We start from the raw sequence: 70848 nt of genomic DNA, 5'->3' as shown, positions 1-70848 counted from the left end.
GTCCCCACCGGAGAGGAGAGAGAGAGAGAGAGAGAGAGAGAGAGAGAGAGAGAGAGAGAGAGAGAGAGAGAGAGAGAGAGAGAGAGAGAGAGAGAGAGAAGACCAGATTTTGTGTCTCTGGAGTCTGTTGAATCGCCGCAGCAATGGAGGAGACAGCGCAGGACTTCAGCTCCTTTTACACAACTCCCGTCCCAGTCCTCCCTCCCTCTAATATATATATCTCTCTCTCCCGCACACACACACACCCAGTGCACACGCACACCCGGCTTCCTACTCCGATCAGCTGGCAGCGTGATGACGTTGGCATCACGAGAAACTGGACGTCAGATCTGACGTGCGCACGCAAACAGGCAGCAGCTGGAGATGTGTTTCATGTTCACTATAGCCTGTCACAGCTGTACAGGAAGTACAAGACCCCGTTGCTGTTTAAAAAAATAGGCTTCAGAATCTGTTGATTTTTTTCCACACCACTCCTACTTTTTATTTTTCAAGGAGACATTTTTCTTCAGTTATATTTGTTACATGGTCGATACAAACCATAGGCTATTCATGAAGTTCTTTGAACAAAATTCCTCTCAGATGAAGCAATTTCAGCAGTTTTATTCTTGAAAATTTCAGTACCTTCCAGAATGAGGCGTTTCGGGGCTCTGTCACTTTAAGGAGGTCCTTCACTCAAAGTTTTAATACATGGTCTCTAGTTGGAATGAATGCCTTGTGAGTTATGGGCTTGACACACGGGAGGCGACATTGCCTCTCCTCTGTTGATTTTCAATGAGACATGCGCGACAAAGCGATAATCACGGGTCTGCTTCTTGCTAAGCGACGTGTGAAAAACGTGCATGTGAAATTTTGCTCTTGTGCATGTGTCGTGGGGGATCTTTACAGTAAGTATACAAAGAATATGTATAAAACTACAACCCATATGGATCTTTTATGCAATGTCAGGAATGCAGAACTGTCAAGTACACAGGTGGCAGGAACAACCAATCACACATTAGCGAGTATCAGCAGAGCCAATAGATGAGATTATTGACGGTTCTGATTGGGAACAGGCTTCAACTCAAGCGGTTGTTTTCTGCTTGGTCCTAGTGCTCATGTCTATTGAATATAGCGTGATATTGTTTTTGGATGGCAAAAAGTGCAGGGGACAAAAATAGCGGGGGGGTACATGTCCCCCGGTGTCACCCCCAAAAACTAGGTCCATGTCCGTCCCCATCTCCTGTGAACCTGGGCTTGTCACTTTGCAGCAGACTTGAGACAGACACAGTATGAAAAAGAAATGCAAAATCAAAGCTACTTCTCCTTCCATGTTGGATGATCTTAAATAAAATAAAAAGTTGATTTAAAACTTCTTTATTTTAAAGAAAGCAAAGTTCCTTGACCAATCACGTGCCGGTTCATTGCTGTTTCTCAGTCATCGACTGCCCTATGAGTCATGTTGTCTTTTCTAAGGATTTATGGAGCTGGAAATTATAATAAATCAGCTACTGTATTTTCAATGCAATAGGATCAGAAAACTTGTGCAAAAAGTGCTTTTATTTTTTTCTTTACAAACTCACCAGTTGAATCACTTTTGACATCTTTTTGTACAACACGAATATTAGGTACAGTTTAATCCCAAGTTTTATTCTAGATCTTTTCCAGTAAATATTTAACCCAGAAAAGGCAACTTCAACCCATAAGACGATCTAATTGCTCTCTGAAAATATCTGGAGTGCCTAAAGAGACACCTGTAAGGTTAAGAAGAAGAAGAAGAAAATATCATTTCTATAGCGCCTCTCAAGATACAAATCACGAGGCGCTTCACAAAAACAAAAAATGTAAAAATATAAAAAAGCATTTAGAAAATGTTTAAAAATATATTTAAAATGAGCAAAAATAGACGATTGGGATTTTAAAAAAATGTTAAGAAAGAGAGAGATAATTGGAAATGGGGAAATCAGTGGATCCTGAGGAAGGTGGAATAGGTGGGGAGAGCAGAATAAAGAGAGAGTGGTGAAGAAGGTCATACAAAAGCCAGCTTGAACAGGTGAGTCTTCAGCTGCTTTTTAAAGGAGACCACTGAGTCCACTGATCTCAGGCTCAGGGGGAGATGGTTCCAGAGTCTGGGGGCCACAGCAGCAAATGATCTGTCATCTTTGGTCTTTAGCCTGGTGAGCGGAACAACCAGTAGGCTTTGATCACTGGACCTCAGGGACCTGCTGGGGGTGTAGGGACTAAGAAGATCACCAATGTAAGATGGTGCTTGTCCATGTAAGGCCCTATAGACCATAACCAGGATCTTGAAATGAACCCTGAAGTTGACTGGCAGCCAGTGAAGCTGGAGGAGAAGCGGGGTGATGTGGGTGTGTTTGGAGGACTTGGTCAGAAGCCGAGCACAGGCATTCTGAACCACCTGTAGACGGTTCAGGGAGGTTCTGCTCAGACACGTGAAAAGAGAGTTACAGTAGTCTAAGCGTGAGGAGATGAAGGTGTGGATAACTGTCTCAAGTTCAGAGCGAGACAGAATGGGACTCAACATAGCAATGTTCCTGAGATGGAAGAAGGAACAGCGAACAAGAGAACTGACAAGAGAATCCAGGGTGAGAGCTGGGTCAAAGGTCACGCCAAGATTCCTGACAGAAGGTTTGGTGTGGGAAGCAAGCTGACCAAGAGAGTCTCTGACTTTGGGAACCAGCTCGTCTGGGGCACAGATGAGGTTCTCAGTCTTATCTTCATTCAGCTGAAGAAAGCTCCCAGCCATCCAGTTTTTGATAGAGTCTAAGCAGGTGTGGAACAGCTGCAGCTTAGACATCTCATGGGGCTTAAAGGAGATGTACAGTTGGATGTCATCTGCATAAAGATGGTAGGAGATTCCTTTGAAGGAGCTCAGGATGTGCTGAAGAGGAAGCAGATAGAGGAGGAAGAGCAGAGGCCCCAGCACAGAACCTTGTGGGACACCATGGGTAAGGGAGGTGGTAGAGGACCTAAACTTGGAGACGGCCACAGAAAAGGAGCGCTCAGAGAGATAAGAGGAGAACCACTCCAGAGTAGATCCTGATAGGCCTACCCAATCTTTCTCAGCCTCTCCAGGTGATGGTCAACAGTGTCAAAGGCTGCAGTCAGGTCCAACAGGACCAGAACAGAACAGTCCCCTGCATCACTGTGAGTAAGAAGGTCATTAGAGACCCTAAGAAGAGCTGTTTCAGTAGAATGAGCTCTACGAAAACCTGAATGGAAGCTATCATAGATGTTATGTTCATCAAGAGCAGCTGTGAGTTGTTTAGCCACAACCTTTTCCAAGATCTTGGAGATGAACGGATGTTTAGAGATGGGTCTGAAGCTGCTATGGAGAGAGGGGTCCAGACTCGGTTTTTTAAGAAGCAGGTGGATCACAGCATTAACCTTCCCCCATCTGCACAGCTTGACTGAAATGACATTTATTTTATGCACAAGTCCTTCCTTCTTATTCTACGAGTCTTGCAAGCAAATCTCAGTGCACTTAGTGTGGTTTAAAATGTGTTTGCATACTGATATCTGATTCAGACAGACATGCAAGATAAAACTTTCATAGTCAGCAGTGAGAGGCGTGACCGAGGTGTAGTTTAGGCCACATAAATAGAAATCACAAGACCCAGAAAAGGAGATTGGAAATTATAGGCCAGAACTTGTGGAAATATTTAAATGTCAGCCATAGATTATCCACACCGGGGAATATAATTTAGCATTTGTGAATTGCTCGGTCGGTTTTCTTTCTTCTCGAGAAACACTTGTTGGTATCTCAGCGTGAACTTTGTCACGCCAGCGTGGATAAATGCCACGTGTCCTTTCTGACTCAGCGTTCTGATTTATCCTCTTTTCTTCCTGTACTTCTTACTGGTAGAGTTCAGATGAATGTGTGGAAACAGAAGCAGGACTGACTAGTTTGAGCTCTGACACACAGAGCTATTTTTGGCACTTGTGCATGTACGGTTTAACAGCACATTATAGAACACGGGGCGCTCGTTTTGTGGCAAAAGTTTCTAGAATGATTAGAGCATAATGTTTTGGGAATTATTGTGATTATTGTATTAATTCATTAAATGATCTGCTTGTTTTTATTTGTACTGCAAGCACAAGACCGGAGAACGCAGTGTAACAGGAACAGGATGGAAACTCCCCTCTAATTTCCACTTGGCCTGCTGCAGATGTTGTCTGAGGTGACATGATTTAAATAGACACTTAATGTACCATTTATTCAACTTTTCAAGGGTTTAATATTTGTCAAATGCCAAATCTGTAACAAGCGTTCTTGAGTTTATTTCTAAATTAGATATAACGTTTATTAAAGATTGCTTTTTTTTCTTCTGATTAATATTTTCTAATATTTCTGCATTCCTGCACTCGGGTGAAGCATCCAATTGTTGATATTTTCTATGAGGTGATACATTTAACAGGTAAAATTGACCACATTTATCCACAAATACTAATTTCAAATAACAATATTTAGAATTAAATCTCAACCGATAAAGTTAAAATTTAGAATCAAGTTTACACGGGTAGTTGAAGTGAACTCTAAAAGCTGAAATCTGCAAATAAATATTCAAAAAGGAGTTAAATGTTACGCAACACATTTCAACGTGTCCATTCTGATTGCCTTATAATGCATGAAATATGAAATTATATTAAACATGCAATTGCAACAACTTTGTAATACAGTTTTTCTCAATTGCTAAAGCACAATTCCTGAAACCTTGCTCCCTTTTCTCAAAACATTAAACACAAAACCTCAGCTTCAAGCACGATTTATACAACCTCTCATTCCTCTTGCAAACTCAAACTTTTGCCTCAAAACAGTTTTAGCTGTGCTCAATATCAAACACTACTCTCAAATCATAAACAAATTACTCACAATTACACACACCATCAAGCAGTCAGTAAACAATACACCAAAAAATAGAAAGCACGATGTTCAGGGCCATACAATTTGTTTATTGTACCATATACAGCCTGCAGTCCATTGTGCTACAGTGTTCAATGACAGTGAAAAAGAATACATAAAATGAAAAACATCAAAGGACTAAACATGTTATCAATGGGCCTCCTTGTCTGTGGGCTGGGTCAGGCCACAGCACTTCATTGACATCACATGCAATATTTTCCCTCCTGAGGCTGAAATTGGGTTGCACTCCAAGTCCTGCTTCCCTTATTGTCAGCTCATGGACAACAACACGGTCTATGGTTGTTGCTCAAATTTCATTGGACATTTCCACTCTTTGTCTTGCTCTTCCTCCTTATCCCCCAACTCGCATACGTACCCGTCCTTGTCCTCTCACATGAATTCTTCTATCCATTGTCACACTTTCTCATTCCCACCTTCAACAACCTGTTTGCTCTCTGAACTTGCTTATAATGGTTGTCACATCATTTGAAACAAGTGAAATCTATTTTGACTGATTGTGTTCAATCAATGACATTTGTGCTCTTGTTATGGGTAAATGTGTGCCACTTGTGTTTGCCATTATGGATGACATGTACATAAAAGTGCAGAATGTGTAAGAATGAGAATGCATTTAGAGTTTTGCTAAACCGTTTGAAATTGTTTAAGGTTTTGACAACAGGCTCAACAGTTAGCTTAATGAGTTCAAGCAACTGAGAACTTTCTTCAGTCAATGGATTTTAGTGTTATAGCAATTGACAAAAACTGTAATTCTATTTACTGTGGCACCTGTTGATCCTCCACCAGAGGGCAGCAGAAAAATAAGTGCTGGATGAATGATGGTGATACTAATCCTATTTCTCCATCTGGCTGCTACAGCCTGAAGTGGTTATACAAATCTAATCTGCAACAGGACAAACCCGGTAAAGTAAAATCACAAAAGTTCCATTGTTAAATGTGTGTGTGTGTGTGTGTGTGTGTGTGTGTGTGTGTGCGCACGCGCGCGCGTGTGTGTGTGTGTGTGTGTGTGTGTATGTGTGTGTGTGTGTGTGTTAGCAGCTCCGCCCTCTCAGTTTGCCAGGCAATAGCATTTCTTGCTATTTTCAAACAGCAAGTGGGAGTGGAGTAAGACTCTGGTAGGGGGGTGACTTGCTCTTTAATGACGTTTTTTTTATCACAGCGGCCAGCATCCCGGTGGTGCGTTGGGCCATATAAATAAAATAAATATTTTAATTTACGACAAATTAAATGACTCATTTGGTTAGTAAAATATTTGTTTATTTACAGTTTTAATAAATGAATGACAGAAAATAATGTAAATACGTTTTAGATCATGGCACTTTTAGCTCTCCACCCTTGCTGTCAACAACTGAATTTTAGTTTTTATTTTTATTTTACCATCATTTACCCGGGAAAAAAGCCATTGAGATTTAAAACCCATTAGTCCCGCATTAGTTTTATGATATTATTTCTTATGTGGACCTGCGAGCGACAAGACCTCGTGGCGCAACGGTAGCGCGTCTGACTCCAGATCAGAAGGTTGCGTGTTCAAATCACGTCGGGGTCAGCTTTTTCATGCTGCATGTTGTGATAGAAAGAGTAAACTTACGGCACTGTTTAGCGTATATTAGCCCATAAAGTAAAGTCACAATAAAGCCTCGCTATAAATTCAGTGGAAAGTGAAAGTAAAAAAATTCTAATAAAATAAAATTTATTTCGTTTTTATTCCTCCACCGGATAATGCTAAATCATTTCGAAAAAGGCGTGTCCTGTTGCCACGGAGATGCGCCACATGGCAAACGAAACGAGCGGTAGAAATGTAAGTTCCGGCTGGCGTAAACGGGGTTTAAAGCTAAAGCAAGCATTATGTGCGGGATATATTGATATCTTTCAGCTTTGTGCTTCATTTGAGAATATACGTATAGTAGGCATGATAGATGAACTGATTACCCCTGAAATGTTTTGCCAACATAGAGGTGAAATTACAATTGAAGAGTCTTGTTTTGTATTTTAAGACAGCGATGAAATGAAAGAAGCACAGTACCTCTTGATGCAGGAGGTTAATGTGTGTCTCTGCTCTGTCAAATGTAATTGAAGGGAACAGCTTAAGAAAATGAGGGGGCAGGGATGAGGTCTTTAATTAGACCAGGATCATGGGCAGAAATGAATTAGAATCACCACTCTCATTACCCACAGAAAACTGGAGCAGCAAAAACTTCAATTTATATGTGAGACATTGTTCCTGTGTAGATAGAACATTTAAAGGGGGTGTGTGTGTGTGTGGGGGGGGGGGGGTCCTTTGGTTCTGAGTTTTCTTACTGAATCAGGATAAATGAGGGAAATCATGGTTATGCAGGTAATGAAATGCATTTTTCCCATATCTTAGGGGGCTTCTTGTCTCCCATAATCTCAGCGCTATCATTATTTCCAAATAAGGCTCTGCAAGTGGAGTGCTTAATTTAGCTTAACTGGAAAAACAAGGTAGAACACATGCGCCATCTTGTGGTACGGTTGTTTACAATCCAAATAATTGTGGGATCAAATACTTTACTGAAGCTTTGATGATTTCTTTGTAATGCGTTCACTAAATCTGCCACTGATTAGCAGAATATCCGGTCAAACAACAAACACGCCTTACTTAATCAGTAATACAAATGGTAATTATGTTCATTTTTCAAAAATAACAAGAAAATGTAATTAACTCATAATTATTAATTCATTTTAGTTATTTTTTTAGACTTGTAAACACTTCTCTTTGAATGGGAATCATGTACTAAAATGTGCTATAATTAAAAGGCACTGCCTTTATTTCCTCCAATCTAGACTGCTGTAATGCACTTTTCACGTGTTTTAAAGGTGTGGAGAACTGAAAAACATTTTTAATGCTTATTTCTGAAGTCCCATTAGTCATCACACACTTGTAAAATTACATCTCTGCGTTTGACCCATCCCATGGGGAGCGGTGAGCTACAGGAGCGGCTGCACTCAGGAACCATTTGGTGGTTTAACCCCCCCAGTTAAACCCCTTAAAGCTGAGTGTCAAGCAGGGAGACATTGGGGGCCATTTTTAAAGAGCAAATTGCACATTAGAGACTCCCATAAACCAATGTTTAGAGAAACATAATAGAAACTAGTTTTAAAGATTTCTTTACACATACATAAATTATTTAGGCTTTTAGAGTAATTTTTGTCAGAAATTATTAATATTTTTTTTATTTTTTGCCAAACCAAGCAACGTCACCTGAAGGAGTCCTGTTAGCTTAATCCAGAGAAAAATATGGATTCTAATGCCGGTTCTGATGCAGAAGAAACTTTAAATGTTTATAATTCTACTTATGATGGACCAGAACCATAAAGTTATGTGTTTGCTGCACGCCCCAGAGAGCAGAGACAAACCATAGGGAGAAACGATTGGCCAAAGCAGAGAGATTGTGCAGCGGGGGAGCAGCAGGTGTGTTAACCATGCTAGCTTAAACTCGTGTGCTAACATCACAAAATTGCACAGATTACTATCATGCACCAGACAGTTAAAATAGTATTGGTCAGTTAAAATAAAATGAATACTTGACAATAATAATAATAATACAAATAATAATAATAACAATAATAATAAGAATAATATTGCATTTAATTTATAGGCACCTTTCAAAACCCAAGGTCACCTCACAAAACATGATAAAACTTACAAACAAATGAGAATAAGATCATTTAAACTATACTATAAATTCCATAGTGGAGAGTTTGTTGACTAGAGAGTGTACGCCAGTTTGAACAGGTGAGTTTTGAGCTTGGATTTGAATGAGAGGAGGGAGTCTGTGTTTTGGATGTCAGGAGGAAGTGAGTTCCAGAGCCGAGGAGCAGAGCGACTGAAAGCTGTTTCCAACGGTGGTGAGACGAGCAGGAGGAACCACAAGGTGAATGGCAGAGGAAGACCTGAGGGAGCGAGATGGGAAAGCAACATGGATGAGATCAGAGAGGTAAGGAGGGGCGAGACAGTGGATACATTTGTAGGTGAGAAGCAGGATTTTGAAGAAAATTCTGTGTTCAGTAGGTAGCCAGTGGAGACGCTGAAGAGCAGGGCTGATGTGATCTCTGGAGGGGGTACGAGTGATTATCTGTGCAGCAGCATTTTGGAGAAGTTGAAGTCGATGAAGGGATTTATGGGGGAGACCAAAACGGAGAGAGTTACCGTAATCAGTCAAGTGACTACGCTGTGTGTGAGGATGGCTGTAGCATGATGAGTTAGAGAGGGGCGGAGTCAGCTGATGTTGCAGAAATGAAAGTAGGCTGAGCGAATGATGTTGTTGATGGGTGTGCTGGCTCGATGCCACTCTGTGAGGTGTTACCTGGATTCTGTGGACCGGCGGCTCTTCTCCGCTCCCGGCTCTGTCTCTGGCCTCTGAGCTGCGTCCTCGTCTCACCCTGCTCCGTCTCCCTGCTGGTGCCACCGTGGCGTGGATTTCTCAAACTTTCGGGATCTGAAGCACATCTCCTCTTCTCATACACCCAGGTTGGGTTCGACCCCGCCGTACAGGTTTGCCCTGATGAACACTCGTTCTCTTGGCAATAAATCATTCATTATTAAGGATTATTTTATTGACAATAACCTGGATTTCCTTCTCATAACGGAATCTTGGATTGCTCCTGATGATTTATAGCCTGGCAAGCCAGACTAAATAAATGTATTATTTAGTCTGGCCATGCTCCACTGACGGCTCTCGGTTGTGGGGCGGGTTCTACCGTTGTCTTTCAAATGATCTCCGTATGCTACTGGACAATGAATGTGACATACTCTTGTTTCACTCTGTTGCATCATCCCACCCACCAGGCATATAGAGTGCCCTGATTGGCCCACAAAGCGGATAAAGCTCTGTGATTTGTTCACTAAGCAGATAGAGCACTATGATTGGCCCACCATTATGGACCAATCACAGCTCTTTATGTGTTTGGAAACCCCTCTAGAGAGCTGTGATTGGCTAGCCAGAGTCCTGGTAGGAGCTGCTGAGGTTCCAATGGAGCATGCCTAGACCAAACTTTGCAAAGCAAGAATTTGGTCTAGTTCACTAGGCTAGATGATTTAGCCACTATTACTGAAACTTTACCTGCTGACTACGCATATTATAATAATCCAAGAACAACTGGTCACGGTGGTGGTCTTTTGACCATCTTCAAACGGACTATTGCATTGAACCATTACCTTCCCTGATTTTACCAGCTTTGAGTTAGCTGCCTTTGAACTGTGTTCTTCACCTCCCGTTCTCTGTGCCTTGCTGTACCGTCCTCCCAAATACAGCAAAGACTTTATAACCCAGTTTTCTGATATTTTATCTGATATTTGTTCACACTATGGCCGTGTTCTTATCTTAGGTGATTTTAATATTCATGTTTGCTGCCCTGAGAAGCCTCTTGTGGGAGAATTTTTAAATGTTATTGACTCTTTTGGCCTGGCCCAGTTGGTTAATTGCCAACACATGAACGCTCTCACATCTTGGACTTGGTTCTCACTCATGGCTTGAAGATCACTGACCTGTTTGTTGATGCTGTCCATATTTCAGATAATTTTCCGGTTTGTTTCGCCTTCATAGATCCAATGCCTCTTTAATTAATTTAATGCCTGCTCGCAGAGCCCGATATTTTACTCCATCTACTGCAACAGAATTCTGTACTTTGTTCACTGATCTTGTTTCCACTTTGCCGGTGTTTTCCAGCACTGATGATTTGTTGCACATTTTTCAATCTTCCTGCCACACTGTGCTGGATCAGATAGCCCCTATGAGAACTACACACTCTAAAGTTTGGTCGGATCCCTGGATCAATACAACTACCTGATCTGTCAGGCGTGAGTGCAGAAGAGCCGAGCGTAGATGGAAAAATGATAAGCTCCAGATTTCCTACCAAATAATGATCGATACTTGGGCTCGTTACCAGAAAGTAGTTAGAGATGCCCGTAATATATTCTATTCAGGGCCGGGACTTTAACGCGTTAATTATGATTAATTAATTAGAAAAAAATAGCGCGTTAAAAAAATTAACGCATTTAATCGCAGCTTGCATTTCAAGCACGGCGGAACCTTTGTCATTGCACGATTTCCTCGTAGAGTGAATATCACTGACGCACACAATGATGCACAGTGGCTAATGGCTACTAAAACGGAATAAAAACAGAAAGAAGTTGCCTTGCTTGGACTGATGCAGGATTTAGGAAACACGTCCGCCTCTTTTCTTAACTTGGAAAAAAAAACTTCCAGACAACAACGGAGTCAGTGTCGCGGACATTTTTCAGAAATCGTCTCTGCTGCGGCTGCCCGGTGGCACCGGAAACTTTACAAAAGTTGCGGTAAGCTATATTTTTAACATTTACATAACATCTGTGCAGCGCTGAAAGCACCAGACAGAATAACTCTGTACCTTAACAGTAGTTTATGAAAGTAGTCAGACAAATGAGAGGCACCTGGCTGCCGCTGGGAGAACGCTCCGTGTTCTCACTACTCTGTAAACAATCACAAACAACGTGTCTTAAAGTTGAAAACAGAAGTTTAAGTTAAAACAGAAACACTCTGAAACTTTTCTGATGATTTTCTAAACAATTCTGTCGGGGAATTCTATCTTTCTGAGACGAGTCTCTGTCTAAACATCACATGCATTACTATCATTAAGCAGCGAGGTGTGTTGAAGCTGTCATCAGCTAAGGGGCGGATGCTTAAGTGTATCAGGGGCAGCGAGGAACGAGGAAGTTGTGATCAGGCTGGAGATCACACCAGATTCGCTGCTGCAGGCGTGAATCTGTGGGTCTGCAGCATCCCCTTCTTAACGTGACATCAGGACTTCCCATGTAAGGAAGGTCCGCTCACCTGTTCATCAGATCATTATTTCCTCCATGGACGTAAATTTGGGGGGGGACAGGGGGGACATGTACCCCCCACTTTTTCCAAAGTCAAGTTTTGACCCCTGCACTTTTTACCATCCAAAAACAATATTACGCTATATTAAATTAACACTGGTTGAGCTCTAGGACCAAGCCGAAAGCAACCATTTGTGTTGAAGCCGGTTTCCCATTAGAACATATTGTAAAGATACCCCCCACCCCCACCCCCCGTGTCCCCCCCACTTCTAAGGTGAAAATTACGTCCTTGATTTCCTCGCAATGATCTTTTATCTTCCCATCATCCTCCAGTCATCCAACTGGAACCAGTTTGTGTTCATTCTCAGAATATGCCATGCCTGCTCTGGTGTTAAAAGTTAGTACATTTAAGTCCTAAATCATATTTGTGCCTGTTCTACTGTCATTTTGAAGGATTATTATTTATGTGTTTTTACTACATTATAAGTAGAAATGCTAATAAAAACTCCCAATTATACAAACAAGTGAAACTGGAAAAATTAGAATCTGGTGCAAAGTCAAATTTATTTCAGTCATTCAACTAGACAGAGAGACTATTTAAAGGCTCAGGAACCCTTTGCAGGTGTTTTCTATTTGTAATTATAAATTTTAGTTGATTTGGGTTTTGTTTCATATCGCACAGTGACATTTGAATAATTAAAATGCATTTTTTGTATTAAAAGCTTTAGTTTACAGTAATAACCATGTCTAATGTTTGATTCTCTGTCTCATAATTTTAATCAAAAGTTTTACATTGAGAGCACATTTTCCTGAACGATTAAAATGCGATTAATTTAGATTAATTAATTACAAAGCCTGTAATTAATTAGATTAAAATTTTTAATCAAGTCCCAGCCCTAATTCTATTCAAATATTATTACTGCATCCTTTGGTAACCAGCGTGTCTTGTATCAGACCCTCAGTGCTGTTCTTTCAGTCAGTGACCACCACTCTCTTACTACCTGAGATGCTTAATGCACTCAATTTTTGAACATTTTTCTAGGAAAAATTGCTAGCATCCGGGCTCAGATTTCTTCTCCCTATGTCACTAGTTTTCCTGAACCAATCCTGCATCGGTTTCTTGACAACTTTGACTTACTTTCTTTGTCCTCTCTTGAGAACCTCCTGTCTGCCTTGAAGCCGTCAGGTTCTCCGGTAGACCCTGTCCCTCCACACCTCCTTAAAGAGACATATTTTGTCACTGGCCCCCTTTTGCTGAACATTATTAACAGCAGCATTTAATTTTTTAAACTCCGCCAGCTGAACATTAAAATAGTTTTCTATATCTATCTCCTGCATTAGCTTCTGATAGAAAATACAGTGAAAATCTAGGATTTCAAAAGCCACTCCTATAGAAACCTCTCTACGTGTATCACAAGTTAAACCCATCTTTAACAAAAAAGGCCCTGACTGCCTTCAGGTGGTCCAGAACTCTGCAGAGAGGCTCCTAACTGGAACAAACAGAAGAGCTCACATCGTATTCTGATGTCTCTGCACTGGTTACGAGTGACACGATCTTCACGAACGAATCAAAGTTTGTGAATGGGTTTTCAAAGAGGACGATGAGAGCCGAGTCCTTGTAGAGAACTGTTGATCTAGTCTTCCAGTAACGCCCTCCAACGTCCACCCCCCAGTGCTGTCATGGGCCTTGGCAGAATGCTATCCCAGTTTTCTGACCCAGGACATAAAGAACCAAACACCAAGTCTAGGTAAGAAAATAATGATATTTATTACTGTACAAGTCAATGATAACTAAGGGTGCGCTGCGACGTGCGGCGGGAAACAGATCCTTACTCAAGAGAGAGTTCTGAAAGTACAGAACCACTGTATCTCTCTGAGCTGTTTGCTCCTTACGTCCCTGGGCGAGTACTGGGGTCTGCAGATCTCTTTTTGCACTCCACGCGCTTTTATCATTTGGCCTGTAAATTTCAGACCATGTCTGTAATCATATTAATTGTTGATCCTAATGCTTGTTTCATAATCTTTTATTTAATTATATTGCAATGTAATTTATGGGAAGCACTTTGGTCAGGTCTAATGCTGTGTGTAAGTGTGCTATACAACTAAACTGGTGTGGTGCACTATTTGTAATTCTGTCTTAAATCAGAAAACAATACATCTAAGCTGTATTATAACCTAAGATTATATGAGAAAATGTTTCATTTGTTAGTTTATCTAATATACAGAATATTGAATACATGTAATAATAAACAAAAGCATTCTACAATTTAGTTAAATGTGTTTATATAACGCTAGTTCACAACTAAAGCCATCTAAAGGCACTTTACTAAGTGTCACACCCTGTCCTGTCTCCCCATTCTGTTCAGTCATGTGTCTGTTAATTGCTCCCACCTGCCTCTCGTTTTCCAATCACCCAAGCTCCCAGCCCTCATGTATTTAAACCCTCTCAGTTCTGTGTCTCTTGTCAGTTCATTGTTTCATTGTCCTGCGTGTTCCTTATTAAATCCCCGTTTTAAATGTTCCTGCCTGCCTGTTTCTTCCCCTGCAATTGGATCCTCACCTCCGCTTCACTCACCAGCACGCGTGACACTAAGCATGTATTCTCATTCAAATGACTTATTAAAAAGTGCATTGATTTAAGTTAATTATTTCAATTAGGTAAACATTTTTTATCTAAGGAAACCCAGCGACTGTGGAGAGGAAAAGTCCTCTTTAACAGGAAGAAACCTGAATCAGTATGAGCCGCCATATGCCACGACTCACGGGGGGATTGAGAAGACTGCTAATAAAATAAATAGATAAACTGGATTATGACTTTCTATGCTAAAGAAAGTTAGGCGTTTACGGAGGGGGGACATTTACCGGTTGGCCGTAAATACTATCTTGATTTGGACGGGGGAGAATTATTCACCGTTCACCGATTCCAGATTCTGGAAATTAAATTACAAAATTTGGTAAAAAGTGTCTGCTTTGGTTTGACACAAGGTAGACTGTAGTAGACACTACAGTCTGATGCTGATAAGTCTGAATCCAAAATCACATCTTTTAGTTCATCAATTGGAGCGGAACTGTTTGTGTTCCTGCCTTCAACCCCCATCATTATTTCATGAGCCTTTTCCACATATAGGCTGTTCCTGGCGTCAGCAAGGTGCTCCATGGTGATAAACCTGTGCTCCAGCGCTGCAGCTGGAAGGATCCTATCTGCCGGATTCACACATAGCATTTGCTTCAGAAGGTCTAAGAATGCGTGGAAGTCGTTGACTTCAGTTTGGCCGGCGTTTGCTGGTATCAACTTTGTTAAATCATCTAGGGAGTCTAATTTATCATAGATTGAATTGCTCTTTTTAATCTTCTGTCCTGTGGCCTGCTCATATTCTTCAGGTGTTTTAAGTCTCCATAAGTGTTCAGGTCCACTCTTGTCCCGTGTGAAAAATGTATTGGCTTGCCAGCCATCACTGAGGGAATGACTGCTGGGCAGACCAAGAAGCTTTACAATTATCCTCACTGCTTCATACTCGTCATTTGGGCACAGGGGCCGACTTAGAGACAAAAAGGCCAGAGTATATCCGAGACTCCATAGGTCGAGGGATTCATCCCGTGGCGTGCCCAGATGGATCTCAGGAGCTCGGTACGCCACAGCCTGCATCAGACAGTGCTTTGATAATCTGTGTGTCCTATAAGCAAGTCCAAAGTCGATAAGCTTGACTCTAAACGGCTGTGACTCATGATTTACCAGCATGATGTTGTCTGGTTTGATGTCTGTGTGAGTGACACCGATTTGCTTGAGAAAGCCAAGTGTTTCCAACAACTGCTTGGCGATCGGTCTTATTTCAGACACCGTCAGAGGAGTCCAATGTCTGTCTTTCAATAAGTCAAACAGAGTTCGGTCCAGCAGCTCATACACAATGCAAAAATATTTGCAACATGGAAAACATTCGATTACCTTCGTGACGAACTTCTGGCTAGAGTCGTGGTGGTTGAGAAATTTTAAGACTTTCACTTCATATCTCGCGTCTTCCTCTTCTGTCATTAATTTAATCGCTACTAATTCATCTGTTCCTTCAATTCTGCACAGGACAACCGTCCCAAAGGACCCAGATCCAAGCACCTTATCCACATGGTAAACATTTGTACGGCTTGTGATAACATCACCTGCCTTTATTGTCAGGCTTGTTTCTATCTCTTTCTCAGATGATTCTTTAATTTCTGATTTGACGTCTTTTAAATCCTGAGGTGGAACGTTGTCTGGTGTCCTATCGCCTCCCCCTGTCTTTATTTCATTATCAGTCACAGTTAGTTTGCTCCTGAAAAATGTGTGATGCAGAGCTTCTGCTGGAAGGATTCTGTCAGCAGGATTCACACATATCATTTGCTTTAAAAGGCCTACAAACGCTTGTTTTCCTTCCAGCTCAATAGGATCTTTCACTGGTAGGCCTGAATGCATCAAGAAATCCAGAGACACTAAAGTGTCATAGTCTTTGCTTGTCGTATTAACTAGCTTTCCAGTCGTTTGCACATATTCATGAACTGATTTAAAAGTCCATGTCGATCCAGATGTGAAAAAGTGTTTGGCCCGCCGTCCCTCCTTCAGTAAACTCTCATCAGGATTCCCAAACAGCTGAACGATGACTCTCAGATATTCGTATTCATCACATATGGGGTACAAGTGAAAACCCAGGGACAGAAACGCGAGTGTACAGCCTAGACCCCATGTGTCCACGCTGTTATCCAGGCACCCATCCAAAACTATTTCTGGAGCGCTGTAACCACAATTTACAGCAATGTTCCGTTCTGATAATTCAGAAGTGAGACACGCTTTACCGAAGCCAATTAGTTTAACCCTGAGCGGCTGTGATTCGTGGTCAACTAACATAATATTCTCAGGCGTTACGTTAGTGTGAGTAAGGCCAGCTTGTTTTAGGGAATTCAGAGCTAAAAGCATTTGATCAGCAATAATCCTGATTTCATCTATGCTAAAAGGCTTCCAGTTTCTTTCCCTCATAAAGTCCTTTAACGTCATGTCCAGTTTCTCGAAAGCAATGAAAATCCTGTCCCGATAGTGAAATACCTCTCTAAACTTCACCAAGTTGTTCTCGTCACAGTTAAGACTTGAAATATATTGTAAAACTTCTTCTTCTTGTTTGTATGAATCCTCAAACTTTTTCCGAATGCATTTGAGAGCAAAGATTTCTCCTGTTTCAAGATGCGTGCATTGAACAAGTTCCCCAAAATTACGCCGCTTTAGGATTTTATCCACATGGTACGTACCTGTTCTGCTAATAATACTGACGCCTTCTTGAATTTCAAAAGGATTTTCATCTTCTGAGTTCTTTTTGAAATGTTGTTCAGGCTCAACGCGCATATCGTCAACCTTTTTCTGTAACTTTGTCTCTTTGGGGCCAGAATCTTCCGTTTCTCGTGACGTCTGAGTAAAGACAGTTTTTCTCTCTGCTTCCAAACGTTTAACCAGTTTTTTTGCTTTTAACCTTAAATAAGCTTGTCTTTCTTTAGTGAGTTTCTGGCAAAAATCTTCCATCGGTTGTTGGTTTGTGGCAGGAGCAATGACTTCCCCCTTTGGCAAAAAGGTGAAATCTGTGTTAAAACAGTTAATATTTATCTGTTCCATTCCTAAATTACATTTCTTGTTCATTAGATATTTCTCTCTTAAAATTTCCGTCTCTTTTCTTGTTTCAAGAAGAATTTTTTCCGCCTGTTTTTTAAAATTTTCGATTAAATATTCCATCTCTCGTCGGTTTTCACTAAACTCCAAAAAAGGTCCTAGTTTTGTAGAAATGATTGTGGTTTTTTAAAGATCCTTTGAATAAAAGTCCTCTTCAGAAGTCTGCTAACGTCTTGACACTAGCCTGTCACAAGCTGAAATGAGTGTGTGTGGTGTCTGCGGAGCTATCTAAGCTTCTATGACGTCATAGCTTTGATGACGCAACAAAGGCATATATCTGACGTTCACGCATGCGCTGACGCAGCGACCCCCCCCCCCCCCCCCGCCCGCCCGCCCGCGCGTAGCAGGCACTCAGCAGTCAGACAGCAGAGGGCGCCAAGGCTGCAGTAAATATGTCTGCAAAAACAAAGTCTGGGTCACAGAAAAGGAAAGAAAGACAGGAGAAAGGACAGGCAAAAGAGAGGGCATCAGTTTTTCTCAAAGAAAGGTGGGTTTAGTTAGTGAGTGGTTAAATTCAACCTGTTTGCTAGCTTTGATATCCACAATGAGAGGAACTATGTTTCATCTAATTATGGTAAATGGGTTGTTGTCCTTGTCCCTACCAGAATCAGCAGTTGATGATATGTCAGCAGGTGTCCCCTCACAACCCAATGAGCCTCAAGAAGTTGAGCAATGTAGCATGTTAGCTAGCATTAAGGGGTCTGTGGGACGAGGCTGAAGTTAGCTTCCGATTCGGTAAACGGCTAAAGGGCCATTACACCCAATTTTTCTCTACTCTGACCATCTTTAATCTGCTCTAGCTCAGAAACTACAACAGCCACACTGTTCAATCCTGTTCTAGATTATTCTATAATAATAGCAGATTACATCCAACCTTGTTTGGGATTTGTGAACCCTTTCCCTGATTTGTGAAACTTCAACAAATCCAGATTTATGCGTTTTTTCAGCATCTGGCCAACGATGGAACAGCTGTAGCACAAAAGCTACAAAAGCCACACTGTTCAAACCTGTTCTAGATTATTCTATAATAATAGCAGATTACATCCAACCTTGTTTGGGATTTGTGAAACCTTTCCCTGATTTGTGAAACTTCAACAAAGCCAGATTGATGCGTTTTTTCAGCATCTGGCCAACGATGGAACAGCTGTAGCACAAAAACTACAACAGCCACACTGTTCAAACCTGTTCTAGATTATTCTAGAATAATAGCAGATTGCTTCAGTTCACCCCCTCCAAGCAAGAAAAAAACGAACAACTCATAAACAAAAAGGTTGCTGCTCATACTGGGGAGGGGAACGAAACATTGGAGATGAAACAATTACCATGATCAACACATGCACAATTGACAATCTCCTGTACATTTTGCATTTGGCAATTAAACGAAAAGCAGGGGTTAAAAACGACATTGAAGGACCTTTCAAACATGACATGTGGGTGTCAACTTTGCTTTAGGTAGACAAACTTTTTGACAAGAAGGAATGGGCACAGGGTAAAATATTGTAGTTGAAGAAAATTGGGAGATTTAATGGACATTCTTGGTCACACAGAATCACATATCACACAGACAAAATGTTGTGTTACAGATAATGTAATAATAACCATACAAGTTAATAATTTTTTTTCAGCAACCCGAAGCCCTGCCATGAAAAAGATGCCCAACATGAACGTGTGTTTTTGCATGGAATTCCTTGTGTTCTTCTGGTTACAGGATCACACAAAGGACATGTTTCTGACAAGCTATATCCAACATCCTCGCCATCACTTGTGACAGTTCTTGGTGGAAAGTAAGACTTGCATAAGATATCAATTACTTGACTTTGTTTTTTTACATTTATTCTCTGCTGTTTTACATACAATTTCTATTGTTATAACATTTTTTTTTTTTTGCTTTATGGCTGCAGGTGTGGTTTCACTGTTGATCGAATGTTTCTACAAAACAGAAAATCATTTTTTTAACCATATAGAACAGCGGTTCCCAAACTTATTTAGCCGCGCACCCCCTTCTATGTCCCGACCAGGTCGACGCCCCCCCCCCCCCCCCCCCACATCGGGGCATGGCTCTATATATATATATATATATATATATATATATATATATATATATATATATATATATATCAGATGTCAAGCTAAACAGACAGGGTTAAAAAAATTCCCCATCACTTTCATTTTTTAAATAGTAATTAATAAACATTCGATACCATTACAATTTCCTTTGATTTCATTTTAAATAAATATTTAGAGTGCCCAGGTAGCACATAAACAATGCAATTTAACGGTTTTCTTAAAGTAGGAACGTTTAACCTGTGCGGCCAGAGCGCTCTCCTTCCTTCTGCTCTGCGTAAACCTGAGCTGGTCACCTACTGGTGCGTAATCAAATGTCAATAGGGGACCAGATATAGCCATGATGTTCACTTTTACCTCAGACCGACTTATTGCTGTTTTATGGTGTGGCTGAATCTGCGATCCGCTGTCATGCCGACCGGAAAAACAAATGCTGCAGTAACCTGAGATGTGGTCAGGTTCATGAGGAGCCACTGGCTGGAGCGGACCCGACTCATCCCAGAAGCTAATATCTTAATTTGACCTTGAATGAAAAATAACCTCTTAAAAGTTTTTATCACAGAGGAGGCAGCATTCATTTCTGCCTTCAGTCTGACGACGCGCCGGAGTTAAAGCAGCGTGTGCGCTTATTGAATCTGTGTGCGTGTGTGTGCGCACGCGCGCGCGGCACAGCCGCTCAAGTCACCGCGTCTCGCGCTATTTAAACCAATGTTGTAAAATGACTTCTGCCCAGCCCAGATGTGCGCACTTGTGCACCCGTGAGCCGTGGTTCAGCCGGAACATGTCTGATCTCTGACAGATGCACTCTGAACTTCAGATCTTCAGCGCGCTGTTAATAGCCTGAATGGGAATCATTTCTTGTTATTTTGTTACATCCACAATGTTCTGTGTGTGAGGTTTACAATGTCAGAACACCTGCATGAGACAGGTGTTAATTACAATCTGCCAGAATGACTCACCACCTTCAGATTCCTCCAACACCGTTAAAAATGATCAAATACGGAACATATCGGCGTGCGCAGGACAGAGTGCTGAAGCTCGGCGCATTGTTATTATTATGAAGTTAGGGCACACGTGGAGGACACGCACGCGCGCGACGGAACATATCGGCGTGCGCAGGCCAGAGCGCTGAAGCTCGGCGCATTGTTATTATTATGAAGTTAGGGCACACGTGGAGGACACGCACGCGCGCGACGGAACATATCGGCGTGCGCAGGCCAGAGTGCTGAAGCTCGGCGCATTGTTATTATGAAGCTGGCCTGGGCACATGCGGAGGACATGCGCGCGCGCGCAAAAATATACTTGTTTTCAATTACATTTGTTGTGCCCACTTACTTTTTCTTTGGCCCACCCACACATGAGTTTCTACGCTAATGGTGACATGTGACCATAGACTGTACATACAGACTTCAGCATATGACAGACTTCTCTGAGCTCCGCAGCCATTACACTTTTCACCTCGCGCACCCCCTAGCGGCAGCTCGCGCACCCCCAGGGGTGCGCGCACCACACTTTGGGAATCCCTGACTAAGGTATCCATAGTCTAAAGTAACATGACATAAAAAATTTAAATGTGACATTCATATTTTTGTGTAGGACAAAGCAGCTGAAGTAATAGAAGCAAGACGGGAAAGGAATGAATAACTTGTCAACTTCATTGTTGAAGAAAAAGGTGCTGAGGAAAGCCTTGAGGTACGGCTTAGGATTGTTTTTACGGCCATTAGTTGTAACTGTTATTTTTATTTTAAAGTGTTTTGAAGTCTTTCACTGAATGCTTGAAGATGTCTCTTTTTGAGACACCTACACATAAATGCACCTGCACATGCAAACACACGCACACGCACACACACAGAACATAGGGAATTTCAATTGAAAGTAAAAATTATGTGATATTAATTATAGCAAATTAATTCATGCTTTGGGCAGTATACAATAAGTGTTCACAAGAAAATCAATGTGCAGAAACCACAGTAAAATTATTGCTTTATAAAAAAGGAAACAATGCTTAAAAAGTTACAGCTTCTCTCGGTTTCCAACAGGCCATTTTATCAGGTGATGAGACGCCACATTTCCATTTCAAAGAGAAGTGGGTTCCAATCATCTTTGATGGTGACCAACAACAAGGGCTGCAACAAACGATTATTTGGATAATCGATGAATCGGATGGGGTCTCGACACGATTAATCGATTAATCGGATTACATGGGGAAATTTTTAAAAACTGCTAGGGAAACGTTATTTCTCTCCTTCCTTCACTTTATTTAACACAACATTATTAGAAAACAGTTCAATAGCAGAAAAACAACATGCCATCACCTAAATTGTCTTATAAGGTGTATAGACAGAGACCCTAAGCTACATCTATCTGTGACCTAAAATGCTTGGTCCAAGTTAAACAGCTTAAGGGCAATTCTCATCTGTTTTGTTTGATCTCATCTGTTGACATTTATTATAATTGGGGATGTCAAACAACTCATTTTTAAATGTAATTAAACATAGGCTGTGAATTAATCAAAATTGATCACTATTTCCAAAAATGACTGAAAAAATACCAAATAAAACAAAAGTAAATGAATGCCATCCTCCTTGTGATGATGCCCTGGGCAACTGCCATAAAGTCACATCAAGATCCCAAATAGACTCACATTAGGCCACATGAAAGCAACTGAACCCAAAAATATATTAACCAGTATATAACTGCACTCACACAACACGCCTGCAGCAACAGTTAGGACTCCTCCCTCCCTTTTAAAAGCGTTTTTGCTTCCGAGGACATTGTGGTTGTAAAACCACATGCTAGTAGTCTGGCCCCGGTGTGATCAACCAGTTTCTGCGGGAATGTGACGGCAGAACCAGGGCCAGATTAACACTTTGTTGTACCCTGGGCAACAATATTCAAGGGCTCCATCATCACGACCCGAGGATCACCATAATGTGGTCACATACAGAATATTTTACTGTAATATGCAGTAAATATACTCAATACTTGAATGCCTGACAACACGTAACCTGCCCAGAGTAACCTTTGACCCACCTCGTGTGGACTGACCAATGAGGAGAGGGTCTTAACTTGAGGCCCTCTATTCATTGGTCAGTCTGCATGAGACTGACTCTCAACTGACGTTCAGTCATAGACAGCGAAGCGTCTCTGTGCAGCGCAAAAGCCCGGGTGGACATTTTGTTTAATATAGGGTGATTGTATTTCCATTTCCAAACAAGAGGACAGGGGATCTGTGCCTATGACGTCACACTATGGCAACGCCACACAAACCATGTTGGGACCCATTTTTTGTAAGAACTAAATTAATATCAGATTCTGCCAATAAAAGGGCTCTAAAACAATTCATATGTAAATATTTAGCATATTTAATGCAAAATCTAATTTTTCTGCTTTAGTGCTGCAACAAGGTTTTATTAATAATAAATTATTATACCTTTTGTTTTACTACAGCATCGGTAAGCTTCCTGTGCACAGATTATTAAGGATGCTTGTTTCAGCTGTGAGATTAGACGATAGGATCAATGAAAAAATAAGTTGTCCCACACTCCATGGAAACTTTCAGAGAATCCACAAATAGTGGCTTTCAAATAGTTTTGTTACTTTTTGCAAGTTTAGAAAAGAAGCAGATGAGACAGCATGTCTGATAATTTAGTTTTTCATCTGATAATATTAGAACATGTCAGTAATGTCTGAGAGGCTTTTATAAACACTGTTTAACTAACACTCCTGGAGAGGGTATGAATTACACAGAGGCTTCTGGGGAGCCCAGTTATGGGGGGGGGGGGGGGGGGGGGGCATTTTGCCCTGGCCCCCAAAATGTCTTGAAACGGCCCTGGGTGTGTGACTGAGTTTTGAAGGTGATCTGAATTGTATCAGATGTATAAATATTACATGTGTATAACATTGTTTTTTACTGGTAAAAACGTGTAGTGGAGATAAAGCAAACCGGAAGCCATGGCTCACAGGAGATGTCCTCAGGCTGCTAAAGGCCAGAGACAAGGCCTTCAGAGCTGGGGATGAAATAGGCCTGAGAACAGCGAGAGCAAACCTGTCCCATGGCATCAGGAAAGCAAAACAGGACTACACACACAAGATAACCTCCCACTTCAATGACAGCAAGGACACACAGAGCCTATGGCAAGGCATCCAGGCTATTACAGACTACAAGCCTGCAGCGCGTAGCTGTGAGAACGACACCACTCTGCTCAACAACCTGAACAGCTTCTTTGCACGATTTGAGACACAGAACAACACACGCCCACAGAAAACACCACCACCTCCACACGACCAGCCTCTGTGCCTGTCTGTTGCCAGCGTGAAGAGGACACTCATCACCATCAACGCCCGGAAAGCAGCAGGTCCGGACAACATCCCTGGTAGTGTGCTGAAAGACTGCGCAGAGGAGCTGAAGAATGTCTTCACAGACATCTTTAACACCTCGCTGAGGCAAGCCACTGTCCCATCATGTTTCAAGACTGCCACCATCATACCTGTACCAAAGAAACCATCACCAGCTTGTTTCAATGACTACCGCCCCGTGGCACTGACACCCATTATTATGAAGTGCTTTGAACGACTAGTCATGTCACACATCAAATCCACCCTACCCCCAACTCTGGACCAATACCAGTTCGCATACAGAGCGAAACGATCCACAGAGGATGCAATCTGCTCTGCCCTCCACCCAGCCCTAACTCATCTGGACAAGAAAGACTCATATGTGAGAATGCTGTTCATAGACTTTAGCTCAGCATTCAACACCATAATACCACAACAACTCATCTGTAAACTGGACAGACTGGGCCTCAGCACCTCCTTTTGCAACTGGCTGCTGGATTTCCTCAGCCAGAGGCCGCAAGTGGTGCGTGTGGGCAACAAGGTCTCAAACAGCATCACCCTGAGCACGGGGGCTCCACAAGGCTGTGTGCTCAGTCCTCTGCTCTTCACCCTGTTGACACATGACTGCGCACCAACCTACAGCTCCAACCACCTTGTGAAGTTTGCGGACGACACAACGCTGGTAGGGCTCATCACCAAGGACGATGAGACCCACTACAGGAAAGAGGTTGAGCTCCTGACCACTTGGTGCAGAGACAACAACCTCCAGCTAAATGTTAGTAAGACCAAGGAGATCATTGTCAACTTCCAGAGAGGCCACAACAACTACCCCCCATTGACCATCGACGGCGCTGCGGTGGAGAGAGTGAGCAGCACGAAGTTCCTGGGGGTGCACATCAGGGAGGACCTCTCCTGGACCACCAACACAGCTTCACTGGCCAAGAAAGCACAACAGCGCCTCTACTTCCTGCGCAAACTCAAGCGGGCAAGTGCTCCACCACCCATCCTGATCACATTCTACAGAGGAACTATTGAAAGCATCCTCTCCAGCTGTATCACTGTGTGGGGCGGTAGCTGCACTGACTATAACAGGAAAGCTCTACAGCGCATTGTGAGAACGGCTGAGAGGATAGTTGGTGCACCACTCCCCTCCCTGCAAGACATTTACACCACTCGCCTCACCCGCAAAGCCATCACAATTGTCAACGATGCCACCCACCCTGCGCACTGTCTTTTCAGCCTCCTGCCCTCTGGAAAGAGATACAGAAGTCTCCGCTCCCGCACTACCAGGCTCACCAACAGTTTCGTCCACCAGGCTGTGAGACTGCTGAGCTCTCTTCCCTCACAGATCCCAGCCAGCAGAATCACCAGGGTGACAGGGGTATAGGATGACAGACTGGACCCTACACCCCCCCCCCCCCCCACACACACACACACACACACACGCACACACACCACACACACCACACACCACACACACACACACACACACACACACATACACATACACATTATACAAAAAGGAAATAGTGGTTGAACCAATAATGGGGTAAACATTTCTGATTGTAAACAACTACCTCTGCATAGAAATTGCACACACCTGCTGCTATATGTTTTGTATATTATTAGCGATATTTACCTGTTTAATATTATCTTATTGTTAGGGATGTTTTTTGTTTTGTTATTGTTGTGCATCTGCACTTTATGTAAATGTCTACGCATGGGACAGTGTGAAACGTAATTTCAATTCCTTGTATGGCAAGCACATTCGAAGAATTGACAAATAAAGTATTCTATTCTATTCTATTCTATTCTAAATCTACCTACATTTTACTTTTCAACACTTTGTTTTGTTTTGTTGTTTTTATTTAACTATTTTCCTGTCCTGTCTGTCTCTCTTCTTCCTGCATCTCCTCTAAACTCTGCAGAAAATCTGTTGCCTGGATTCTTACCTTTTCACCTCATCAGTTACTTTTGAGCAGATCAAAGGATCTCCTGACAGCAAAGCGCAGAGCGCGTTTTCGATGCTGCGTCAGTGAGGTGACATCACCACAGCACAGGTGATGAGCTCCGCAGTAGTGCGCTTCAGGCATAAATAAGACAGAAAATAGAGAACATGTGCAGACATGAACGATTGTGTGCTAATTATAGTTTTTTGGTTGCGCCACTTTGAGAATGGACCGTGCGCGGGAAGCAGCTGCCTGGATCGCTGCGCAAAAATGTGCTGTGCCGCTCTCTGCTCAAGAGTCCAAAAATGATATAATATAGAAAACTTTTTTCCGGCTCCCATGATGTGTAGGATATACAGCTCCCCCATAATTCGATCCCTGCTCCTGGATGAAAAGCCGGACATTTTCATCAATACAAGAACCCGCAGTCCGGATGCCCGGACAGAGTGAAAAGTGGACAAGTCCGGGGAAAACGGAACGTACGGTCACCATAGTCCTCATAAAGCGGGAAATTATAGATACAGTATTGTGCTCGTGCCCTGGGCCCTTTAGAGTTCGTGGGCCCTGGGCAATTGCCCAGTTAATCCGGCCTTGGGCGGAACCGGTTTGCAGCAGCGCGAACCTTGCGCTGATCTGCCGGCTCTCCCTCGCGCTGATCTGCCGGTTCTCCCCCGCGCTGATCTGACTTGCTCTGCGCGCAACGGCGGGCGGGAAGGGGGGGCGCTTTTGGGAGAGTTGTGCGACACAACGAATCGATGACACATTTCGTTGCCAATGCTTTTAGTAATCGATTTTCATCGAATTTATCGATTCGTTGTTGCAGCCCTACCAACAACTTGACCGGATCATGACATACCTGTCACACCTGCTAGACAACTTCACAAACAAATCAGTTGAAGTCCTGAGCATGGTCTCTTCTGACCGGATCAAGTACATGCTGACTGTGATGCTGTCAGAGGTAAGTTACGAACACCACTTTGTAACTAAACAAAAATGTCATTGTCCATAATATTTTAATATTTATGTAATTTACTTGTACATACACACACATAACCAGGTTACTATTTTGGGACATTAATACAAACTAATAATGAGTAAGGTAGCTTTGAGGTAGATTGTGAGCACAGTTTGAGAGGAGTACATGCTATCCTGGGATTATTGATTTGCTTTATGTCATCCACTTTTATTTTAAACTATCTTTCATCCCTTTTACTAATGAATATCCAATCCAATTTTATTTATAAAGCGCATTCACAAGGCATTACAACCAAACAAGGCGCTGTACACTAAAAATGTTAGTTAATTAAACCGGCGTTATACAAACATGTCGAACACAGATAAAAGATAAAAGGAAATACAATAAAATTCCCAAAACTAACAGCTAAAAATCAATAAGACACAGGGAGAATAAAAAATTAGAAAAACATTTTTAAAAAGAACCTCAATAGTACGGAAGTTGATATTGTGAAGTCCATTTTTAAACAATGCAGATGTAAGTGAGGTTCATAATAATAATAAAGATCACTATAGTAGCAAGAAATATTGTAGATTCAAGAAATATTTTAAGAAGGTCCAGTTGTGATCACACAGATGCTAGATCAGGGTGGGAATAGGCAAGGTGAACCAGAGTCTGAAATTAGGACAAATGTCAGTGGGAAATTAGTGAATACACGTTATTATAAAGCACAATAAATTTTGAAAAAACATTTTCTAATTAACCGTTTTATGTAACACAGGCATCAGCAAAAGCACTCGAAAAGGTCCAAGGGCTAGCCAGGGCTGAGGCAGTGTAAAAGATTGAGCATGGTGAGATGGATGAGAGGTAAGACAATCTGAGTCAATGAAAGATATCTGCAAGAAAAAGATTTTTTGTATGTCTTTGGGAATGGAGAAATATATAATACCTGAAAAATTCTTCTTTTTTGCAGCGAAAAAGCGGAACTTCTCATGAAACTCAGGACAGAAATGGAGAGACGTTCAATTCTCTGAAGTTCTCTGGAATGTGGGAGGATAAAAAAGTTTGAGGCTGAAAATTTCAGCTTGTTTTTAATTAAGAAACGCAAACATCAAAGTAATTTTTGCATAGTTTGTTCTGTAACTGCTACATGTCACCGAAAAAATACAATCTGTGTTGAAGTTTCACAAATCAGGAAAAGGTTTCACAAATCCCACATAAGGTTGTATGCAATCTGCTATTATTATAGAATAATCTAGAACAGGTTTGAACAGTGTGGCTGTTGTAGTTTGTGAGCTACAGCTGTTCCATTGTTGGCCAGATACTGAAAAAACGAATAAATCTGGCTTTGTTGAAGTTTCACAAATCAGGGAAAGGTTTCACAAATCCCAAACAAGGTTGTATGCAATCTGCTATTATAGTAGAATAATCTAGAACAGGTTTGAACAGTGTGGCTGTTGTAGTTTTTGAGCTAGAGCAGATTAAAGATGGTCAGAGTAGAGAAAAATTGGGTGTAGTGGCCCTTTAGCCGTTTCCCGAATCGGAAGCTAACTTCAGCCTCGTCTGTTGGAATCGCTTAAGGCTCTCTTCTCTATCAGTACCGCTGATGTAGTTAGGTCCGTTTTAGGGGGGCTTCAGCCCCCCTAAAATAATCACAAGCCCCCTTATCATTTTGAGTTTTTTTAGGGCTGGGACTTTAACGCGTTATTATGATTAATTAGAAAAAAACGACAAGTTAAAAAAATTTCACGCATTTAATCGCAGCTTGCATTTCGAGCATGGCGGAACCTTTGTCATTGCACGACTTCCTCGTAGACAGAATATCACTGACGCACACAACAATGCACAGTGCTAATGGCTACTAACGGAATAAAAACGGAAAGAAGTTGCCTTGCTTGGACTGATGCAGGATTTAGGAAACACGTCCGCCTCTTTTCTTAACTTGGAAAAAAAAAACTTCCAGACAACAACGTGTCCGTGTCGCGGACATTTATCAGAGATCGTCTCTGCTGCGGCTGCCCGGTGGCACCTGAAACTTTACAAAAGTTGCGGTAAGCTATATTTTTAACATTTACGTAACATCTGTGCAGTGCTGAAAGCACCAGACAGAATAATTCTGTGCCCTAACAGTAGTTTATGAAAGTAGTCAGACAAACGAGAGGCACCTGGCTGCCGCTGGGAGAACGCTCCGTGTTCTCACTGCTCTGTAAACAATCACAAACAACATGTCTTAAAGTTGAAAACAGAAGTTTAAGTTAAAACAGAAACACTCTGAAACTTTTCTGATGATTTTCTAAACAATTCTGTCGGGGAATTCTATCTTTCTGAGACGAGTCTCTGTCTAAACATCACATGCATTACTATCATTAAGCAGCGAGGTGTGTTGAAGCTGTCATCAGCTAAGGGGCGGATGCTTAAGTGTATCAGGGGCAGCGAGGAACGAGGAAGTTGTGATCAGGCTGGAGATCACACCAGATTCGCTGCTGCAGGCGTGAATCTGCGGGTCTGCAGCATCCCCTTATTAACGTGACATCAGGACTTCCCATGTAGGTCCGCTCACCTGTTCGTCAGATCATTATTTCCTCGCCATAATCTTTTATCTTCCCATCATCCTCCAGTCATCCAACTGGAACCAGTTAGTGTTCCTGATCATTCTCAGAATATGCCATGCCTGCTCTGGTGTTAAAGGTTAGTACATTTAAGTCCTAGATCATATTTGTGCCTGTTCTACTGTCATTTTGAAGGAATATTATTTATGTGCTTTTACTACATTATGAGTAGAAATGCTAATAAAAACTCCCAATTATACAAACAAGTGAAACTGGAAAAATTAGAATCTGGTGCAAAGTCAAATTTATTTCAGTCATTCAACTAGACAGAGAGACTATTTAAAGGCTCAGGAACCCTTTGCAGGTGTTTTCTATTTGTAATTATACATTTTAGTTGATTTGGGTTTTGTTTCATATCGCACAGTGACATTTGAATAATTAAAATGCATTTTTTTATTAAAAGCCTTAGTTTACAGTAATAACCATGTCTAATGTTTGATTCTCTGTCTCATAATTTTAATTAAAAGTTTTACTTTGAGAGCACATTTTCCTGAACGATTAAAATGCGATTAATTTAGATTAATTAATTACAAAGCCTGTAATTAATTAGATTAAAATTTTTAATCAAGTCCCAGCCCTAATTCTATTCAAATATTATTACTGCATCCTTTGGTAACCAGCGTGTCTTGTATCAGACCCTCAGTGCTGTTCTTTCAGTCAGTGACCACCACTCTCTTACTACCGGAGATGCTCAGTGCACTCAATTTTTGAAAAATTTTCTAGGAAAAATTGCTAGCATCCGGACTCAGATTTCTTCTCCCTATGTCAGTAGTTTTCCTGAACCAATCCTGCATCGGTCTCTTGACATCTTTGACTTACTTTCTTTGTCCTCTCTTGAGAACCTCCTGTCTGCCTTGAAGCCATCAGGTTCTCCTGTTGACCCTGTCCCTCCACACCTCCTTAAAGAGACATATTTTGTCACTGGCCCCCTTTTGCTGAACATTATTAACAGCAGCATTTAATTTTTAAACCCCGCCAGCTGAACATTAAAATAGTTTTCTATATCTATCTCCTGCATTGGCTTCTGATAGAAAATACAGTGGAAATCTGGGATTTCAAAAGCCACTCCTATAGAAACCTCTCTACGTGTATCACAAGTTAAACCCATCTTTAACAAAAAAGCCCCTGACTGCCTTCAGGTGGTCCAGAACTCTGCAGAGAGGCTCCTAACTGGAACAAACAGAAGAGCTCACATCACTCGTATTCTGATGTCTCTGCACTGGTTACGAGTGACACGATCTTCACGAACGAATCAAAGTTTGTTAATGAGTTTTCAAAGAGGACGATGAGAGCCGAGTCCTTGTAGAGAACTGTTGATCTAGTCTTCCAGTAACGCCTCCAAAGCCCACCCCCCAGTGCTGTCATGGGCCTTGGCAGAATGCTATCCCAGTTTTCTGACCCAGGACATAAAGAACCAAACACCAAGTCTAGGTAAGAAAATAATGATATTTATTACTGTACAAGTCAATGATAACTAAGGGTGCGCTGCGACGTGCGGCGGGAAACAGATCCTTACTCAAGAGAGAGTTCTGAAAGTACAGAACCACTGTATCTCTCTGAGCTGTTTGCTCCTTACGTCCCTGGGCGAGTACTGAGGTCTGCAGATCTCTTTTTGCACTCCACGCGCTTTTATCATTTGGCCTGTAAATTTCAGACCATGTCTGTAATCATATTAAATGTTGATCCTAATGTTTGTTTCATAATCTTTTATTTAATTATATTGCAATGTATTTTATGGGAAGCACTTTGGTCAGGTCTAATGCTGTGTGTAAGTGTGCTATACAACTAAACTGGTGTGGTGCACTATTTGTAATTCTGTCTTAAATCAGAAAACAATACATCTAAGCTGTATTATAACCTAAGATTATATGAGAAAATGTTTTATTTGTTAGTTTATCTAATATACAGAATATTGAATACATGTAATAATAAACAAAAGCATTCTACAATTTAGTTAAATGTGTTTATATAACGCTAGTTCACAACTAAAGCCATCTAAAGGCACTTTACTAAGTGTCACACCCTGTCCTGTCTCCCCATTCTGTTCAGTCATGTGTCTGTTAATTGCTCCCACCTGCCTCTCGTTTTCCAATCACCCAAGCTCCCAGCCCTCATGTATTTAAACCCTCTCAGTTCTGTGTCTCTTGTCAGTTCATTGTTTCATTGTCCTACGTGTTCCTTATTAAATCCCCGTTTTAAATGTTCCTGCCTGCCTGTTTCTTCCCCTGCAATTGGATCCTCACCTCCGCTTCACTCACCAGCACGCGTGACACTAAGCATGTATTCTCATTCAAATGACTTATTAAAAAGTGCATTGATTTAAGTTAGTTATTTCAATTAGGTAAATGTTTTTTATCTAAGGAAACCCAGCGACTGTGGAGAGGAAAAGTCCTCTTTAACAGGAAGAAACCTGAATCAGTATGAGCCGCCATATGCCACGACTCACGGGGGGATTGAGAAGACTGCTAATAAAATAAATAGATAAACTGGATTATGACTTTCTATGCTAAAGAAAGTTAGGCGTTTACGGAGGGGGGACATTTACCGGTTGGCCGTAAATACTATCTTGATTTGGACGGGGGAGAATTATTCACCGTTCACCGATTCCAGATTCTGGAAATTAAATTACAAAATTTGGTAAAAAGTGTCTGCTTTGGTTTGACACAAGGTAGACTGTAGTAGACACTACAGTCTGATGCTGATAAGTCTGAATCCAAAATCACATCTTTTAGTTCATCAATTGGAGCGGAACTGTTTGTGTTCCTGCCTTCAACCCCCATCATTATTTCATGAGCCTTTTCCACATATAGGCTGTTCCTGGCGTCAGCAAGGTGCTCCATGGTGATAAACCTGTGCTCCAGCGCTGCAGCTGGAAGGATCCTATCTGCCGGATTCACACATAGCATTTGCTTCAGAAGGTCTAAGAATGCGTGGAAGTCGTTGACTTCAGTTTGGCCGGCGTTTGCTGGTATCAACTTTGTTAAATCATCTAGGGAGTGTAATTTATCATAGATTGAATTGCTCTTTTTAATCTTCTGTCCTGTGGCCTGCTCATATTCTTCAGGTGTTTTAAGTCTCCATAAGTGTTCAGGTCCACTCTTGTCCCGTGTGAAAAATGTATTGGCTTGCCAGCCATCACTGAGGGAATGACTGCTGGGCAGACCAAGAAGCTTTACAATTATCCTCACTGCTTCATACTCGTCATTTGGGCACAGGGGCCGACTTAGAGACAAAAAGGCCAGAGTATATCCGAGACTCCATAGGTCGAGGGATTCATCCCGTGGCGTGCCCAGATGGATCTCAGGAGCTCGGTACGCCACAGCCTGCATCAGACAGTGCTTTGATAATCTGTGTGTCCTATAAGCAAGTCCAAAGTCGATAAGCTTGACTCTAAACGGCTGTGACTCATGATTTACCAGCATGATGTTGTCTGGTTTGATGTCTGTGTGAGTGACACCGATTTGCTTGAGAAAGCCAAGTGTTTCCAACAACTGCTTGGCGATCGGTCTTATTTCAGACACCGTCAGAGGAGTCCAATGTCTGTCTTTCAATAAGTCAAACAGAGTTCGGTCCAGCAGCTCATACACAATGCAAAAATATTTGCAACATGGAAAACATTCGATTACCTTCGTGACGAACTTCTGGCTAGAGTCGTGGTGGTTGAGAAATTTTAAGACTTTCACTTCATATCTCGCGTCTTCCTCTTCTGTCATTAATTTAATCGCTACTAATTCATCTGTTCCTTCAATTCTGCACAGGACAACCGTCCCAAAGGACCCAGATCCAAGCACCTTATCCACATGGTAAACATTTGTACGGCTTGTGATAACATCACCTGCCTTTATTGTCAGGCTTGTTTCTATCTCTTTCTCAGATGATTCTTTAATTTCTGATTCGACGTCTTTTAAATCCTGAGGTGGAACGTTGTCTGGTGTCCTATCGCCTCCCCCTGTCTTTATTTCATTATCAGTCACAGTTAGTTTGCTCCTGAAAAATGTGTGATGCAGAGCTTCTGCTGGAAGGATTCTGCCAGCAGGATTCACACATATCATTTGCTTTAAAAGGCCTACAAACGCTCGTTTTCCTTCCAGCTCAATAGGATCTTTCACTGGTAGGCCTGAATGCATCAAGAAATCCAGAGACACTAAAGTGTCATAGTCTTTGCTTGTCGTATTAACTAGCTTTCCAGTCGTTTGCACATATTCATGAACTGATTTAAAAGTCCATGTCGATCCAGATGTGAAAAAGTGTTTGGCCCGCCGTCCCTCCTTCAGTAAACTCTCATCAGGATTCCCAAACAGCTGAACGATGACTCTCAGATATTCGTATTCATCACATATGGGGTACAAGTGAAAACCCAGGGACAGAAACGCGAGTGTACAGCCTAGACCCCATGTGTCCACGCTGTTATCCAGGCGCCCATCCAAAACTATTTCTGGAGCGCTGTAACCACAATTTACAGCGATGTTCCGTTCTGATAATTCAGAAGTGAGACACGCTTTACCGAAGCCAATTAGTTTAACCCTGAGCGGCTGTGATTCGTGGTCAACTAACATAATATTCTCAGGCGTTACGTTAGTGTGAGTAAGGCCAGCTTGTTTTAGGGAATTCAGAGCTAAAAGCATTTGATCAGCAATAATCCTGATTTCATCTATGCTAAAAGGCTTCCAGTTTCTTTCCCTCATAAAGTCCTTTAACGTCATGTCCAGTTTCTCGAAAGCAATGAAAATCCTGTCCCGATAGTGAAATACCTCTCTAAACTTCACCAAGTTGTTCTCGTCACAGTTAAGACTTGAAATATATTGTAAAACTTCTTCTTCTTGTTTGTATGAATCCTCAAACTTTTTCCGAATGCATTTGAGAGCAAAGATTTCTCCTGTTTCAAGATGCGTGCATTGAACAAGTTCCCCAAAATTACGCCGCTTTAGGATTTTATCCACATGGTACGTACCTGTTCTGCTAATAATACTGACGCCTTCTTGAATTTCAAAAGGATTTTCATCTTCTGAGTTCTTTTTGAAATGTTGTTCAGGCTCAACGCGCATATCGTCAACCTTTTTCTGTAACTTTGTCTCTTTGGGGCCAGAATCGTCCGTTTCTCGTGACGTCTGAGTAAAGACAGTTTTTCTCTCTGCTTCCAAACGTTTAACCAGTTTTTTTGCTTTTAACCTTAAATAAGCTTGTCTTTCTTTAGTGAGTTTCTGGCAAAAATCTTCCATCGGTTGTTGGTTTGTGGCAGGAGCAATGACTTCCCCCTTTGGCAAAAAGGTGAAATCTGTGTTAAAACAGTTAATATTTATCTGTTCCATTCCTAAATTACATTTCTTGTTCATTAGATATTTCTCTCTTAAAATTTCCGTCTCTTTTCTTGTTTCAAGAAGAATTTTTTCCGCCTGTTTTTTAAAATTTTCGATTAAATATTCCATCTCTCGTCGGTTTTCACTAAACTCCAAAAAAGGTCCTAGTTTTGTAGAAATGATTGTGGTTTTTTAAAGATCCTTTGAATAAAAGTCCTCTTCAGAAGTCTGCTAACGTCTTGACACTAGCCTGTCACAAGCTGAAATGAGTGTGTGTGGTGTCTGCGGAGCTATCTAAGCTTCTATGACGTCATAGCTTTGATGACGCAACAAAGGCATATATCTGACGTTCACGCATGCGCTGACGCAGCGACCCCCCCCCCCCCCCCCCCCCGCCCGCCCGCGCGTAGCAGGCACTCAGCAGTCAGACAGCAGAGGGCGCCAAGGCTGCAGTAAATATGTCTGCAAAAACAAAGTCTGGGTCACAGAAAAGGAAAGAAAGACAGGAGAAAGGACAGGCAAAAGAGAGGGCATCAGTTTTTCTCAAAGAAAGGTGGGTTTAGTTAGTGAGTGGTTAAATTCAACCTGTTTGCTAGCTTTGATTTCCACAATGAGAGGAACTATGTTTCATCTAATTATGGTAAATGGGTTGTTGTCCTTGTCCCTACCAGAATCAGCAGTTGATGATATGTCAGCAGGTGTCCCCTCACAACCCAATGAGCCTCAAGAAGTTGAGCAATGTAGCATGTTAGCTAGCAGCCTCATTTAAGGGGTCTGTGGGACGAGGCTGAAGTTAGCTTCTGATTCCTGCTTTCGATTCGGGAAACGGCTAAAGGGCCATTACACCCAATTTTTCTCTACTCTGACCATCTTTAATCTGCTCTAGCTCAAAGACTACAACAGCCACACTGTTCAAACCTGTGCTGGATTATTCTATAATAATAGCAGATTACATCCAACCTTGTTTGGGATTTGTGAAACCTTTCCCTGATTTGTGAAACTTCAACAAAGCCAGATTTATGCGTTTTTTCAGCATCTGGCCAACGATGGAACAGCTGTAGCACAAAAGCTACAACAGCCACACTGTTCAAACCTGTTCTAGATTATTCTAAGGTATCCATAGTCTAAAGTAACATAACATAAAAATTTCAAATGTGACATTCATATTTTTGTGTAGGACAAAGCAGCTGAAGTAATAGAAGCACGACGGGAAACGAATGAATAACTTGTCTACTTCATTGTTGAAGAAAAAGGTGCTGAGGAAAGCCTTGAGGTACGGCTTAGGATTGTTTTTACGGCCATTAGTTGTAACTGTTATTTTATTAAAGTGTTTTGAAGTCTTTCACTGAATGCTTGAAGATGTCTCTTTTTGAGACACCTACACATAAATGCACCTGCACATGCAAACACACACACACACACACACACACACACACACACAGAACATAGGGAATTTCAATTGAAAGTAAAAATGATGTGATATTAATTATAGCAAATTAATTCATGCTTTGGGCAGTATACAATAAGTGTTCACAAGAAAATCAATGTGAAGAAACCACAGTAAAATTATTGCTTTATAAAAAAGGAAAGATGCTTAAAAAGTTACAGCTTCTCTCGGTTTCCAACAGGCCATTTTATCAGGTGATGAGATGCCACATTTCCATTTCAAAGAGAAGTGGGTTCCAATCATCTTTGATGGTGACCAACAACTTGACCGGATCATGACATACCTGTCACACCTGCTAGACAACTTCACAAACAAGTCAGTTGAAGTCCTGAGCATGGTCTCTTCTGACCGGATCAAGTACATACTGACTGTGATGCTGTCAGAGGTAAGTTACGAACACCAATTTGTAATTAAACAAAAATGTCATTTTCCACAATATTTTAATATTTATGTAATTTATTTGTACATACACAAACATAACCAGGTTACTATTTTGGTGCATTAATACAAACTAATCATGAGTAAGGTAGCTTTGAGGTAGATTGTGAGCACAGTTTGAGAGGAGTACATGCTATCCTGGGATTATTGATTTGCTTTATGTCATCCTCTTTTATTTTAGACTATCTTTCATCCCTTTTACTAATGAATAAAGACCACTATAGTGGCAAGAAATATTGTAGATTCAAGAAATATTTTAAGAAGGTCCAGTTGTGATCACACAGATGCTAGATCAGGGTAGGAATAGGCAAGGTGATCCAGAGTCTGAAATTAGAAAAAATGTCAGTGGGAAATTAGTGAATACATGTTATTATAAAGCACGATAAATCTTGAAAAAACTTTTTCTAATGAACCGTTTTATGTAACACAGGCATCAGCAAAAGCACTCGAAAAGGTCCAAGGGCTAGCCAGGGCTGAGGCAGTGGAAAAGATTGAGCATGGTGAGATGGATGAGAGGTAAGACAATCTGAGTCAATGAAAGATATCTGCAAGAAAAAGATTTTTGTATGTCTTTGGGAATGGAGAAATATATAATACCTGAATTTTTTTATTTTTTTATTTTTTGCAGCGAAAAAGCGGAACTTCTCATGAAACTCAGGACAGAAATGGAGAGATGTTCAATTCTCTGAAGTTCTCTGGAATGTGGGAGAGTAAAAAAGTTTGAGGCTGAATATTTCTGCTTGTTTTTAATTAAGAAACGCAAACATCAAAGTATTTTTTGCATAGTTGTGGCTGTTCTGCAACTGTGCTACATGTCACCGAAAAAATACAATCTGTGTTCAAGTTTCACAAATCAGGAAAAGGTTTCACAAATCCCAAACAAGGTTGTATGTAATCCGCTATTATTATAGAATAATCTAGAACAGGTTTGAACAGTGTGGCCATTGTAGTTTTTGAGCTACAGCTGTTCCATCGTTGGCCGGATACTGAAAAAATGAATAAATCTGGCTTTGTTGAAGTTTCACAAATCCCAAACAAGGTTGTATGCAATATGCTATTATAGTAGAATAATCTAGAACAGGTTTGAATGTTTGAACAGTGTGGCTGTTGTAGTTTTTGAGCTAGAGCAGATTAAAGATGGTCAGAGCAGAGAAAAATTGGGTGTAGTGGCCCTTTAGCCGTTTCCCGAATCGGAAGCTAACTTCAGCCTCTCTTCTCTATCAGTACTATTACAAATGAATATAAAAGAGCTATTTTGGGTGATAAACACATAATGATAATTATATATATCAATCAGTAAAAATGTATAGATTGTTTTTGATGCTGGGCAGGTTGAAGCATTGTTATTTAGTCCGTCACTAAGTATGTCACTCAGGAGCATTATTAATTATATCACTGTAAATAATAAATCTTGCTGTGTACAATCAAGGCTGAAAATATTTTAAGCTGTTTTTTTTTTGTTGTTGTTGAGAAAAATGGGTTTCTAGAGACTTATACACGTATTCATGCAAAGTTGTCCAATTTTAACATTTTATGTAACCCTAACTGACTCCGGTTTGAACTGTGTGCTTATTCATTTTGTGTCTATGATGAAGCCGTGGAGACTTAATAAAGAAGTCACCTTGTGAGCAGTGAATCCTCAATTTTTATCAGTCATACAGAAATACTTGATTTCTAGAGGAAAGACAGTTGAAAATGTAGTTATGTAAAGCTTTGACACAACATGGAAATTTAATTAGATATCCAAATTTGAATTTTATCATCAAATAAAATTTTAGAATAAATAAACACATTTTAAGGGAGTAATGGGGAAAGGAGATTAACACCTTTCAGCATGTGCATTTCCTGCTTTTTCCAGCAGTGATATTGCTAATTCTGTTGAAGGAAATTCACTGTTTAATGAGAGACAGCTGGTGAAAATGATATGTAAATAAGTAAGAATGCATGTAAGTAAGCAAAACTGAAACACTAATATAAAGTATATATATTATATTTTTTCTCCCTTCGAATCTGGGAGGGTGGAACCCCAGCTCCAGCTATAGACGAGCCCCCAGGGAGCCCAACTTGATATTTTTTCATGGGGCCCAAAATCTCTGGCAGCCCCCCTGGCTACAGCAATCACTTTGTAAAATTTATTTCATACTTTTTTTTTTAGAAGCGATGTACAAAATCCAAGTAATAAAAATGTAGAAAAGCATTTTAGATGAACAAGTCAGCTGATAGTAGTGAGGAAAGACTTCTGTCTCCTGCTGGACGTCTGTAGCCTGCACAAGCCAAGCCATCCTGTAAATATAGCCTGTAGAGCAAAATAATTTTAGCCTATTTCTGTTTATTTATGCAGAATCTCTAAACCTCTGAACCATCATCATGCTGGGAGACAAGCTACAGACATCCATGAACTCTGACAAGAAGAAAAAGAATATAGTGACTTCTGCTCCTGCTCTTAAGCATAAAGGTAACATATACTATTCATATAGTGATGAATAGCAAGTCAAAAGTGACCATTCTTTAGACATTTGTACTTACTCAACTGCTTCATGTCCAAAGGCATTTGCAAAATGAACATGAAACCGCCACTAGGTTGTGGAGGTTGAACTAACTGTTGTGCAAAGTTTAATTCTGTTGTGAGAAATGCACCAAAGCAACTGAGAAAAACTGTATTACTCAAGTGTTGTTTGTGTGCATGTTGTTCAGTAGCAAATGCTATAATTAATATAATCAGATTTTGTTTTCATAAACCCTACATACTGTGCGTGATGCACATTTGGGGAGCGCAGGCGCTGGTTTAGCGTGAGATATTGAAGGTCTGGCATGAGAGCGTGTGAAGAGGGTCAAATGTGTGTGTCTCACGCTGCGTGAGAGTTGGCAGCCCTGCATTTATGTTACGACAACCCCCGCAGCTGGCTGAGAATGAAATATGTTTCAGCATAACCTTCCTCACAACTTTATTGGGACATTAGACAGCTTTGGCATTTTTTCACTGTAGAATTCTTACTTTAAACTTACACATTGCACCTTTAAGTCCCAGAAAGGCAGATTTATGGCAAAAACTTAAATCCACATAATAATGAGATGTTTAAAAACACAAAAAAAAAGCTATGAGATCAGGATGTATCAATGTCATTGTAATAATTTACCACAAATCTTTTTTTTTTAAACCAAATACCCTCCTAATAAATCAAACTGAGCACTTTTCTCAGAGGAGTGCTGTGTTTTGTTTGCACCCCTGACAACCTGGGTTGGGGTTATATTCTTGGGATAGGAGCTTATCTTGATCAGTGAAGGATTTCATGTGAACAGGTGATTTGAGCTCAGGACACCTGCAGCCAGCTTGGATCATCTGATCTGTGTGAGAGAAACAGAAAAAAAAGTGATTTCTCATGTAATGCAGTTGACAAAAATGTATCATTATTATTATTATTATTTTTTTTTTATATATATTATTATTATTATTATTACTACTACTACTACTATTATTATAAATAATTAACATCTTTTTTACCACATTTTAACCATCATAAAACTGATATATGCTGCATTGCACGCCTGAATGTTGTTAAAATTTGATATTATTTGGCTTATGCCAAGAAAATCTGTCTGTTTACCCAATTTGTTGTTTGCTGTAAAACTTGTAATTTAGAGGATACAAAAAAAATGTTACCACAATCACAGTCATTGATGATACAAAAAAATCCCCAAAAGTTGCATTTTTTAATGTTTAATGACAAAAATAGAGAATGAATGACAATTTAAAGAGAGCTACGATTCGTGCAATCAGTAATTTTTTGAGCATCAAGACATTTTCAGGATTATTTCCTTTTATGAAACAATTAAACTTTTCGTTGAACAATTGAAATGCTGCGATCAAAAAAATCAAGTCTAGAAGACAATCAGAGGCGTGGACATACTGAGCTTCTTCCTTAGTGATGACTTTTCCTGAGAGGAGTCGCTCAGCTACCGCAGACACTACTGGATCATAATTGAGGCCCACTGCCGCTATGACCTCATCGTCCCTGCATGAAAACAAAAGTATTTTTAATTTAAGAGCTATGATGTTGCTCCTTTCAGCAGTAAATGTTAATGTCAACTTACTTGATGTACAAAGCTAGGAACTTCCTCTCCTCAAACTGAAATTGTCCTTTCATCACAATCTCAGTGTATCCCTCCCCGTAACCTGGGAAGAACCAGAGCGGAGACTCAGAGATCTATCTCAACGTAATAGGAATACCAGCTTAAATGAAAATAAACACGAATGCAAAAAATAAGGCTGATATAAATGTATCTGGAATAAATTTAAATGTGCTTGCCTGCATATCTGATGGTTTTATTCAGAAGGACAGTCCAGTAGAAAGGAATAGAGGTCAGCTCAGTTGCTTTGTTTAGCATATTCAGAGCAGCTATCTTCCCTGCAGCAACAAGACGTGATAAATGTCTAAAATTAAAAGTTTGTTCATGAAAAAAATAAATGGATCCAAAGATCCTTTCCTAGTTTGGTAAAATTACCCTGAGCTTGCGCCATCTGCCAGTGCCCAATGTTGACTAGCTGGTTTTTGGCTATCGTCAGAGGAAAGAAGGCCATGTCGCCGGCGCAAAACACATCAGGAACATTTGTCCTCATGCACTGGAGCAGGGGAACATAGACAGGCTCATTAACTTTGTTCAGTGACTAAAACATTTCCTGTTACAGATTATTGTTAAAACTCTGTATTCATTCATTTTTGCACAAGTTACTAAGTTCTTTACAAACTTAAAGAGACAGGTGGAATGCTGACCTTGTCAACTATAACAAAGTTCTTTGAGTTTGTCTGTATTTTAGTGCCTTTCAGGTATTCTGTGTTTGGGATGCTGCCTGTTGGAGGAAAGGAAAGCAATATTAAAATCTCTCTCTCTCTCCCTCTCTCTCTCTCTCTCTCTCTCTCTCTCTCTCTCTATCTATCTATCTCTCTCTCTCTCTCTCTCTCTCTCTCTTTCTTCTGGAAGGTCCCGAATGTCACCAAATTATTAAATATGTTCCATGCTTTCAAAAAATTGTTCAAAAATGTTTTCAGTTTATGGAACAATATATTCTTCAGCTAGCCTAGAATCTAGACCGGCATTTGCTGAAGCAGAATAATTTTGCTCTGCATGATGGTCTAGCAAAGCTCCGCTGGATCCTCCACAGCCCTGGCCAGTATCGTGGCTGGCCAATCACAGTGCATTATTTAGAAAGACTGTTTATTTTTGTCTTCTTTCTTGTTTCTTCCACGATGTAAGGCAGACTGCCCCGGTTACTGATATTCGTAGCGGTCCAATCACAGTGCTCTATTAGTCAGGTAGGCGGGATGTTAGTGCGACTGAGCAAAACTAAGATGGTGATCTAATCATAGCCTTCTGTTGGTGAGCGGGGTGTTACTGAAAAAACAAAGATGGCGACAGCTTTTTAGTTTGTTTGCTTGCTTTGGCATCAACTTTGGACTATTTTACTTGAGCTTTTCTTTGAGTCAATACCAAAAGAGGTTCTTAAGTTAAGTTAGAAAAATTATATATTTGCATCTTCTTTGAGGGAGTATGGCGGACCACCATGACTGACATCCATACCGGTGAGTATGTCACGTTGTTTGTTATCCAATAGCACAGTTTGAAAGACAACCGTATATCCCGCACCACGACTGAGATCAATGAGACGTGGCCAGACTATATATTCACATGAACAAACTTCTGCGTTGTACTCACCAATGCCCACGATCAAAACATCGGTTGGGATAACTTTTCCACTTTTAAGCACAACCTCTTTCACCTTAAAAGAAAACAAAATGAATAAAGAAAGGATTTGACGTGTTTTAAACTTCCAGCTGTTCGTTGAGTAGCCCTCTTTACCTTTCCATTCATTCCTCTGATCTCTGTCACACTATCGATCATGTGGAATCTCACATCTTTCTCCAACAGCATCTGCAGAATAAAACAGTTTCAACTCGAGTTAGTGAGCTGAAAGTGAAGAACTGAGCAGGAAACATGCAGGATAATTTTACCATCATGGTGATTTTTCCGACCTCCAGACCAAATGTGTTTTGGTACGGCACCTCGCTGCTCCCGATCACTGTGATAGTCGAGGCTTTGTCCAACAAATAGGATGCAATTTCCATTCCTGAAAGAAAGGTCGGTTAGGAGCTGTTCAAAAAATAAACAATCAGAACAGCTTAAAGCCATAAAAATTAATGAAACTGCTACAAAATTATTGTAAAAATCCTGATATTTAAAAAGATATTCAACAATAATAAGGATCCTTTAGCTAAAATCCTGTCTTTTATTACCCACTTCCAGCAGAGGGCGCTGTCTGTGTTTTGGATTAAATTTGAAGTTTTAATGTTCTGGTTGGGCAAAAAATTAAATAAATAAATAAACAAATAAATAAAAAGAAACAGACAGAACAAATGCAGCATTTTGTAAACTAAACATGCTGTCTCAGCATTATTCATGACCAATCAAAGTTCTTATTTGGTACTTTGTACTCAACAACAATGGAAAACAACGTGATTCTATTCATTCTATTTTTACATCTGAACTGAAGCCACTGTACCGACAAAAGAAGTTCCCAAAAGGACGACGTTGCAGCCCAGACAGGAAGCGTGGATTTGTCTCGCATCTTCAGGCGTCTCCAGCATCTTGACGTTGTCCAGCTTCATGCCGGGCAAGTCCAGACCCTTTGCTCTGGAGGTAAATCCATAAATCTGCTTATTGTGTGCTGATGCTCGTATAGCCCAGACTTTTGACTTAACCACTGAGGACTTGCCCTTTGGATGAACAACTATTGCATGAATTGGTGAACTCAAGATGCTTCTCGAGGGTTCGTTTTTCAGTTGACAGGTAATCTAGTTAGATTTCTTTCACAGTCTATGTCTGCTTTTGTGATTGGTCAGAGATTGAATCAGACTGAACCAAATTAGGTGCAAATGGCATCACAGACACAAACTTGACCAATCTAAAGCACTACTTATTTAAAGGTGAACTGTGTAAAAATTAAGTAATAGTGACATCATGTGGTCAGATTTGGTTACTGCAATTTCAGTTTCTGTGGGTTGCCAGATATTGATGGGAAACTGAAGTTTATAAGTTTTAACAACCATGAAATACTATCTGTGATTTCACAATTATGAACTACTTTAAAATAAAAAAACAATATACTTATTCATACCTGCAGCCAGTCGAAAGGAGGAGCTGGTCGTAATTCTGGACTGTACCATCATCAAATGTGACCATCTTCTTGTCCATGTCCACTGACAGTGCCTTTAATCACACAAACGACCATCCACATTCTGAATTTAAATAAATAAACAAACACGTTTATTAAGCCAGTGGAAAAATAACTCACTTCTTTCCGAAGCCAAACCTCTATGTCATACTGATGGAAAAACTCCATGCTCCTCAGCATGATGGTGTCACTGGACACATTCATCACCTGTGAAAAGAAAGCAGTCCGTGCAAACACTAATGAATAAAACAACCTCCCCGGAGGCTGTTTGTGTCAACCATGTCACCTTGCTCAGTCGAGTTTTATCGTAGGGTAAAAGGTCTTCTCTGGTGACCATGATAATTCTGCCACCAAAGTTTTCCTGCCGCAGCGTCTCAGCGCACGTAAGTGATGCAGCTCCTAAGAAAGAGTTAAACACAACGAAATGGAGAAAAACTAATCTGGTTGAATCTTTGAGGCAACAAACACACACAAAGACAACACACTCCTACCTCCTCCCAGCAGCAGAATATTATGAATGATTCCTGGAACTGCAGCTCCCATCTTCTGTAGTCTTTTATGCTGCCGGAGGCTCTGAACCATGTGTGGGAAAAAATAAAAAAATAATGTGTGTGTGTGTGTGTATATATATATAAATGTGTGTGTGTGTGTGTGTGTGTGTGTGTGTGTGTGTGTGTGTGTGTGTGTGTGTGTGTGTGTGTCTCTGTGTGAAATAATTTTTGTTCAACATGTTTTTTGCATGTTTATTTTAATTTACCAGTCAGTGTATTGCTGCAGGTAAACAGTCAATCCTTTGTACCAATAAATCCAATGATTGTTTAATTTTTCAAAACACACAAAAAGGACAGGATATTATTATATTATATTATATTATACTATACTATATTATTATGTTATAGTATATTATACTATACTATATCATTATATTATATTATATTATATTATATTATATTATATTATATTATATTATACTATATTATTATGTTATAGTATATTATACTATACTATATCATTATATTATATTATATTATATTATATTATATTATATTATATTATAATATATTATATTATACTATACTATATTATTATGTTATAGTATATTATACTATACTATATTATTATGTTATATTATATTATATTATATTTCTGTCTCTAATCAACACTGATATCATTTTCAAAGCAGAACAGAGTAACATCAGACATCTATTTACGTAACAAATCATTCAATTGTGTATCCTTTTTGAGCAAACCTGAAAAAGCGTATTCCTCTTACCTTTTTATTTACTGACACATAAACTTTCTTGTTTTCAATTTTGACCTGAAAAATAAACAGGAAAAAAAATTGTCAGCAAATCTTTAAAAAGCTAAACGCCTTTGAGTCTCTCCAGTTTGTACCTTGTGGCACGGTAAAGAATCCATGCCTGGAAACTCCTCCAGGTCTCCTGTGAGGACATTAAAACAGGAGCCATGCCACGGGCAGCGCAGTTTGTTTCCTGAAAAAAACCCTAAACACACATCTAGTTATCAACCGTTTGGCTGATTACAATTGAGTCATTAAAATCTGTGTTCGTTTGTGTGTTTTAGTGCTCGCACATTAAATCTTTATACCTTTACTGAGTGGGGCCCCATAATGTGTACACTGGTTACCAATAGCGCTGTATTTCCCCTCACAACGTGTCAACAACACACTGTGACGCCCAACATCCACCTCCTTCATCCTCAGGTCACACACACAAAGACAGAAAGCATTTCATTTATTTACTTTATTAATTTAAAAACAACTGTCTCACACTTACATTGTTATTTTTCATGACTATTTCTCAATTTGCCATTAAATTATGGTCATGGTCATGGTAAGCATGCTACTATTGGCATTTAGCTCCTACGGAGTCCTTTAAATTGTATTATTTAAACATTATCCCTAGATTTTGACACTAATTATATGTGCAAGTTTGATAAATGTTTCAAATACACTGTTTTCTTTTAAGTTATGGATTTAATGAGTGATAGAGATTTTATGTTGTTATTAAGTACGCTTTGGCTTACTGTCCATCCTGAAGATCTGACTCCAGACACACCACCTCCGTCACTTCCTCTGTGTCCTCAGGATCAGAGTCTGTTAACTCACCCTGAGCTGAACAATTCACCCAGATATGTCAATTAAAATACTAAAATTAAATTAAACTCTTAACTCTAAATCATTCATATATTTAGATTTGAAAGATTTACAAAATCTGAGTTTAAAACAAATGTTGTTTAGTTTGGAAGTCTCACCCAGTTTGGTCCCAGACATTTCTCTCATTCAATTGTAGCCCTAGCGACACAAATCTGCTCCTAAAACACAAAGAATCAGTCATACGGCTGGAAGCAGCTAAAACTGGAGTCCGACGTCATTTTCTGCGGTGAAGAATGATGGAAAGCTCGTCCCACAGCAAATGGTCCAATCCTAACCTGGATCCTTCAGTCCCGGTGTTTGAAAAGTTCACAGTTTTTGGTCTAAAAAGAAAAGCTAAATCAAAAAAAGCCTTTTTTTGTGACGGTTGTGAATGAGCAGCTTCATTAGTGTAGCGGGTGATGCTCAGCCTTGGTATTATCTCATAGAAAGGCCACCGTGGTCTTTTGTTCGTCGCATTGCAGAGAACAGCTGATGAGGCTGAATTGCTGAATGGTCTGGTGACAAAGCTCCAAAACCAAAGGTGGATGCTATCATTTCAACTATTATTCAAGTTTAAATCATTGAAATCATTAATAAAAAGTAGTTTTCTTTTAAATAAATTAATAACGAACAGGAATAACACAAATAAGCACTTATAAACTTTATTTTAGGCAATATCAGGGACTTATTTAAAAATATTCTGAGATTGAAAACAACATTTCTAAAGTGCTATTAAGAGATCATTCTAAACAATTTTTAAGGTTTGATTTATTTCACAGGAGTTGGAAAAAATAAACAGGAAACAGTGACGAATGTTCACCGCTGCCTTATTTCTAACCCTGGCTCTCCTACATCATGATCTTCTGCTGGAACAAAGAGACCAGTGTGGGACCCTCGCAGCTCTTGTTCGTTCTGATTTCTTCTCTGGCACGTGGCAAACAAATCTTCTCTGTTTTGTACTCTTTCTCGTTATAGGGGCAGTCCTTAAGATGCTCAGAGATGGATGGAATATCTCGGAACGACCAGGAGTCGATGGGGGAGAACATGGTGCTGAACTGCCAGACCTGAGGGGACAGAGTGAGATAGAGATGGTGTTCTAATTCAGAAGGGTTTCATTCACTCACATTCTTTCTTGGCTTACCTTCTGGGCCACCCTCCACATGGTTCTCCCCTGTAAGGAGGCCATCTTCTCCCAGCGGAGGGTGACCATCCCTCGGTCTTGCAGCAGAGAGGAGCACACCTGCCTCATGAGCCGGGACACCAGAGAAAACTGGGATAGGGTCAAACTGTCCAGGAAACTGGCCACGTGGACCAGAACCTCATAGGGCAATGAGCTCAGAAAGTCTTCTCCTCCTTCATCATGACATAAACTCTTGTTCTTCTTCTGAGCTTTAGAGGAGTCCACAGTACTGCGGGATGCCTGGGAGGAGGGACTGGTCAGAGAGGAATGGATATTGGGATGTAGGCTGAAACAGCCCAGTTCCTCACTGAAAGCAAAGATATCAAGTTGAAATTTTTTTATCGCAAGGATGTCATTTAATTAGGTTTAATTGGTGCTGTCCCTATCTTCCCTCCATCTTCTATACTTGCTTGTCCACACAGGATCGCGGGGCTTGTATCCATCTCCAGGCAAGCATGTGGGGTACAAGTTGCCAGTCCATTACAGGGCAACTCAAAGACACAAAGGAAAAACAACCAAGCGTGCACACACTCACACCTAGAACAATTTAGAGAGACCAATTACCCGTCAGTCATGTTTTTGGACTGTGGGAGGAAGCCGGAGTACCCAGAGAGAACCCACGCATGCACAGGGAGAACATGCAAACTCCATGCAGAAAGATCCCAAGCCGGGATTTGAACCCAGAATCTTCTTGCTGCAAGGCATTATTTTATTATTATTTAAAAAAAAAGGAATGTCTCTCAATCTCACAGTCTTTTAACACTTGGAGTGTGTGATGAGAGCGATTCTCAGCTAACACCATATCAAATTTCATTTCAATGTATTTTAAGGGGATATAGTACAAAAATCACCTTTTGCATCCTTTTTTGCTGTCATGTGGGTCCCTGTTGCCTCTGTAAACACCCCAGATGTGGAAAAAACCTCCACCTGTTTTCTGTCAGTAGGAATTATGGGTGTAAAATGAGCCATTTAAAAAGGTCCCCCTTTTGTGATGTCACAAACAGGGAAAGTAGAATAAAACCGCCTCTCACAGGCCAGAGAAAGCAGCTGCTGGAGGAGCAGAGGCTCTACTGCAAGCCCCTCCCAGATATTGGAGCCTGAGTGGGGGATGAGTGGGCGTGGCCAGCTCCAGCTTGTTTTCTTAAAGCGACAGGGCCCTGAAACGGCTTATTTTGGAAGGTACTGAAACTGTCCAGTACCTGATGGTTTAAACTAACTCTGATGGATTATGAACACATGTATAAACGGCGTGGTCACAGTCTCAGGGAGCGTATTCAGACATTGGCGCTCATCTCACTTGTAGTTGATGGTGGCATCATGTGTGGAGGGCTGAAACCTGCTCTGCTTGTAGGTGCATCCCAGATATGCCAGAGGACATCTCTGTTGGAACCAACCATTCACACCCATCTGGATGTCACTGTGGGCATTCCTGTTTAGCAGAATGTTGATTATTCTAAACAGAGTCAATCAATTTAAGAAAGAAGACTCATTGATCAGCTGCGTCCTCCTGACCTGATGTGAGCTGATGACAAAACAAACACTCACTTATAATGTTTGCCATATTCTCTGCGCTGGAAAGTGTGTCCACAGATGAAAGTGAAGGCAGAGCTGGCCTTATTGTGCCGGCTGGTGACGCTCTCCGCCTGGAGCTGAAGGTGCAGCTCCAGAGGTTTCCCGGTTGTTAGGTCAGCCAGCGATGTGCTTCTTCGGAAGGGAGCAGACAGGAAGTTGTAAGTCTGCGTGCCCTCATCTGTCAGCAGACTGTCGGAGCTTGAGGTCTCAGCGATGAGGTGACCCCTGCGCTCCCTCTCCAAAGAGCAAAGCAGGGAGGCCTACAACCGAACAGATCGGAGGAAAATTCTCAAAGTTCTTCAGCTTTTTGACCACTTTTTGTTTGCTAAAAGGAACATTCTCATGAAAAGTAAACGGGAGGTTTACCTCACCTGAACTTCCTCCCACAGCGGCATGTCCTGCAGCGCCACCCCCAGGTCGCTGGTATCCACACTTTTACTTTCTCTCTTGTAGAAACCAGGGTTGCGGATGCGGCCTTGCCTTGCTGTGAAGCTGGTCGGGATTTTAAAAGTGCGTACTGTGATGATTTTCATCGGCTCTAGGCGCCCGTACACAAACTTCTTCATTTTAGGCTGTCGAGTGAGGCCAGAGGAGGAAGCAGAAGGACCAGATTGTGCACCTTTTGTCTGTGTGCAGCTGCTGGATGCTGCTGCACCTGCACAGTTATCCACTGGATCCTCCTCAGTCAGAGTCCCCAGGCCCCTCCCTTTGCCTTGAGCTTGACCTTTGCCTGCTTCAGCTTCTCTGCAGCCACCCATCTCCATGCTAAACATTCGTTCCCAGGCATTGTAGTTTTCCAACAGATCAGCATCTACTCTGGAGGACCTGGCGAGAGCCTCCCTCTCCTCCTGAGTCAGGGCTGGCTGACTCTCAAACTCATCCTCACTTTCACTCTCTTCTTTCTTCTCATCGGGGAGGTTAAACATGTTTATTGACCGCCAGAGATTTTCGCTGACTTCTTTTGCAGCTGCCCTCTCTGCCGCCTCCTTCTCCATCATGGTCTTTTTTTTCATCTCCTTTTCCTTCCTTCTCTCCTCTTCTCTCAGTTTCTCTTCTCTTTCCTCCTCCTCTACTGTCTGGATGTGCTCTGGGAAGAGCTTCTTCATCTTCATGGAGTGAAACAGGCTCTCCTGGTCCTTCAGGGCCAGGGCCAAGTCCAGACATCCTCCATGCTCTTGCTCACCGAGCAGATTCTCATACAGCTCTGTGTTGGGATGAGAGCAGGCATCGTTTGCAGGCCAGCGGTTCCACTCCATGGAGCAGCACACCACGCTGGCCGGACACACCTGGAGGTGAGCTGCCCGAGAGGAGCGGGGCAGCTGCACCGTGCAGCCGTACACTGCATTGATGCAGGGCACCCTCACGTTGGGGCAGAGCAGCAGGTGGTCCTCCTCTTTGCACAGGTGGAAAACAGCACCACATAGCAAATTGCAGGGGACCACCGCACAGCTCACATCAACCTCCACCCGGGTCCTGCAGCGCCGACTGTAGCAGGAATCACAGTGGAGATGCTGCTGCAGCCTGGAGGCTCGCGATCGACGACTCTGGAGGGAAACAATTAAGGTCACGACATGTCAGACTTTGTGGTGCCCTCATCGTGTCACATCAAGTTAGAAACTGAAATCATACCATCCTCAGTTTGTCTGCAGTCAGGTTTCTTTATCTGAAGCTACAGGTCTGTCCTGCAAAGAAAAAAGACACCGACTTCAGTCTGTCAGAACAATCATACTTTTACAAATACAAGCACACATGGAAATCGTACAGTTGTAGCAGATTATGGGATATAAAAGTAATAAAACTTAACTACTGCGTGAGCTGAAAAGAAGAGAAGCACGCTCCTGCGTGTACTTGTATGTGTGTCAGTGTTATGTGTAGGTGTTATAAATAGAGCTGAGCGCTGACTAAGAAATGTTACACAGGTGGTCCGAAGCATGGTTTGGGTTACCGAGCCCTCTCCAACATTCACATAAGAAGATGCATCTATGATTCATTCTGTGAAGCTGCAGGAAACTGATTTAAACCTGCAGAAACTCCAAACGTTCACCTGAGACCAGATTCATGTCCAGACAGTGTCATCTAGTGGGGAGGGGAACTCAGCTTGCCTGCGTAAAAACAGCAGAGACTAGGAAGAATACATGGAAGAATCTTAGCGGTGAGACTCTTGGGGGGAGTAGTTTCTCCTTCTGAACCTGCTTGCTGCTGCTTGGCTAATTTTAACCCTCTAGTTTAAAGAACGCGGGGACAGAGAGCAGCATTATAAAACTAAAGAGACAAAACAACACATCTGCAGACTTGGTAAGAAAGGCCTGATCCCACATCACTGAAATGTTTTTGTGTTTGCATAATTTTAAAAGATTACAGCAAAACTCTGCAATCAGTGTCATTTTTAAGAAAGCTGTATATTTTTTGGACTTGCAGCTTAGCTCTATGGTTTATACAAGACTGAGCATCACATTTGTCATCTACCAGAGTGAATTTTACAAAATAAGAGTATCTAAGTATGTGTGCCTATGTGTCTAGGTTACGGCAGTGCAGAATGGAAAAGGTGTATTTGTTTAAGTTCTGCATCTTATGAGAATATCTTTTGGGTTATTTGTTAAAACGCTTGTTCAAATATAAACCAAAATTGATGCATTTTCATGAAAACAGACACATAAATCCACATTTTATATAATTGTTTGGACATTTCTGTATTTTTTAACAATGTCTCTGTGAATTTTTAAAGAAGACATTTCAAATTCCAGTAGATTTTTGACATTTCTGTAAAAAAAAACTTATATTTGTGCTATTATCCATCTACAGGTAAATGCTAATGTGCTTTAGTGATGTAATTAAATGTTGGCCATTAGAGTTGGTCTAGACTAGCATGTTGATTTTAGACTGGGGCTATATCTTCCTTGTTAATTACATTTTTGGCCACTTGGGGATTTTTTTGTGCATAAATATCACACTTATGTGGACAGGTGATAATGTTTTCAGAGGAAGTGATTTCTGACTTTGATTCATTTGTAAAATCCAGAATATTAAATGCTTACTCTGTCTCTGTCTTTTTCCTTTTATTTTTTTTGGCAGGTTAACAAATATGGTGAGTCACAAACGTTTATCAGCAGAAGTTTGGGTCTCTGTGATGATTCTGATCCCCATGGAATCAACTTCCTTATGACCTCAAATCTGCCCCAACTCTATAACTTTTGATCTGCCTTTTACTGCCTTTTTCATGTTTCCCTCCAGAGTCGTCGATCTCGAGCCTCCAGGCTGCAGCAGCACCTCCACTGTGATTCCTGCTTCAGTCTGCGCTGTAGGTCCCGGGTGGAGGCTTCTACCAGCTGTGCGGTCAGCCCTTGTCGCCTGCTTTGCGGTGCTGTTTTCCACCTGTGCAAAGAGGAGGATCACCTGCTGCTCTGCCCCAACGTGAGGGTGCCCTGTTTGAATGCTGCTTACGGCTGCCTGGTCCAGCTGCCCCGCTCCTCTCAGGCAGCTCACCTCCAGGTGTGTCCAGCCAGCGCGGTGTGCTGCTCCATGGAGTGGCTCCGGTGGCCAGTGGATGATACAAACCCACACAGTTTTAACTCCCTGCAGGACAATGTGATGATGCAACGAGAGGAACAGGGGGATGCTTTAGATGTTGCCATGGCTCTTGCAGATCAGTCGGATCTTTACAGTCGACTCAAAATGAAGCCTCTCTATCCAGAGCTGACAGAGGAGGAAGTACAGGATGAGGGAATGGAGGAAACAGCAGCCGGGGGGCTGGAAAATAGAAGTGAAGGTTGGTCACACTGCTGATATGGTCTGTGACACCTAAACTTTCTGCGAATTTACTCTATTTCTGCATATTTATTCATTTCCTGTTTTTTAAGTGCTCAAAAATCCAAAGCCTGAGTTCAAATTTGTTTGGAACTGGAAGAATTTAAGACTCTTTTTAACCCAAATTATCCTAAAAATGAACCAAATTTGCTAAATACATGCTGATTAAAAAACAAACACTGGAATCAATGCAGCAGAGTTTAGTCACACAAAACATAATCTTTGGCTATCCAAATAATTGCATGGTATCTCTTTTCCACAGTAAAACAAAGAAAAATATATTGTAAGTATGTGGTTCACTCATTTAATCAGTACATTTGCAGTGGTCTCTAGTAGGAATTAATGCCTTGTAAATCATTCTCATGGAGAACAAATATACCAGTTTCCTGTTTCAAATCACCGGCGCATCATTTCCAGGAACTAGCAGTGACCCACATCACAGCTGAACTTCAGACGGCAGGATTTAGAGTGTTACTTCATGATATTTGGACATCTTGCCTCTGATTGGTGTAGGGTAATGGTTGTTGGCTCTTTTATGAAAGATGAACCATTCTACATAATAATCTGGAATATTAATTTAACAAATTAATAACCAAATGTTATAGAGGTAAGAAGACTCAAAGGTTGTTTTCATCGATAAACTGACGGTCATATCCGTTTGTGTTTCAGTTCAATGAAAAGACAAGTTTAAATTTTAAGAGATTTATTTCTTCAATTTAAACTAACGATTTGAAATGACAATCATAGGAAAAACAATCAACATTGGCAACCTTGTTGGACAATCTTTAACAGTTGATATTTTAAGCTTGCACAAACAGACCTTGTGTTGGATGGGCTAAGATTGAGGATGATGGAATTATGAATGCGTGCAAGCAGGTGTCTGAGATTGCTTCAGGGAGAGAGAAGGTGAACTGAGTGAAAAATTATGTTTTGCAATTAAACTTTAGTTCTTATTAGAAAACCAGCATCAGAACGCTATCTGGTCGTGTTCTGCCTCACCGTACTTAGGACCCTCTTTTAGATCCGGACCTCGGAGGATGTGTTATCCAGATGACACCTTGCTGACAGAGAAGACAAAGGTGTACGACGGTCCAGTCCAGAGTTGACCTCGGTACACGTTGCTGAAGCGTTAGGCAGATGCGCTTTCTCATGTTTAAATTAACTCAGAAATCAAAAGACTCTGGGACGAGTCTGCGTTAGCTGGTTGCATTTCAGCTATTCTGTCTGGCTTGACAGAAATAGCGTGGAGGGAGAAAAGGAGCCGGCAGGGCTCCTTTCCCCGTGGCGTTCGTTCCGCACTTCTGCTCTCTTCCGTTCACACTCTCGTTCTGACTCCTTACCGAAACCTCTCTTCCCAAAGCAAACTTGTTGTGCGTCAGAGCAAATGTGTTTTGAAGTTACTGTGGATCCGGACCTGTATGAGCAGGTGTGAAGGTCATCGCTAAACATCTTCAAAAACATTATTTAATTAAGTATACTGATTCATTATAGTTCATTATGATTACCCAAAGCATAATAATCATTCATTTAATTAAAATACATTTATAATGAGCAAAGTGATCAAATGACTATTTAACATTAATAAAATAAAGGAAGCTTAAGACTCTGTTTTATTATGACTAGACTGTGTAAATTCCTTCTTCTGGAGATGCAGGTGTTCGGCTGTTGTGGATTCCTTCAGACTTGCTGGCGGCTTAGGTCTTAATCTGTGGGTGAAGGTGCTGCGTGACCCAGCTTTGACCCAGCCGGGCAAATACGGCCTTTAGCACAGAAACCCATACTTCCTCACGTTACATTGGAAAATAGCAATGTGACTCTGCCACTAACTTCAACATGGAGATTTTATCTCCACTAATAACACAAGCCTGGAGGAGTTTCTGATGTGTGGTGAAGCTGCTAATGCTAACTGTTAGCTTCCGAGTCAAGATGGGTGAGTTTGTGAATGTTAAGTGACAGTGTGATGTAGACCTGTCAGACTTTAAAATTTGAAAATGGGTCTGAAGTGTTCCAAACCTGCTGTGTTTTTGTGTAGGTGTTGTTGAAAACTGTGAGACTGAGACTAACGCTGCGGAAACCGCAGCAGCCATCAAAGGACACGGCTCAGTCATCAACTTAGAGAAATACAACCTGTTTGAGATGATGTTCAACATGGAGAAAGGTGCCTGCGCTCTCGCTCAAGAAAATCTAGAAAATCCAAAACAAACACAAAAACCTGGAGACAAAGAAAAAGCACAGAGTGGAGGAAGCTCCTGGAAGCAGAAAGATGCAAACACAGCCAGTTCTGCTGCCGTCCCTCCTCATGACACGAGTAAGACGGGACTGGCTCCATGGCAGGAGGGGGTTCTGGAGCGTTTGGGCCAGGAGCTCACTCCACAGGAGTACAACATGTACATGGTGCATCATGGGCGCATGCTGCTCGCCTTTGGGCAAATCGAGGCCTGCACGCCGAGGGAGAAAGACTTTGTCTACGGCAGCCTGGAGCCGATTCCAGTCCAGACACTGCACTCCTTCAAGGTGAGGATGGTACACTGAACTTTTTAGGGACTTAAGGTCCAGTTTTACTTTAGACTCGTTGTTTGCATCAGAAACACATCACCTCAAACAACAACCTTAATATGCAGCGTGTGGTTTCATCAGATTGCCCCATTACTGTTTGCTCACAAAGCCTCATAAAACCAGACAAGAGGCGCACACAGAACATATGTTGACCTGTTTGTTGCCGAAAGGTCCCTGACAGTTATCGCTACCGCCGGCGGATTCATCTGTATGAAACAGCAGGACGAGTGCAGACCGAACCTCGAGGTGTTGACACATCACACCTGGACATCAACCAGGATGACTGGTTCGGTGATGAAGCTGCAGCAACTCTACTGGGCTACGCTGAACAAGCAGTCATGGGCCACAAGGTGTGAAGAGTAACTCAAACGATTTAATCAATTACCTTTAAAAAAAAGATCCAAAAATCCAATAAAAAACATTTGTACGACATGACAGCAAGCCTTGTTTGCATTTTGCAGATCAGCGAGACAAAAGGCTCGGACGGGCTCTATGTGGACGTGGGGACACAGACTCACTTTTTCCGCTCAGCTCCGTTTGCAGGGAAAACAACTCTGGCAGACGTGATGGAGAACAAACCACTGAAGCTCCTTCTGCAGTTCCAGGCGGAAAGCGTAAGCACCAGAAACAACAAAGCCAGCTGTGTGTTCACATTCCTCTGTGGTCACACCTTCCTTCGCAGAGAGTTTGCCACACACTACAGGTCAGAGTCAGCATTAAAGGAGCAACATTCTTCTGGATGGTGTGTTTAACCATCGTAATTCTCTTTTATTACCCCAGGAATGTGCACAGTGACATCCAGATGTGTCTGAGTGGATGGTTTGAACAGAGATGCCCTCTGGCATATCTAGGATGCACCTACAGCCACAGGAGGTTTCATCCCTCCACACATGAAGCTACTGTCACTTACAAGTGAGAAATGTCTATCTGACTTCAAGGTTTTCACGGTTCAAGATATACATTTCTCTAGCAACCAGGGGTGGATCTAAGGTTTTTACACATCAGGGGTAACATAGAGCCCCCGATTTTAAAGAGAGAGGCCTAAAAAAATGTCTTTTTTGGACACCTCTAGCGATCTATAGTCATTTTCCTGCAGCCCATTCTGCCTTCTAGTTCAGAAAATGTGTTTCTCACCTTTAAATAATTTTCTATACTCGTCCATGATGTCATCATAATTTTTTTTTGCATGTAGTTTTGAATGCATGAGCTGACCTTTAGTTCACTCCACTGCAATCCCCTTTGTGCAAGAGGATTTGCATCCCTCAGCAGCAGGGAAAAGCTAATGGGCCATTCTCATCTGTACCGGGTCGGCCCGGGCCAGGTAGCGTAAGTTGTTTACATATCTGGGTGGCCTGGTATTTTTCCAGGCCACCCAAGGCTCATTCTCAGCCCTCTTCTCGAGGGGGTCTGCTTCAGGCCGACCAGGGCCAACACACCCACTGCTGACAGCAAATTCACACCTTCCATTAGAGCAAGCCTCTGATTGGTGGGTAGAATCAGCCCACATGGGCTTAAGACAAGGATGTGTGGAATCAACCGGGCCAGGCTGGGGCCGACTGGGGCTACCCGGCCCGGGCCGACCCAGTACAGATGGGAATGGCCCATAAAAGACTATCAGACAAGCAAACAGAAGGACCAAAACATTGGCGTTTCAAAATTGTCTGCGAATGGCAGCAACACTCTTTACCAAAACACTAATATCCACAAAACATCAACAATCCTTGCTTGGATCGCAAACCTCGCGAGATAAAACATGACCAAAGTAAGCAAACATGGCGGAGGAGGAGCGTGCTGTGCTGCTTTGTCACCCTGCTATCTGATTGGCTACACATCACATTCACCAAAAATCAGACCAAGACAGTCCAACAGGTTTGAAAGGCTGAATTTATAATCGGAGCGGTCCCGAAGTTCTCCAAAGTGGACTAGAGTGCTTGTAACTCACCACACAAGGTAGGAGCGTCTGAGAAGATACAGAAGTTGTGCACAACTTTGAGAAATGCCGGGACAAGGCTTACCAAAAATTGGCGTGATTATCCTGCCGTATTAAACGGGTTTAACAAGATCAGTTGAAATCTTTTTACTTTCTTACAGCCAGCAGCTGAAGTGCTTCAACTTGCGTCCGAAAGTTGAACCCTGCCTGGATAAGAGCTCTCCCGGCAGCTCTGCAGACTCCTCCATGGCTCAAATGAAGAGTACAAGTCAAGCTGAAGGAGGAGAAGACTCTCTGAGCTCACTTCCTTATGAGGTGCTGGTCCACATGGCCAGCTTTCTAGATAGCCTTTCCCTGTTTCAACTGGCTCTGGTGTCCCGGCTCATGAGGCAGGTGTGCTCCTCTCTGCTCCAGGAGAGAGGGATGGTCACGCTCCGCTGGGAGAAGATAAGCTCCTCACATGGATCCAAGTGGAGGGCAAAGCCTGTGAGATATGAACTACTTTAAACCATCAGCCTGTATTTACATTTCATGACTTTGCTCCTGTTTGTCTCCAGGTGTGGGAGTTCAGTCACCTGTTCTCCTCTGTGGATTCGTGGCACATGGCTGGCCTAACTTCGATATCTGCTCATCTAAAAGTCTGTCCGTACTACCAGACCTCTGATCAGAGCAAGCCGGTTCCTCTGCCCAGCATGAGTGAGGAAGCCGGGAGACATCTGAAAAGTCAAAGTCTCATCAAACATTTTCCAGAAAAAAGATCCAAAAACTGAAGATCAGAAACAAAACTTTACTCTGCCTCTAATTTCCTAATGTCTGCCTGTGAAAAGAGAGACAGCAGGAGCGATTTGTGGCAGCGGCAGCGCGAGTGACACTTGCGGTGGCAGCTCTGACACTTCCGGGTGGTGCCACGGCTTTTAGTGGCACCTGCCGCTGCTGCCACGGTACCTGCCCATATATATATATATATATATATATATATATATATATATATATATATATATATATATATATATATATATATATATATATATATATATATATATATATATATATATATATATGTATATATATATATATGTATATATATATATGTATATATAAATATATATATACATATATATATATATATACATATATATATATATATATATATATATATATATATATATATATGTATATATATATATATATATATATATATATATATATATATATATATATATATATATATATTTATATATATATATATATATATATATATATATATATGTATGTATATATTTATATATATATATATTCCACATTGTGGAAAGAAATTGTTGTCAGCTGGCTATGAACTGGCCATAACATTGTGTAGAATACGCTTCAATCACTTTTATTCAACGTACCTTCAATTGTTAGTTTTCAACATGAACTGAACAAGTTGGGTTTTGTTTGAAACCAACTATTGGTAAAACAAAACAAAGACAAAAATATATAAAAACATAGAAAATTGACCCAATTGCACATAGGCTGCCGCCTGAAATAATAGCTTTATGGATGTGATGGCTTTGCATTACAAATACAGCCCACTGTATAAGCCTACATATAATTTTCCATTTTGTCATATGTGTTTTTGATATTGCTTGCATGTTAATCCTGATTTATCTTTACCCTTTTTGACATTGTATCAATATCTGTATACCTGTCTTTTAAATGTGTGTAAATTGTACATTTCCTCTAAGTGGATGGAATGTGAGGTGTGATGATGTGTGAATATGATGTTATCAGAACCCTCATTTCTGAGGAAACTGAGTTCTGAGTGGGAGTGAATTTGGTCTGCTATAAACTATGAGTGATGGTTTATAAAACCACATCACGCGCAATCTGTCGTGTCTACGTACCCTTTCGGAGACTCTCTTTTGTTTCCGAAATGTCAGGGGTCGGGTGACCCCAAGGTACCGAGGTTAGTAAGAAAAACCACAGTACGACCAGGTCACTCCAGAGTCATCTCCAGGTCACAACAACAGGTGGACTTGTTTTGTGTCTAAGAATGGACTCTGAAAGAGTCGGAGCTGTGTCAGCTGCAGCGTGCAAAAGGTTTTGACAGCTTGTCAAAGATGCGTTGGGAGAAGAGTTTTCCTCCGATGGCCAGTCAGAGTTCAGCTCAACAGACTCAGTCAGGATGTGAGTTCAGATTTAATGATGGCCATATTTTGATTACATGACCAATCAGAATTTGACATGTAAAGGGGTTTTGCCAACAAACCTCAGAAACCACACCTTGCATCAGATACAGGAGTTCTGATTTGTGTAACAGAAAGCAATGTGTCATGAGATTAGTTTAAGCTTGTCATCGTCACGTGTCTGAGTGTGTGAGCTGTCAATAGATAGTGATTCACTTGTTACATCAAACTTTACTGATCACAACAGACCCGCTTCTCCTCCAGCTTCACTGGCTGCCAGTCAACTTCAGGGTTCATTTCAAGATCCTGGTTCTGGTATAGGGCCTTACATGGACAAGCACCATCTTACATTGGTGATCTTCTTAGTCCCTACACCCCCAGCAGGTCCCTGAGGTCCAGTGATCAAAGCCTTCTGGTTGTGCAGCGCACCAGGCTAAAGACCAAAGGTGACAGATCATTTGCTGCTGTGGCCCCCAGACTCTGGACCTCTCTCCCTCTGAGCCTGAGATCAGTGGACTCAGTGGTCTCCTTTAAAAAGCAGCTGAAGACTCACTTGTTCAAGCTGGCTTTTGTATGACCTTCTTCACCACTCTCTTTATTCTGCTCTCTTCCTCAGGATCCACTAATTTCCCCATTTCCAATTATTTCTCTCTTTCTTAACATTTTTTTAAATCACAATTGTCTATTTTTGCTCATTTTAAATATATTTTAAAACATTTTCTAAATGCTTTTTTATATTTTTACATTTTTTGTTTTTGTGAAGTGTCTCGTGATTTTTATCTTGAGAGGCGCTATAGAAATTATATTTTCTTCTTCTTCTTCTTCAAGAAGAAATGGGAGTGAAACAAAACATTTTTCTGAGCAGAAATTTTTTGAAATCAGTAATTTAACTGAAACTGGCTATTTTATAGCTGATCAATAGTTCATAACCCACGCCTTTAAAAGGCCAAAACTGAGCAGAACTGGATTTCTTGTCATTTACTGTCAGGCGGTAGCACTGTCATGACATTCTGATAGCAAAAGCAGGCAAAAAAAAAGCTTCACATTTGAATGTGGTCGGGCTGTTGAACTGCATAAGTAGGCTTTCTCAGAGAGTTCTGTCGCTGCTGAGGTGGGACACAGGTGAATTAAGCTGCTCTGCAGCTGCAGAATCATGCAGAAAATTGGAGGTTGTTCTACATGTGGCAAGGTGGAGAAACAAAGGCACGGGCAGGATTTGATCCCCAGACTCCTGGGTGAGAGTCACGCGCACTACTCAGTCAGCCAAACGGACCTCCACCTTGCCACATTTGGCGTTGTTGGCAGGATCCATGTAGTACTGTCAAGTAGGTCCATGGATTTGAAGTTTGTGGCACCCTGCGCGGGAGCACGGGGGCGTGATTGTGGAAAGAGGGGGGAAGATGTGACAGTAAATGGCCTGTATTTGATATAGCGCCTTCTAGAGTCATGGAACCCCTCAAGGCACTTTACAACACAATCAGTCATTCACCCATTCACACACACATTCACACACTGATGGTGATGAACCACGATGTAGCCACAGCTGCCCTGGGGCGCACTGACAGAGGCGAGGCTGCCGACCACCACCAGCAGGCAACGTGGGTTAAGTGTCTTGCCCAAGGACACAGCGACAGACTGAGCGGGGCTCGGACCTGCAACCTTCATATTACGGGGAGAGCACTTAACTCCTGTGCCACCGTCAGTATGAGCGTCCTGTCACTGTGACCCGATTGATCATGTATCGCGTCACACCCGTGCCACAACCCGTGCACGCGCATTGGGTCCACAGCGCGCGTGTGAACGGGACTCGCGAGCGAAAATATACATGGCAGCGCGCGTGTGAACGGGACTCGCGAGTGAAAATATACATGGCGAGAGGTCATTTGTGCACTGAGAGGGAGCAAACTGTGTCTGTGAGCGCACAAGGATGTGCACAAGTGACAAACCTGCGTGCGCGCGTTGCCAACGAGCACACGGCAGAGGAAAACCTGCGCGCGCGGCAGCCTCTCTGAGCGCTCGGCAGCCTCTGCGCGCTCGGTTTCTAATTCCGCTCACTCGGCTGTGAGGGCTTTTGGCACTCTGGAGGCGTGGCCTGTGGCAGATCTTCCCTGTCCTCTGATTGGTTAGTTCACCCCGCACTTTACTCTCTACCTATCTATATAAAAAAATCTGAGATTCAACAGTTGCTGTCATAGCTCAGCTGGGAGAGCGGGTGACTCTCACTCTGGAGGATCCAGGTTTGAGTCCGGCCAAGGAACATAGAGTTGATGTCATATTATTCTTTCCTAATTCCTGTGATATTATTTTACAGTTGTGACCGTTCAACTGTCATTAAACGTCCGAATGTTTGCTGGGCAGTGTTTTAAAAAGTGCACATAAGCTAGATGGTTTTTACCAGGTAAAAATAGACTTGTGGGTGTAGGTATGTTCAACTTTAAAAAGTTCTTGCCTCATTAATGTATTGTTTATTTTTTTCAGCATTTAATTGACAAATTATCCTTTCAAATAATTAATTGATGAGTTACATAATTATCCATTTAGAATTGTTGAATGGACTGAGTCAAGTTTGGTGCACTTTATATATTTCAAAACATGTTTTTTTTATTTTAATTATGCATATAAATAATTTTTATGTTAATTTATTGAAATATTTCTATTTTTTCATTATCTCACCCTTGTTTTGACAAAAACAAGACCTTGCTGGATAATATCATGGAGAAACTATTTGTTCACAGTACATGGCTCAGTGAGGATCTGTATACCAAAGGAGGAGATACTCAGAAATCTGTCTGCAGATTGTTACAACCCAGACTGGAAGTGGTGGGCTGTAATAAGAAAGGAGACCAAACAGAGGAGTGGGGGGTTCAACAACTGATTTATTTAACCACAGTAAGGATTTACTAAAGCAAGTTAGTGAACAGAAAATGGCCATCTCAAGGTTTTACTCGGATGTCCCTCAGTAGGGTGCAGCACTGTTGAAGGTCATCTGAATGAAAGCTTGATATGCAGCTTCTTTATGAAAGTGTGTAAATATACAGTGTGGTTGCCGTACATATGTTGAGGTTCTCAGACATCAGGCTTCTTTGCCCAGGCCTTCACTAGTGGGCTATTTTAAAAGTTGGTAAGGAGAAAAACCACAGCATATAGCTGATTGTTTACAAATGCAAGGAGGGGAATAACAATCAAAAACCTAGTGTTCTTGGACCAGATGAATGGAGCGCTCCACATGCACTCAGAGATGTTATGGCTTCTGTTTCTATAACTTTACATGCAGACATTTGAGGTTTGCCAGAAAGAAAAGCTGGCCTGTACACTTTGCAGGGCACAATGTCATCAATGAAGAAACCCCTGTCTACCATGATGACCATCTCTAGTTGTAGCATTTTCAACACACCAGATTCCCAGGTTGGTCGCTGATAGTTCCAGCATACAGTGCTGAGACAAAGGTCACTGGCCTATGTGGCACAATCCAAATGAGCCTCTTCAGAGTGCAGTTGAACTTGAGGAAAATATATGACTCTGGAAGAGAGGGGAATATGGCCATTGACACCTCAGATCAGTGCAGTCAAGAATTACTGGTGTTTGGGTAGTCCTGAACGTGTTGTGATGCCCCCACCGTCTCATTGGATTTTCATTTGTGTTTAATTGTGTTTTTCTTCTGTTGTAGGCAGCTCGTTAAGCAGCCTTGGAGGCACCTGGACTCAGGGTGTGGTGCTGCCTACAAAGCCTACTGTTTTTCTGCTTTCACTGGGTCTCTCCTGTGTGGTGGAGAGTCCTCACTGGCCATTTTCTGTTCACTAACTTGCTTTAGTAAATCCTTACTTTGGTTAAATAAATCAGTTGTTGAACCCCCCACTCCTCTGTTTGGTCTCCTTTCTTATTACAGCCCACCACTTCCAGTCTGGGTTGTAACAATCTGCAGACAGATTTCTGAGTATCTCCTCCTTTGGTATACAGATCCTCACTGAGCCATGTACTGTGAACAAATAGTTTCTCCGTGATAATATCCAGCAAGGTCTTGTTTTTGTCAAAACAAGGGTGAGGTAATGAAAAAATAGAAATATTTCAATAAATTAACATTAAAATTATTTATATGCACAATTAAAATAAAAAAAACATGTTTTGAAATATATAAAGTGCACCAAACTTGACTCAGTCCATTCAACAATTCTAAATGGACAATTATGTAACTCATCAATTAATTATTTGAAAGGATAATTTGTCAATTAAATGCTGAAAAAAATAAACAATACATTAATGAGGCAAGAACTTTTTAAACTTGAACATACCTACACCCACAAGTCTATTTTTACCTGGTAAAAACCATCTAGCTTATGTGCACTTTTTAAAACACTGCCCAGCAAACATTCGGACGTTTAATGACAGTTGAACGGTCACAACTGTAAAATAATATCACAGGAATTAGGAAAGAATAATATGACATCAACTCTATGTTCCTTGGCCGGACTCAAACCTGGATCTTCCAAAGTGAGAGTCACCCGCTCTCCCAGCTGAGCTATGACAGCAGCTGCTGAATCTCAGATTTTTTTATATAGATAGGTAGAGAGTAAAGTGCGGGGTAAACTAACCAATCAGAGGACAGGGAAGATCTGCCACAGGCCACGCCTCCAGAGTGCCAAAAGCCCTCACAGCCGAGCGAGCGGAATTAGAAACCGAGCGCGCAAAGGCTGCGCGCAGAGAGGCTGCCGCGCGCGCACGTTTTCCTCTGCCGTGTGCTCGTTGGCAAAGCGCGCACGCAGGTTTGTCACTTGTGCACTCACAGACACAGTTTGCTCCCTCTCAGTGCACAAATGACCTCTCGCCATGTATATTTTCGCTCGCGAGTCCCATTCACGCGCGCGCTGCCATGTATATTTTCGCTCGCGAGTCCCGTTCACACGCGCGCTGTGGACCCAATGCGCGTGCACGGATTGTGGCACGCTTTAAACGCCATAATCATGCACCCTGGCTACTTGGCCAAGGGGAATTCCCTTTGGCTGACTGGTCAGTGCATGTGACCCTCACCCAGGAGCCTGGGGATCAAATCCTGTCCAGCCCCTCATCTCTCCACCCTCTCACATACACCCATACAGACATTCCTAAAAAAATAAAGCAATAAAAATAAATAAAACATTTTCCCTCCTTTAGAGTAAAAGGATCTATTGTCTTAAACATTGGTTTTATCTTCCTCCCTGAAGAGTTAAGAAAGAATAAAATCATAATGAGTTACAAAATGTTCTAAAACTAAGATGTTCTCACTAAATAAACGAAACAGAAAGGAACAATAAATCTGACATGAGGGTGCATGCAAAAGCAGTCACTCTCATGTAGCCCCTCCTCCTCCCCCCGACATGCTGCTGCTGCTGCTGCTGCTTGGTGGCACTAATCACCCGTCATACAGCGCTTTGTTGTGACCGCAGCGCCGCACTGCACGTAAAATCGGAAGGTTAAGAGAAGGTTATTTCTAATCAGCCTGCTTCTCCTGCAGGATTCATTCAGAATTTGCAAAATACAGGCAGTGAGGCAGCTCGCCACGCATGCAACGAGGAAACGAGGGTCGTTTGCTCCATTTCCGCTGCAGCAAGGACAGAGGCACCGGTCGGAGGTCCATGAGAGGCTCTCTGGAGAAGACACAGCTTCAGCATCACAGTAGGCCATAGTCAGAGCAGCTTTTGAACATATTGTCGGAACGCAAGATCATTTGCAGCCGAAAATACATCTCAGTCTATGTGCACAAGTTACATCAAGTGAGACTCATCCAGCTGCAAACATCTGTGCTCAGGTTGTGTGGAGGAGGTTGAACCATGGATGGGGGGAGGCTGGAGCAGCAGGTGGCCAGTGTAGAGAGGGGGATCATCTTCCTGAAGCAGGAACACCTGGCCATGCTGACCGGGCTTCAGCTGGAGATCTCACACCTGAAGAGGCGCTGTCACGGTCAGTCTGGGCTTCTCCAGCGTATTATAAATCCTCTTCCTCGTCTTTAATGGAATTATTCCTCTGACAGAGCTGAGCTGTGAGCTGGACTCCAGGTTTCCTGACAGAAACGCGACAGGTAAGAAAACTGCTCTGCACAGATAAAGTGCAACACAGCTAGTTGTAATTATAGACAACCCTGGACAAATCAAATTGAAATGATCCTTTGATCTTTCATTTTATTTAAAACTATCATACAATTTATTTTTCAGAATAAATGATAACAAAATAGAATAAATATTTTAAAATTTGACATAATATAAAACATATGTTCAGTTCATAAAATACAACCTTTGATTGCTGTTTTTGTCATAAAAGCACATTTTTCTGCTTAAATATCAAGATAAAAAAAGACACTCAACGTTTGCATTATTTGTCTTTATTGTATGATGACGTATTAGTGCCATTGGATGGGGGGAAAGATGAAAGCCCATCTCACCATCATTCATTCAAGGACTAACAGATAGGAATTTGTTATATTGGCAGAAACTTTGCAGGTTTTCATTTTCTTACTTGCACACATGTGAGTAAAACATTCTGAGCACAAATCTGTTCCTCTGTGTCTCCCAGAGGAGGAAGAAGAGTTGGCAAATCGCTGTGAGGCTGCAGAGCGCCTCCTGGAGCGCCAGCAGTGCGTGATGGTCACGGCACGTGGGGAGCTGCGAGTCAGCCAGGCTCGAGCTTTTGCACTCGGAAGGAGCCTCAAGGAGGAAGAACGACGCTTCCTGGAGGAGCTAAAGCGCCGCAGTCACAAGATCACGCTGCTGAATCAAGAGCTTCAACACCAAAATGTTGTAACGACGACCCTCCATCACGAACTTCACGTTGCACGGTTAAAACTCTTCCAGCAGCACCAAAGCGCAGGTGCTGCTGCAGGAGGAGAGGAGGAAGGCAGAGGTAATGAGGAGGAAGAAGAGGAGGAGGAGGAAGATGGAGACTCGGAATGGCTCTTGTCTCCACATCCTCCTGCCTCATTGAACCAATCAGAGACGAGACACAGGAGGAGCGTCAGTGTGAGGGAAGAACGGGTGAGAGCCTGCATCCCACAGGAGAGAGTGACATACCCACAGAGGCCACACTCCATGCCTGACCCAGCCCTCTTCCTGGTGCCACTCAGGTACCGCCTCCTTCGCTTGAGCCAGCCAATAGGATCACAGGATGAGGATGGTGGAGAGGATGAGTGGGAGGACATAGAGGACAACAGGGTCCACAGGAGGGTGGACATGGGAGCAGGGGAGGGAGAAACTGCTCTCTGACAAAAGTCTCTGCAGGTGTCCAACAGCTTCGGTTTTAGAGGTTTCCGTGGAGACAGATGTAACTTTGTGATTGTCTGTAGGTTCCAGATTGTTTGTTACTTTTCTAGCTAACACATTTAGATCCATCCATCTATTTTCTTCCGCTTATCCGGAGTCGGGTCGCGGGGGCAGCAGCCTAAGGCGAGAGGCCTAGACTTCCCTCCCCCCAGCCACTTGGGCCAGCCCCTCCGGGGGAATCCCAAGGTGGTCCCTGGCCAGGTGAGAGACATAGTCCCTCCACCGTGTCCTGGGTCTACCTTTAGGTCTCCTCCCGGTTGGACGTGCCCGGAAAACCTCACCAGGGAGGCGTCCAGGAGGCATCCTGACCAGTTGCCTGAGCCACCTCAACTGGCTCCTCTCGATGTGGAGGAGCAGCGGGTCTACTCCGAGCCCCTCACGAATGACCAAGCTTCTCACCCTACCTCTAAGGGAGAGCCCAGCCACTCTTCGGAGAAAACTCATTTCGGCTGTAACGGAATGAAATGACTGTTTTCCACCTAAAGTAATTTTCCCCCTCTCCTCTGACACAGAACTAGTCAGCAGGAGATATGGCCTCAAGGTCTCATGCATTTGTTAGCTGCTTCTTTCCAGCTCAACAGAAGAATGAAGAATGGACTCTCTCCTTTTAATAAATTAAAGAACTCTATTTTTAATAAAGCTAATCAAACAGTTAGTCAATAATAAGATGTGATCAATCTGTGAAATCAAAATATTAATTACTTTATTATAATCCTGTAGAATATAATAAGTAATATGACTTTATATGTTCCACTAGGACTGGTCTCACGTAGCGTTAAAAGCGTCGACATAATACACGTGACACATTGCTTTCACTGATCCAATCAGAATCTGCCAGATCTGACGGAGGCGTGGTTTTGGTGGTGCTTGGTGAATCTGTCATCTTTTCATTCGACCATAAACCAAAACATCCGAAGTATAAAACTATGCCCGAGTCATCTTTAACGCAGTTCAAAGCTTTCTAGAGAAGTTGTCCAAGTGGCCATTCCGTAACTTTCCTCTTCAGCCAAATGAACCAACGACAAGCTGGATAAAATCTGTTGCTGTTCCAACTGCTGCAACGGTTCCTTTCAGAATAAAAGCTGAACCATCATGACCCGGGTTTGGGTCTCGCTAGAAGCCATCAAAACTGTCGTGACCCGGAAGTATCTCAAGACTGGTGGTCGGCTGCCGTGGCTGCTTCTGCAGGCTTCGGCTCCATATAGGTTTAGCTGGGCCTTTATACCTCCTGATCTAACGGGGACTTCCGCTAAGGGTACGTAGACCGACAGAATGGCGTCGAATGAGTTTATGAATCTCCTAACCAAAGCTTAGCGTGAAGACATCACCTTCATTTCCCATCAGAACTAATCGCTTCTTTGGATTTGCTGGTTCTGAGCAACATTCCACACTACACCATTCTCTGTCTCATTCACCTTAGTTACACCATACATTTAGTGTTTCAGTTAGTCTAGTTCTAATTTGATTAGTAATAAATCTTTAAACTTTTAAACTTGACTCTCTCTCTTCTGTTGTCTCTGAATTAATACGACGCTGTTATCTAATCCCTGCAATATAAAGTTCCAATCTTCTGGTTAAACAGATCCATAAGGTTGATTTCATATTTGCTATGGAATCTTATGCCTTATGGCTTATTAAATAACATGTAAATTAAACTCATTTCAGCCACTTGTATCCGCGATCTCGTTCTTTCGGTCACTACCCAAAGTTCATGACCATAGGTGAGGGTAGGAACGTAGATCAACTGGTAAATCGAGAGCTTTGCCTTCTGACTCAGCTCTCTCCACTACAACAGACCGGTACAACGCCCGCATCACTGCAGATGCAGCACCAATCCACTTATCGATCTCACGCTCCAATTTTCCCTCACTCGTGACCAAGACCCCGAGATACTTAAGCTCCTCCACTTGAGGCAGGACCTCATCCCTGACTTGGAGAAGGCATTCTACCCCTTTCCGAATCAAGACTATGGTCTCAGATTTAGAGGAGCTGATTCTCATCCCAGCTGCTTCACACTCGGCTGCGAACTGCTCCAGCGAAAGCTGAAGATACGTTCTGATGAAGCCAACATGACCACATCATCTGCAAAAAGCAGAGACCTGATCCTCAGGCCACCAAAAGGAATGCACTCCACACCTTGGCTGCACCTAGAAATCCTGTCCATAAAGGTTATGAACAGAATCGGTGACAAAGGGCAGCCTTGGCGGAGTCCAACTCTCACTGGGAACGAGCCCGACTTACTGCCGGCAATGCTGACCAAGCTCTGACACCGGTCATACAGGGACCTAACAGCCCGTATCAGAGGGCCTGGTGCCCCATACTCCTGGAGTACCCCCCACAGGGCCTCCCGAGGGACGCAGTCAAACGCCTTCTCCAAATCCACAAAATATAGCATCCCTAACTGCTAGTGTCCACCAGCGGGTTCGGGGGGTTGCCAGCACGACAGGCACTGACGATCATGCGACCACAGCTCCGGTCGGCCGCCTCAACAATGGAGGCACGGAACAGGGTCCATTCAGACTCAATGTCCCCCGCCTCCCCTGGAACATTTTGGAAGTTCTGTCAGAGGTGGCAAGCTCCTTCTGACAGGAGACTCTGCCAGACGTTCCCAGCAGACCTTCACGATAAGTTTGGGCTTGCCTGGTCTGACCGGCATCCTCCCCCACCATCTGAGCCAACTCGCCACCAGGTAGTGGTCAGTTGACAGCTCCGCCTCTCTCTTCACCCGAGTGTCCAAGACATGCGGCCGCAGGCCAGATGAAACGACAACAAAGTCGATCATCGAGCTGCGGCCTAAGGTATCCTGGTGCCAAGAGCACATATGAACACCTTTATGTCTGAACATGGTGTTCATTATGGACAATCCATGACTGGCACAGACGTCCAATAACAAAACACTACTCGAATTCTGATCGGGGGGCCGTTCCTCCCAACCACACCTCTCCAGCTCTCACTGTCGTTGCCCACGTGAGCGTTAAAGTCTCCCAGCAGAACAAGGGAGTCACCGGAAGGAGCGCTTTCCAGCACCCCCTCCCAAGGTCTCCAAAAAGGGTGGGTAGTCTGAACTGTAGTTTGGTGCATGAACACAGACCACAGTCAGAACCCGTCCCCCCCACACGTAGGTGGAGAGAGGCTACCCTCTCATTCACTGGGGTAAACCCCAACATACAGGCACCATGATGGAGGGCAACTAGTATGCCCACCCCTGCTCGGCGCCTCTCAGTGGGAGCAACTCCAGAGTGGTAGAAAGTCCAACCCCTCTCAAGGAAACTGGTTCCAGAGCCATGCGTTGAGGTGAGTACGACTACATCTAGTCGGAACCTCTCAACCTCACACACCAACTCAGGCTCCTTCCCCACCAGAGAGGTGACATTCCATGTGCCAAGAGCCAGCTTCTGTAGCCGAGGATCAGACCGCCAAGGTCCCCGCCCTCGACCACCACCCGTCACACACTGCACCCGACCCCTTTGGCCCCTCCCACGAGTGGTGAGCCCATGGGAAGGGGGACCCACGTTTCCTCTTTGGGCTTTGCCCAGCTGGGCTCCATGGGTGAAAGCCAGGCCACCAGGCGCTCGCCAACGTGCCCCACCTCCAGTCCTGGCTCCAGAGGGGGGCCCCGGTGACCCACGTCCGGTCGAGGGAACACGGTTTCCATTTATATAATTCATCATAAGAGGTCTTCAGGCTGCTCTTTGTTTGATCCCTCACCTAGGACCTGTTTGCCATGGGTGACCTTACCAGAGGCAGAAAGCCTCAGATAACTTAGCTCCTAGGATCATTGAGACACTCAAACCCCTCCACCACGGTAAGGTGGCAGCCCAGGGAGAGGCTAGGAAGGTTTCATGAATTTTAATTAAGATTTTTTTTACCACAACAATCATATTTCTGATTTTATTCAATTAACCCCTGGTAGTGAAACATTTTCTGGCCTTAAACTGATGGAATATTAGTCTTAGTGGAGCATCTACAGATGGCAACGGCCAATTCATTTCTGTTGTATTGTTATATAATTTCACAATAAAATGTAATTATTATTTTACAGTTGTTATTTTGCAATTAACAAATAAATCAATTTTTTTAATGCCATTATTATTCATATTTAAATGTTCAGGCTTTAATGTGTGAAACGGGTCTCCTAACGTCTGAAGAAATTAAAGTTTTTCATGTTTTGCTCAAGTTGTAATTTTTATGGAACTCCATTAACAGATTAAGCAACTTTAAACACAAACAAAGATGGTAAGGCACACCCACGTGTCTCCTAAAGCAGGTATTTGAACATTTCCATGGTTATGTCACCTCAGGATGCCGATGCAGCGTCGCCGTGGCAACCTCATTGCTGCCCCTCAACTCAGTCATAATAAACCTGCGAGAAGATATGCTCCTATTGATTTCTTTAATAACACAGCCTGCTTCACCTATTTTTACAGTGTGGGCGCTGAAAAGGGACAAAAAAGACC

At 42.1% G+C, this 70848-nt stretch overlaps 4 protein-coding genes and 1 non-coding gene across 6 annotated transcripts; 3 read left to right on the top strand and 2 right to left on the bottom strand.

The window, feature by feature from the left end:
- The first annotated feature begins 6392 nt into the window (after positions 1–6392).
- On the top strand, positions 6393–6464 carry trnaw-cca (transfer RNA tryptophan (anticodon CCA)). The gene has a single exon. It is a non-coding gene; the product is annotated as a tRNA-Trp (tRNA).
- A 33097-nt stretch (positions 6465–39561) lies between these two features.
- Positions 39562–45893, bottom strand: aifm5 (apoptosis inducing factor mitochondria associated 5). The gene is made up of 18 exons (XM_054730785.2): positions 45790–45893; positions 45352–45461; positions 45139–45248; positions 45017–45061; positions 44235–44316; positions 44030–44142; positions 43864–43950; positions 43687–43778; positions 43072–43202; positions 42524–42639; positions 42372–42443; positions 42228–42291; positions 41288–41364; positions 41019–41136; positions 40823–40921; positions 40608–40689; positions 40424–40528; positions 39562–39860 (listed from the first exon to the last, which is right to left on the bottom strand). The coding sequence occupies exons 2-18, from the start codon at positions 45458–45460 to the stop codon at positions 39827–39829; spliced, it is 1536 nt and encodes a 511-aa protein (XP_054586760.2). The 5' UTR covers position 45461; positions 45790–45893; the 3' UTR covers positions 39562–39826.
- A 755-nt stretch (positions 45894–46648) lies between these two features.
- fbxo40.1 (F-box protein 40, tandem duplicate 1) lies at positions 46649–50449 on the bottom strand. The gene is made up of 6 exons (XM_015961555.3): positions 50280–50449; positions 49022–50194; positions 48624–48910; positions 48376–48507; positions 47040–47385; positions 46649–46962 (listed from the first exon to the last, which is right to left on the bottom strand). Exons 1-6 carry the CDS (start codon positions 50280–50282, stop codon positions 46747–46749), a joined length of 2157 nt encoding a protein of 718 aa, XP_015817041.3. The 5' UTR covers positions 50283–50449; the 3' UTR covers positions 46649–46746.
- Positions 50450–50708: 259 nt separating this feature from the next.
- LOC107386893 (F-box only protein 40) lies at positions 50709–57886 on the top strand. Its single transcript, XM_015961556.3, has 9 exons — positions 50709–50756; positions 50868–50954; positions 51882–52416; positions 54487–54968; positions 55181–55360; positions 55472–55713; positions 55791–55922; positions 57102–57426; positions 57498–57886. The coding sequence occupies exons 1-9, from the start codon at positions 50709–50711 to the stop codon at positions 57708–57710; spliced, it is 2244 nt and encodes a 747-aa protein (XP_015817042.3). The 3' UTR covers positions 57711–57886.
- A 6589-nt stretch (positions 57887–64475) lies between these two features.
- ccdc92bb (coiled-coil domain containing 92Bb) lies at positions 64476–67883 on the top strand. 2 transcript variants are annotated; one of them, XM_015961554.3, is made up of 4 exons: positions 64476–64754; positions 64888–65039; positions 65110–65157; positions 65649–67883. In XM_015961554.3, exons 2-4 carry the CDS (start codon positions 64910–64912, stop codon positions 66332–66334), a joined length of 864 nt encoding a protein of 287 aa, XP_015817040.3. In that variant the 5' UTR covers positions 64476–64754; positions 64888–64909; the 3' UTR covers positions 66335–67883. The 2 variants fall into 2 exon arrangements, with proteins under 2 accessions (XP_015817040.3, XP_070411951.1); XM_070555850.1 differs by having other exon boundaries at positions 64476–64764.
- Positions 67884–70848: the final 2965 nt, after the last annotated feature.

This window comes from Nothobranchius furzeri, chromosome 10 (genome assembly GCF_043380555.1).
Source record: "Nothobranchius furzeri strain GRZ-AD chromosome 10, NfurGRZ-RIMD1, whole genome shotgun sequence".
Taxonomy (NCBI): Eukaryota; Metazoa; Chordata; class Actinopteri; order Cyprinodontiformes; family Nothobranchiidae; genus Nothobranchius; species Nothobranchius furzeri.
The sequence above is the reverse complement of the archived record's forward strand: the minus strand, read 5'-3'. Positions and strand labels throughout refer to the sequence as shown.

What these genes read in the sequence shown, in the direction of transcription:
- aifm5 (XM_054730785.2), bottom strand. Translation starts at nt 45,460, where the DNA reads ATGAAGGAGGTGGATGTTGGGCGTCACAGTGTGTTGTTGACACGTTGT. An exon ending in ATTCTTTACCGTGCCACAAG is followed by an intron (nt 45,062 to 45,138) that starts GTACAAACTGGA and finishes TTTATTTTTCAG; the next exon opens with GTCAAAATTGAAAACAAGAA. An exon ending in TTCCTAGCTTTGTACATCAA is followed by an intron (nt 40,529 to 40,607) that starts GTAAGTTGACAT and finishes GTTTTCATGCAG; the next exon opens with GGACGATGAGGTCATAGCGG.
- ccdc92bb (XM_015961554.3), top strand. Translation starts at nt 64,910, where the DNA reads ATGGATGGGGGGAGGCTGGAGCAGCAGGTGGCCAGTGTAGAGAGGGGG. An exon ending in CCTGAAGAGGCGCTGTCACG is followed by an intron (nt 65,040 to 65,109) that starts GTCAGTCTGGGC and finishes TTCCTCTGACAG; the next exon opens with AGCTGAGCTGTGAGCTGGAC. An exon ending in TCCTGACAGAAACGCGACAG is followed by an intron (nt 65,158 to 65,648) that starts GTAAGAAAACTG and finishes TGTGTCTCCCAG; the next exon opens with AGGAGGAAGAAGAGTTGGCA.
- LOC107386893 (XM_015961556.3), top strand. Translation starts at nt 50,709, where the DNA reads ATGTCCAGACAGTGTCATCTAGTGGGGAGGGGAACTCAGCTTGCCTGC. An exon ending in AGACACTGCACTCCTTCAAG is followed by an intron (nt 54,969 to 55,180) that starts GTGAGGATGGTA and finishes TGTTGCCGAAAG; the next exon opens with GTCCCTGACAGTTATCGCTA. An exon ending in AAGCAGTCATGGGCCACAAG is followed by an intron (nt 55,361 to 55,471) that starts GTGTGAAGAGTA and finishes TGCATTTTGCAG; the next exon opens with ATCAGCGAGACAAAAGGCTC.
- fbxo40.1 (XM_015961555.3), bottom strand. An exon ending in CGCTGTGGGAGGAAGTTCAG is followed by an intron (nt 48,911 to 49,021) that starts GTGAGGTAAACC and finishes GTTCGGTTGTAG; the next exon opens with GCCTCCCTGCTTTGCTCTTT. An exon ending in TGTGGAGGGTGGCCCAGAAG is followed by an intron (nt 46,963 to 47,039) that starts GTAAGCCAAGAA and finishes CTGTCCCCTCAG; the next exon opens with GTCTGGCAGTTCAGCACCAT.